Here is a 71,633-nt window from a genome sequence, read left to right as displayed (position 1 = left end):
CCATTTTTGGCTTATGTTGCATCTTTAAATAAACAAGGATGCTGAACCATAGGGCATCCTTGGCAGAGATGTTCCATGTCCACTGAAGTCCAGTGTAGACCTGCTGCTGGAAAGCAGCTACCTACTGAGGGACTACATTTTCCAGACCCTTCCGTGATGAGTTCTCACCAATGGAAAGATGAATGGAACTAATTGGATCACTTTGAGACTAAAATGAATGAGAAACAGGTGTGCCTTTTCCATGCTCTCTTCTCCTATATCCTGGCAAGAAGTTGGCACCCAGGGCAACCTCGGAAATCACATGTCCAAAGGCTCCATCAGCCCATATCCCTGAATGCTCATCAAGAGAGAGCCCAGTCCCCACCAATAGGACCCCACATGAATGAGAAGTAATGTTTTATTATGTTCAAGTAGTGAGATAATAAGGTTTCTCTGTCGAGACAGCTAGAATGAAATGATACAGCCTCTAAGCTATAAGTTTATGATCAACTAACAGTTACAAATACCTGCTTAAATTTGCCCTAAAGAATCACAACCCTGGGAAATAGATCAGTTAGGTATTTCTTACATTTTGCATATGAAGTCCGGAGACTCAGAATACAGAAAGTGATTCCCTAAAGCCACTGGCAAGCAGGAGGACCAGGATGTAGAAGCAGAAGAGATGAATTGGATTTGAGCTCCAGAAGCAGGGTGGAGTAGAGGCAAGTGCATAGTCATGCACATCAGAGAGCTCTGAGTGAGATCATGGTTCTACCTAGGACAGCCCTTGTGACTTTAAGTAATTTTTTAAGAAGCCATTTCCTTAATAAAGAAGGAATAATAGGTAATATGAATCTTGCAAATTTGTCATAAAGTGAGAGCTTCACATGGGTAACCTAATGACCGACTGACAGGCAATAACAATAGTTCACACTTACTGAGCACTTACCAAGTGCCAAGCACTGCTCTACCACCTTATATCTACTGACTCATTCATTCATTCGACACCCCTACAAGTGATATACCATTACATCATCCCTATTTTAAAAATGATGAAATTCAGAAAGGTTAAGTACTCTCCCCACGATTACATATTTTCATCTGGATTCCCCCCAGCAAGCTAAATCAGAGGCAAAGGAAGTGAGGAGAGAAGAAGGGAGGGTGTGATTATTTTCAAGCTGGTTGTCACTAAATGCAACTGACTACTTGACCCCATCAGACTGTCCCACCAGAAGCTTCATAAGATGTGACTCATAACTGTCCATCTCAGGTCAGGAAGATGAATATGCCTGAGTTGAGTAGAGTCCAGGGAAGCCCCAAGGCTAAAGGCAAGGGGAACCCAATGTGAGCTTAAGGTGAGCCACTGTCAAGTTGACTGAATGAGGTCAATGGCGTCTGCGCACAGTGGAAGCTGGAACAAGATATAGATGAGTTCGAAAAGCCTGAGGTGGTGCGTAATTAGCTATATTACAGATCTAGGAAGTGGTGGGGCTAGTTGGAGTCCATGGTTTGTGTGAAAGACATCATTACCATTCCTCATCCACCAAGGGGCGGGAGGGGCATGCATTGTGAATTGGTTATTTTCCTAGTGGAATGAATACAGATTCATACACATGTTCTCTTCCAATCCATTATTATTTCCCATGTTTAAGGATTGGCTGGCCCAAGTCAGAGATACAGGTGTTGGCCATACACAGGGAGGCCACAACCTTCTGCTCAGGACAACCAGCATGTGGAACCTCCACATCCAGGGTCCTCATGAGGCTTCCCTGAGGAACCACATCTGGCTCGATGTCCAGAGATGTCAATCCATCCACTTGTGCCTAACCATGCCCACCACAGAAGATAAGACTGTTGCCCCCAACTGGCCCATGGCCTTCCAGGAGCTTCAGGCCATTCCTGTGTCTCCAAATCTGGCCAAAAAAAAAGGGGGGGGGGGTTGTTCTTTGATTATAAAGGTAAAAGTAACATTTCTCCACTAAAAATAAATAAGTACAAGAGTAACTTATGCTTATTGTAGAAAATTTGGAGGTATAACTATACTGAGAAGTTAAGAGGAAAACAATTGTCACCTAAGGTCTTTTTTTTCCTCCCCTAGATAACCACTGCTAACATTTTGGTGTATTCCTTTCTAGGTTTTTCTCTGTGGATATATAATATAAACTGTATTTTTAAACAAAATTGAATCACAGTAAGTGTTTTATTACCCTGCTTTGTTCTCTTAACATTTTACGATAAATATTTTATTGCCATGAAATACTCTTTAAAAACACCATATTTACAGCTGAATAATATTTTTAGACATCCAGGGTGTTTATAATTTCTAACTGCTATATATAGAATAATGATGAACATCCTTATACATAAGTCTTTGATCACACTTTTTATTATTTTTTTAGGAGATACTTAAAAGTGGGATTGTTGTGACAAAGGACATAAACATATTTACAAAAAGTCTTACTGCCAAATTGTTTCCAGAAATGTTGTACCAATTTATAGTCCTATCAGCAACATGTTAATGCAGACGCACTGTAAAAACAAGTCACTATTTTTTAATGGTTTTTTTTTCTAGATTAAAGCAGGAAATCTATCTCATTATTTTGATTCATATTTCTTTGATTAATGACCATTAATTCTTTTATTATTGACCAATTCTTAGGTTTGTTGACCATTTGGATTTCTTCTACAAATTGCTTCTTCATTTTCTCTGGTCATTTTTCAATTGGAGTATTAGTATCTTTTTACTGACTTGATAAAGCTGTTTATTCTCTGTCACAGTCATCGCAAATACTTTCGCCATTTTTTTCATTTCATTTTTAGTTTTATTATAGAGGAATTTTTTAATACAGACAGTCTGGGGTTTTGGTTGTCTTATGTACTTAAATCAAACAACCATTTTCTTTGTGGTTTATCCCATGGTTTCCTGCTTATAAAGCTCCCCCCATCCCAACATCAGTTAAATGTTTTAGTATATTTTCTTTTAGGTAATTAAGAAGATGCATAAGATGTATAAAATCACAACATCTAATAATTGGAAAAACTGTCAATGTCCTTCACTTGATAAATAAGAAAATTCAAGCTTCGGAGGTAAAGTAACTCAAACATCAGATCACACAGTCAGTAAGGGGCAAAGCCAAGATTTTATTTTTGAGTAAGTGCAATTAGCACACGATTAAATCCGTAAGTCTAAAATATGCAATTTAATAAGTTTTGACAATTGTATGTACTCTTGTAACTACCACCTAAATCAAGATACAGACTATTTCCACCGCCATCAGCAACCACTATCTGATATCTTTTACTATACACCACATTTGCCCATATTTGGATTTTATTAAAATGGAATCATAAAGTACTTTTTAGTAGCTCCCTTTGTTCACTCAGCATAAATTATTTGCGACTCAAATATATAGTTGCGTCTATAAGTAGTTTATCCTTTTTTATTTCTGAGTATGAATAGTCTGAATATAATACAGTATGTTAATCCATTCTCCTTTATGGGCATTTGGGCTGTTTCCAGTTTGGGGCTATTATGAAAAAGGCTGATATGAATATTCCTGTAGAAGTACTTGTTTAGACATATGATTTCATTTCACTGTGGAATGGAATTGCTGGGTCACTGGATAGGTGCATGTTTTAAAGCTAGGGTTTGCAATCTGCCTCTGAAAACCATGCCCTAAGCCATTGGACCACGTTGTCTCTCTCAGATCCAAGCATTAAGGGGTCAAGTTCAAATTCTAGCTCTTCCATTTCCTTGCTTGGGCAAGTTACTTCACCTCCCAGTGCTTTGTTTCCTCATCTGCACCAACCCCTCAGGGGACTGTGAAGAGTGAATGAGGTAAAACAAATGAAGCACTTAGGATGGAGCCTGGCATGTGGTTTGTTTTTAGTATTATTATTACATTAGAGAATGTGTCTGTCTACATTTAGTCTGTCAGATACTGGATTAGAAAAGTGTTCTCCTGAAACCAGCCAGGAAAGTCTTCCCTGTGAACGTGGGGCCACACTGTAAAGATTATTTATGGAGGAAGACTATCCCTTCCCACAAATTCAGCCGGACCTGCCACCGAAATGCCCATGTTCAGACCAGGTACTTTTGAGCATCCCTGCTGGCTCTGAGGCTCTCACCCTCCAGTCCTTGTACTTACCCTTGTGGGGTTCAGCACACAGTTTTCCTGCTCAGTTCAGCCCCAGCCAGTCCCTGAGCACAGCTTTTTCTTTAATAACAATTTTTTATTATGTTATGTTAGTCACCATACAGTACATCCTTAGTTTTTGATGTAAAGTTCCATGATTCATTATTTGCATATAACACCCAGTGCACCATGCAATATGTGCCCTCCTTAATACCCATCACCGGCCTATCCCAATCCCCCACCCCCCTCCCCTCTGAAGCCCTCAGTTTGTTTCCCAGAGGGACTCACAGCTTTTAAACCCTCTTTAACATCTGAGCAGAATCCCACACCCAGCTCTACCTCTCCTCCTTGGGCTTCAACCAGATCGCCCAAGACTCCGTTAGCTTTGGCTCATTACTGATGTCCAAGCCTGTAGTCAGTATAGGAGTAAGCCTTCAGGAGGAACACATTAGTGGCCTGAGGTAGTGCCTTTGGGACTGAACTGAAGAACACCTTTCCAATCACGAGCACTTCTTAATTCTTTCTAGAACATCATCTCATTCTGCCTTTCCTCTATGCCAGTATCTCCCACTGGATGGTAAGCTCCCAAGGGTGGAGTCTAGGCTGTTTAGCACCTGATGGCATGCTGAGTGTCCAGAAAGGTGCCCAATAAGTATTGCTGTATAAGGGAAAAACATATTTACACACAGTATTCAATGCCTCTCCTCTCGTCTTACCTGCTGAGATTTCTACCTTCCCTCATGGTTCTGGACTTTTATTATAAAGATCAGAAAAGAGTTGAGAAGGAAAGCAGAGCCCAGAAAGCTTTCTTAGAGTTTTTCAGAAAATAGAAGCAAATTATTCATCCATCAACGAGCATATTTATAAATAAGTAATGGCCATGCATATAATAGAGAATATAGTTTAAATACGCTGTCTAATATGCAGTAACCCATTGGCTTTATTCATGCACTTATCAACATGGATAATCACATAAAGTTCAGTTTCTAAAATTTGGAGAGTGATATATACATATGTATATTTGATGCCATTAAAATAAAACTTAAAAAATGTGAATTTATGCTATTATTGTGATGGTACATGATTATGAATCCATAATGTGTAGAAACAGTCCAAAACATATATAGAGAATAGTATGAGAGTGGATACACCCAACTAGTTTAGGGTCATCTAATTCGGGACCAAACTATAGAATAAAGATAAATGCACTTTATTTGTGAAAAATAATGAAAGTTTTGGAGCTGCAAGTGACTTGATCAAAGCTGCAGTGCAGGATGCGAATCTTACCAGGGAAGGAGAGAAAGATGTAAGCACTCAGCATTCGTGGAGGCACTGTTACAGGCATTCGGGATCTACCAGTGAAATTCTTGTTGTCACTTGTATCCTTGTCACTTTCCAGGCCTGAGGCAGAAAAGCCTGCTTCAGGGCCGTCCAGATAAATGACAGCTAAGGACATCCTGGAAGTGTGTGGGGGAGATTGGAAGATCGGGCTGGGAAGTCAGAGGTCACTGGAGAGAATGCATAGGCAGGTTCAGTGTTCAAGGTCCTGGGAGAAGGTGGGGAGAGGGACTGTTTGGGGTGACCCAAAGGAGGGGGCATCCCTTACAGAAGCAGGGAACACAGGGCAAGAAAGAAAGGGGCTCCCACTCTGCACGTAGCCCTGCAGCAGAGCCAGGTTCTGCAGAGATGCATGGCATGTTGCCTGCGCCCCAGGATCACACAAATTAGCTGTGACCACCCTTCATTCAGCAAATACTCTCTGATGAAGTGTGCTAAAATCTACACTAGGTAACTTGTCATCCTAGCAACCTAACAAGAACTTGATCTACAGTCCCCGAAGGCTACAGTTTGAGGGGCTTTGTGCAGAGATCTGAGACACCTGGCTTTGGATAGGAATGAAGAAGAGAGAGTTACGACGTGCTCTTGCCTCTCACCCAACTCAAGTACCTGCGCCTCCCCTCCTTAAACATTGGTAATTCCCGAGTTCCTGGTCTCTGGCTGGCTCAGCCCCCAGAAGCGGTAGGCCATGACCATAAACTTTCCAAACTCAAAACATCCACTCAGGGAAGATAAATTTCTAGTTCTGGAAAGACAGTCTGAAAGGGCCATTAGAAAGGCACACCCTGGGTGCTGACCGCTCCAGTGGGCCAGGTGCCGGTCTGGTGAACAGAAAGACACCTGGCTTCAGTCTCAGCTCTGCCACTCACTCACTGGGTGACCTTGTGACTTAATCTGTTTGGTCTTCAGCTTCTTCATTGTCGTGAAGTCATGTTTAGCTATCGTGGGGCCACTCCAGCTAACACCACTGTATTAGTTTCCTAGGGCTGCTGTCACAAAGTACCACAGAGTAGTTTAGAACAACAGAAGCTGGGGCGCCTGGGTGGCTCAGTTGTTAAGCGTCTGCCTTCGGCTCGGGTCATGATCCCAGCGTTCTGGGATCGAGCCCTGCATTGGGCTCCCTGCTCAGCAGGAAGCCTGCTTCTCCTTCTCCCACTCCCCCCTGCTTGTGCTCCCTCTCTCACTGCCTCTCTCTCTCTCTCTCTCTCTCTCTGTCAAATAAATAAATAAAATCTTAAAGAAAGAAAGAAAGAAAGAAAGAAAGAAAGAAAGAAAGAAAGAAAGAAAGAAAGAAAGAAGAAGGAAGGAAGGAAGGAAGGAAGAAAAAGAAAAGAAAAGAAAAGAAAAGAAAAGAAAAGAAAAGAAAAGAAAAGAAAAGAAAAGAAAAGAAAAGAAAAGAAAAGAAAAGGAAGAACAACAGAAGCTGATCGTCTCAAAGTCCAGGATCAAGGTGTCACAGGGTTGGTTCCCTCTGAGAGCTGTTCTCTCCTGGCCTCTGGAGGTTGGCTGGTAATTGTTGAGGTTCCTTGACGTGTAGACCAGCGCCCCAATCTCTGCCTCCATGTTCCATGGTGTTCTCCCCATGAGCATGTCTGTCTTTTCACATTGTTCTTTTTCTAGGACATGAGGTCATATTGGAGTAGGGTGGGCCCCTACTCCAATATGACCTCATCTTAAGGAATTATACCAGCCTTATACTGACCCCATTTCTAAATAAGCTCATGTTCTGAGGTACTGGAAGTTAGCAGTTCCTCATGAATTTTTCAGGGACACAGTTCAACCCTTAGCAACAATCCTGAATGTCTAATTCTTCCTCCCATGGGTCTCTACAGTGACCATAAACTAGAAATTCAAACTAGAAATTCTGAGAATGGAAAGGGTACTATAACAACTATGGCAGACAACAGGTGTAACTGTAGATTGACCAGGCAGCCTGGGTCATATGGTTCCCAAAGGGTCTGTAAGATACAACAAAGGCACCTGACAAAAGGCTGGAAAGCAGGGCTCTGGACGCTGTTTCTGCCTCCTACCGGGTCACTCTGTGACCAGGATAAAGATCACAGCCTCTCTCAAAATGGGAAATGGATGGAGCAGGAGAGAGAGAAAAGGAATGAAGTGGTGCCTAGGAAGTGCAGGGGGCTGGAAGAGGCTGGTGCTGGGGATATTGGTACATGTGGATGACTGCAAAAAGCCATCGCAGTTTCAAGCAGCAGCTCTTTACTGAGATCCAAGGATGGACTCAAGCCCAGGTCAGACCTGTAGGGTATACACGGAACCATGTGATGTATCGAAGACATACCCTCAATGAGTTTTCACTCCATCCATCCTGGGTGACACTGATTCACATGAATAGTTAAAGGGCATCTCAGTGCTGTGTGAGGTGCTGTGCTCAGTACTCGTTCGTGCGGCCAGGGTTTAGAAAACCAGGCATCACAGTCCTCTAAAGTAATTGGGGAAATTTAGAGATTTCCCTTGTGACTTTACAGTAAGTGGGAGATTTAGAGGATGGGAAAGGTCACTGGAGATCAGTATGCAAAGGCCAAATTGTGTAAGGGATGGTGACTAGAACCACCTGAGTAAAAATGGCTTCAAAAAATAAATGGGGGGGGTGCCCGGGTGACTCAGTTGGCTAAGCAACTGCCTTCGGCTCAGATCATGATCCCAGGGTCCTGGGATCGAGTCCTGCATTGGGCTCCCTGCTCAGCAGGGAGTCTTCTTCTCCCTCTGACCCTTCCCCTGTCTCATGCTCTCTCTCTCTCTCATTCTGTCTCTCTCAAATAAATAAATAAAATCTTTTTAAAAAATAAATAGGGAATTGTCCCTCCTCTATTTTCTAAGTGTGTGCAAGATTCATATAATTTCTTCCCTAAAGTTTGATAGAATGTTTCAGCAAAGCCACCTGAGCCTGGAGCAGTCTTCATGGGAAGGTTTTAAACTATGACTTCAATTTCTTTCATTGATTTGGGTCTATTCAGATTTTTATCCCTTCTGAGTAAGTTTTGGTTATCGGTGATAACCATCTAGGATGTCAAATTTGTTAGCATAAAGTTCTAAAACTAATATCTTCTTACTATCCTTTCAATGCCTGTGGTACCTTTAGGGTTGTCTCCTCTTCTAGTCTAGATATTGGCAGTTTCTGTCTTCTCTCTTTTTTTCCTCACCAGTCCAAGCTAGAGGTTATCCATTTTATTCCCTGCAAAGAACCGTTCAGCTTGGAGTTCGTTAAATATCTCACTTTTTTTTTTGTTCTTTCTTTTTCATCAACTTATGCTCTTTGCTTAGGGACTAATTTGCTTCTCTTTTTCTACATTCTTAAAATGGACATTTAGATCCAGGATTTTAGACTGTTCCATCTTCATCTAAGCATTTAAAGCTATACCTTTTCCTCTAAGGACTTTATTTGTTACATCCACAAATTTTGATATTTTGTGGTTTTATCTTCATGCTGCTCAAAACCTTTTATGCTTTCCCTTGTGACTGTCTGAAAGCGCATCTTTTGTAGATAGCATATAGTTGAGTTCTTGCTTTTTTAATCAGGCGTAACCACCTCTGCATTTTAAGTGGAGCTCAAACTATTCACATCTTAAATAATTATGGTTAGGTTTCAATCTACCATCTAGTTTTTTTTCTATTTATCGTTATTTGTACCATTTTTTATCCTCTTTTCATGCCTTCTTTTTGATTAATTGAATTATTGTTTAATATTGCATGTTATCTCTTCTATTGGCTTCTTAGTTATACCTCTAATTATTTTAAAGATTGCTCTAGGGTTTATAATGTGCATCTTTATTACAGTTTACCTTCCAGTAATCACATAACATCACATAGCATGTAAAAGTCCTACAATAATATGCTTGCATTTCCTTCTTCTCATCCTTTGTGTGATTATTGTAATGCATTTAACTTCTGCGTATGTCACAAATCTCGCAGTACATTGCTATTGCATTTGCTTTAAACAAGCATCTTTTTCTTTAAAGATTTACTTATTTGAGAGAGAAAGCACACATGAGCGGCAATGGAGGGGCAGAGGGAGAGGGAAAGAATCTCAAGCAGACTCCCCACTGAGCACGGAGCCCAGTGTGGGGCTTGATCCCATGACCCTGAGACCATGACCTGAGCCGAAATAAGAATTGGTTGCGCAACCAACCGAGCCACCTAGACACCCCCAGTCAAGAGTCTTTAAAAAATTCAAAACTGAAAGAAAGTACCTTTTATATTTTCTCATATATTTACCATTCCTAACACTCATCATGCCTCATGCATATCCAAGTTTCTATCTAGTATTGTCTTTCTTGTTCCTGAAAAGCTTCCTTCAACATTTCTGGTAGTTCAGGTTTTCTGCCTACAAATTCCTTTGGCTTTCGTTTGTCTAAAAAAGTCCTCATTTCTCTCTTATGTTGGAAGATATTTTCAGCGGCATAGAATTCTAGGTTGACCAGAACTCTGCCCAGAACTCCACTGTCTTCAGACTTGCATAGTTTCTGACAAGAAGTCAAACTTAATTTTGCTCATTTGTAACTAACGTGTCTTTTTCCTTTGCTGTTTTTTTAAGATGTTTTATCCTGCATTCTCAGCAACTTTATTATGATATGCCCTGTTGTGCTTTCTTTTGCATATTTTTTCTGCTTGAGGTTTTCTGAGCTGTTTGAATTTATACATTTCTAGTTTTCATAAATTTCAGAAAATTTTGACCATTCTTTCTTCAAGTATTCATTCTGTCTTCATTTCTAGGACTCCAATTATGTGTATGTTGACCAGTTGGTACTTATTGTTCTATATGTCACTGAAACTCTGTTCAATTTTTTCAGACATTTTTCTCTTTGTGTTTCATTTACATTGTTTCTGCTGCTATCCTCAAGTGCACTGATCTTTTCTTCTCAGTATATAATCTGCTGTACTCCCATGCAATACATTTTTCATTTCAGGTATTGTATTTTTCAACTCTAGAAGTTCTATATAGTGTCTTCCATTCTTCTCATTATTTTCATATTTTCTACTAGATCTTTGAGCATTTTCAGCATATTTATAATAGCTGTTTTATTTAAATAAATTATTCATTATGGAACAATTTTAAATTTACAGAAAAGTTGCAAAGTAGTACAAAGTCCTTGTATATCCAACCCCTAGTTTTTCCTAATATTAACACCTTACAGAACATTTGTCAAAAATAAGAGATTAATTTTGATAAGTACTATAAACTAAACTCAAGACTTTCCTTGGATTTCACCAGTTTTCCATTAATGTCCTTTTCTATTCCAGAATCCAATCAGGTAGCCACATTGCATTTAGTCATCATAACTCCTTAGTTCCTCTGGACTATGACTATTCCCCAATCTTTTGTTGCTTTTGTCATCTTGACAGTTTTGAAAATTACTGTCAAATATTTTGTACAGTGTTGCTCCATTAGTGTTTCTCATGTTTAGGCTAGAGTTATATGGGGTTTTTTGGAAGAATACCACAGATGTGAAGTGCCTTTCTCATGATATCATATCAGGAGATCAATGACATTAACATAGTACTGATACATGAACTTTGATTATTTGATTAAGATACTGTCAGGTCTCACACTGTAAAATTACTATTTTTCCCATTCCATATTCTTTCTTTGGAAGTGAGTTACTCAGTTCAGTCACACTCTGGGGGTAGAGGTCGGAAAAATAAAATACATTTTTGCTATTTCCATCCTGTCTGTTTTGCATATGTTTCTTTTGAGTAATTTTTTTTTGTCCTAATTGTGAGTTATGCATTTTCTTGATTTTTACAAATCTGGTGATTTTGTGAATTTTACATTATTGAATGCTGGATTTTGTTTCATGTCTTTAAAGGGTATTGAACTTTATTCCAGCAGTCAAGTAAGTTATCTGCATATCAGTTTAATCTTCTGTGCTCTTATGCAACCTTTTGTCAAGCAGGTCTAGAGGAACCTTTGTTCTAGATTAGTTAAGTCCTACTATTAAGGCATGTCCAATTTGGGGTCTTCATAGTATTGAACAAGCTTTCTCCCCACGGTCTGGTAGAAGGATTCCCAACCCTATGTGAGCTCTGGGAATATTTTGGTGACAGCTCCTTAGTAATTATTCTTTACTTAGCAGCGATCTTCTCCCAGACTCTTGAATGGTTTCCCAAAGACTAAGGAACCCTTATGCACATTTCTGAAGCTCCTTCTCTGAATAACTCTTTCCTCTCCATATCCACCTCCCAAATTCCACCCACCTCAACCTCTCTGAACCCCAATTTCTGCCTTCTAAATTCAGTGGGACACTGGCTTCTATTTGGGCTCCCTCCCCTTATACCACGGTCCAGAAATTAACTCCCAGCAGAAGCCAGGGCAATTGTAGAACTTGCCCCTTTCCTTTTCCTTCTCTCAGAGATCACAGTCCTGAGCTGCTTGTTTCCCAGGATTCAACAATAGCTAATTCATCTATTGCATCCAGTTTTTTAGGTGTCTATGGCAAAGGGACCATGACAGATCTTTTTGCTACTTGTGGTGGGAAGTGATTCTAAATTTTTAGTTTCTACGTCTTCCCTCAGCTCCCTGACTGGAGTGGCAGCAGGTGGTAGCTACTAGAGTAACTAGGTGGTAACTAGGTGCTACTAGGTGGTAACTAGAGTTACCTTAGTAGTTGGTTCCCTAATACTTTTGTAGCTGGTTTTGCCTTTTCGGTTCTCCAATAAAATTGGAAAATTGTATTGTTAGTAACTATTTATATTATATAAAATAATGTGTTTTCTCTCTTCTATCATGACCAATCATCTACCTTTGGTTTAAGTGGTAAGAAAAAGAGATGGAGGGAGAGAGTTGTTAAGATGAATTTCTTGGAAGAGGATCGGTAGTTTAGTTTGGTATTGTGGATATGAATGTTCTCTGTCCCTCTCCCCACGTCAAGCAAAGGAGCACTGGGACCAGAGCAAAGGTTGCTAAAAAAAAAAAAAATCTTAGGAGAGCATCAAAAAATGTCCCCTGCAGTTGGATGTCCCAGGGTTATGTGTCTGACTCTGAGCAGAAGACCTCTGAGTGCAGAGGGTGGGTAGTTATAAGGAAAGGCACCATGATGAGAAGCTGCACAGGGAGTGGCCGTCCAGGGCCTGAGAGGGTTTTCCCTCTGGGCCAGAAATGGTGGCTAAGATGAACCCATCTAAAGAGTACACTCATGAGAGCTTCCTGCAGGACCCTGACAGACAGCTTGGGTTATATACTTCCAGAAGCAGGAACTGAGGGGGTTGCTTATCAGTTGCAGGACAAATGTTCTCCATTGGGAGGAGGAGAGGACTTCCAATAATTCATGAAAGTCCCCATGAGAGAAAGATCCTAGTGTTGGGCACCAACCAAATTAGAGGGCACCTATTCCAGACTACTACACATTAGCCAAAGACAAGAACGTCACCCATTTTTGGCTCCCTTGACCCCACCCAACACTCCCCAACAAACAGGAAAACCAGTGCGGGAGGAGGCAGGACCACCCATCCTTTCTCTGCCGTGGGTTGTTGTGGATGTGGAGAGAGAGAGAAGGAAGAGTTTAACTTGAATAAGAACTTAACAAAATTTTTGTAAGGTTTTATTTATTTATTTGAGAGAAAGAGAGAGAAGGTATGAGTGGGGGGAGGGGTCCAGCAGGATCCACACTCAGTGCAGAGCAGGATATGGGGTTTGATCTCACCACCCGGAATCATGACCTAAGCCGAAATCCAGAGTTGGATGCTTAATGACTGAGCCACCAAGGCACCCCAAGAACTTAAGATCTTGTAGATGAGTCTGCACTATCTGGTACATGAAAAATGAGACTGATTTTTACTACCTGCAAGGGACCAGAAAGCTGTGGCATCTACATGAGTTCTCAGGTTAGGATCCAACTGAGCCCAAGGAAAGGCAATAGTCACAAAATAGAGCAGTATTTCATTATTTCAAGCCAAATCCAGTTCATTCAGTAAACCAGTTACAAATACTACACATGTGAAAAAAGTTCATAGGAAAAGAAATGGGATGACCTCTAAAGGTCAGAGACAAAGAGCAGGCTGCTGCCAGGCCTCTCCTAAGTCCATACCCGTGGCATTGCCGTGGTGACACTCGGGTTCAGCCCCTGCTCTCACAGACTCCTTAGACTCCTGTCCCTGCCCCACTATGTGAGACTCCAACACCACAGTGCAGACACGACATGTGCTCTCATGGTCCACCAAGAAGGAGGAAACAGATTAGTCTTCAGACACCAGGCCTCAGCCAACAGTGTGAGGCTGGAGCACATGTTGCCAAGGGAAAATGGAGCCTTTTTCAGGAAGAATAGCAGGGAGAAGCTAAGGTGGTTGCTACTCAAACTAGTTGTTTCTTCTTTCCTGTCTGTCGTGGAACTCTATTTTATAAAATACAATAAAAACAAATTGCTGGACAAAAAAAAATTGAATACAAACAGAGCATGTAAAATACAAGCTCAAAATTTGCATTAGATTCGACAGACACAAAACTATTCCATTAAATTGCAATTTCTTCACTAATTTCATTGTGTATCAGGGACAGCCAGGCCACAGATCACACTGTGAGTGGTACCAACTGGGCTCAGTTAAATGGCAGCCATTGCATCTCCACGTGGCCAATCATTACATCTTGCAGGATTTTGGCAGACCCAGGCTGAGAGAACTTTAGTCTCTCCAGCCTCCTTGAGGCAACTTCTGATTAGGTAAATCTCCAAGTATCAACCTTCTGGGCCCTCCAGCATCAGCTCCATGCCCTAAATCTCTCTCAAAGTTCATGCTACTCCCTGTGCAAGACATACCCTCTTCCTGATGGGGCATATTCAGCCCTAACTATTCTGTGAGGCCCAACTTCAGTGCCACCTGCCCCATTTTTCTCATCCTCCTGGAGAGCATTGCCTCTCAAGGGGGCTGAGCCATACTTCTCTTAAGCACACTCATGTCTTGCCAGCACTGTGGTGATTTGTGTCCATGTCTCACCTTCCCTGTGAGACTGTAAGGTACTTGGGGGCAGGACTCATTTCTTCTTTATCTTTGCAAACTTCATAATAGCTGGCACAGTGTCTACCTCATAAAGTTAGGCTTTTATCAATGACTGAAAACAATAGAACCCGCTCCCTCAGTTTGGATGGAGCTGGCTGGGCAGAGATAAATAGCTGTTTGTCTGTTCTTCTACCTCGAGTGCCAGGAAGTTCCAGGCCCTGATGGACCCCAGCCAGAGAAATCCCAACAGCACTGAGGAAAATGGCTGGTTGCTAAGTGGACCCTTTTGAAGGGCTCTGTGCCTCTCTAAGCTCTTCAGAAAACGAGGACACCAGCTGTCTCCTGTCTCAGGCAAGCAGGAGCTTCTTTTCATCTCTCCTAGGCCTCTTACTGCCCAGCAGGGTGTCAGAGCCCAATGCCAGTTGTCCCAAGATGGGGAAGCAGACTTGACAGATGGAAGATAGGTTAGCGTTGTGTGAAGAGAAACCACTTTTGTTTAGACCCCCGTGTGCATGGCAGGCACAAGGCTTGATTACAGGGTGAGGAGCTGTGGAAGGAATGTGCCTCCCAGCTGGAAAACAATCATGGGCTGTTTTTGTTCCTGCATCCCAGGGTGCACCAGGACGGATGGCAGCAGGCAGGCTCAGTGTGCCACAGTTCATACCTGCAGGAACCAAACCCACGTTCCCTCTGGCCCCTTGGAGAGACTGCCGTGCCTGCAATTTGTCCGTGATGTCCCTGCCATATATCAGGCGTGGCTACCCCCAAGTCACCAGCAGTCTGAGCTAGGCGACTAAGAAATGTGAGGAGAGGGGACAGCCTGGCTTTGCCTGTGTGAAGGAGGCCGCCTGAACTTCTATGGCTGGGACAGATTCCCTGAGAGGGTCCCTGAGCTAGGCCCTGCCACGTCCCACCTCAAAACAAGATTCCCTGTGCCAGGGATTGTATCCAGCTATGAAAGAGAGCGGAGGAAGAGAAAAAGAAGGGGGAAGCTAAGAAAACAGATAAGAAGATGTGGGTGGGGCGCCTGGGAGGAGCCAGAGGGAAAGATATGAAGAAAGATGGTTCTTTAAAAAAAAAAAAAAAAGGAAAAGAGAAAAGACAGAAAAAAGTGAGTAGGGAAAAAAAAAGAGACAATACAGGAATCGTAAAAGCTAGGGAGAAGAGATGGCAAATAAGCAGTAATGTGAGCAGTAACAGTTTTGGAGGGCCTTGTTGATTGATACAAAAATTTCTTGAATACACTTCCCCTTTGGAGGGGGAGTCCTGGGTCCGCACTCCCTCTGATGGTGCCAGGAAGGAGCAGGGCCACCCAGGTCAAGCTGTGAGTGTCTCAGTGAAGCCCAAAGAAGTCACTTCCTCTCACTCCTAGGCAGTCCCAGTCCTGGGAGGCCTGGCAAGGTGAGTTCAGGGCTCAGCCCCAGTGCAGCCCAGAACCCGGGAAATGGTGTCATCTCACAGAGCATGTCTGCTGAGCTGGCTGGAAAAGCTCGTGCGTACGTGTATGTGTGTGTGTGTGTGTGTGCAGGCTGTGTGCTTGCGAGAGACAGAAAGAGAGAGAGTGTGTTGAGGGATGGATGAAGAGCTTGCCTGCCAGGGTTGGAAAATCTTGCCACTGCAAGAGTTCTGATCACTTTTGATTTGGGTGTAGCTGTTTTCCTCTTGTAATCCCCAGTGTGGTGAGCAGAAGGAGGTGGAAAAAACCCTCCGTGAAGTCTTTTTCCATTAGGAGGCCACTAAACTGCGTAAGTAGTTCAGAAATAAGGGTCTGCTGCACGCAAAGCTTCCAACTCATATATTCCTGGACTTTGAAGAGCTTTTGTCCCAAAATGCCCAAGAGAGAAGGGACAATATTTTTTTTAATTATTTTTGTGATAAATCCATATAACAAGGTTTATCATACTTACCATTTTTAAGTGCACGGTTCAGTTGTGTTAAGTATGTTCATATTGTTGTGCAGCCAGTCTCCAGAACTTTTTTCATTTTGCAAGCTTGAAACTCTATACCTATTCAACAACTCCCCATTCCCCCACCCCCCGGCCCCTGGCAACCACCATTCTACTTTCTGTCCCTATGAATCAGACTACTCCTGGCACCTCATGTAAGAGGAATTGTACAGTACTGTCTTCGTGTGACTGGCTTATTTCACTTCCCATAATGCCCTCTGGGTTCACTCATGTTGTAGCGTGGGTCAGAATTCCTTTCTTTTTAAAGACTGAATAATATTCCATTTTTTTTACCTGCTCATCTACCGTTAGGCTATTGTGAATAATGCTGCTATGAACATGAGTCTTCAAGACCCTGACTTTAGTTCTTTTGAGTATATACCCAGAAGTGGAATTTCCAGATCATACTGGTAAGTCTATTTTTAATTTCTGAGGACCTGCCATATTATTTCCCACAGCGGCTGTACTACTTTGCATTCCCACCAACGCCACGCAAGGGTTGCAATTTCTCCACATCCTGGCCAACACTTGGTCTTTTCTGGTTTCTTGGTACAAGTCATCCTAATGGGTATGAGATGGTATCTCTTTGTGGTTTTGATTTGCCTTTCCCTGATGATGAGTGAGGTTGAGCTTATTTCCTGAGCTTATTAGCCATTCATGTATCTTCTCTGGAGAAATTTTAAGTCCGTTGCCCATTTATTAATCAGGTTATTTGGTTTTGTTTTTCACTTGTGGGGATTCTTTATGTATTCTGGACATTACATTATCACATATACGATTTGCAAATTCTTCCATTCCATGGGTTGCCTTTCACGGCTGATCCTGTACTTTGATGCACAGAAGTTTTTTATTTTGAAGTCGTCCGATTTAATCTTTTTTTTCTTTTCTTGCCTGTAAGGAGCAGTATTTTAAGCCAATTTCAATACTATGGCTCTTCTCAAGCTGCCATTAAGAGAAAGAACAAGATAAAACCCTGTCCCGATTAATGCAATGTGTATGCCCCAATATCTCAGACCGGCCTCATGGGAGCAGGCATGGACCAGGTGAGGAGCTAACCTTACATGCTGTTTCTTTCCGTGTCAGAGTGTGTATGTGAGGTTATCAGAAATTCTTTCTTTGAAGACCCATGCTGAATTTAGGGTTTTGCTTTTGGGTTTTATTGTTTTATTGCTGCTAGTTGAGTCCTAGAACAAGGAATCTTGAAGAATTCACTATACATAAAAGATCCAAGAAAATGTCCCAGGTTTTCTGGCCAGCTCAGATCTTCACTATTTGCAGCAGAAGGGAATCATCCTAAAAAGTCAATAAATGGTCCCAGAGGAAGTGAGCCAACTGCAGGCATTTAACTGTTCAGAAGGATAAGGAGTTGAAAGCATCTTATGAGAAGGTGCTCAGCATTTAGGGTCCTGCCTCTATGCTTCATGAGCCCTAATTTGGAGCCGGTGTCAGTTATTGGGTCCTTTGCCAAAGAAATACGGGAAAACCAGCTTTTCCCTAATTTCATTGATTATGTCAGCCGCTGATGGACACCATCTGTGAACCCAGACCAACCTTAACACATTCAAATCCACTGGCATGAATTCATCATTTTCCTCTCCTCATGGAAAAAACAAAGCTAGTTTATTGAAGATACTTTCAACCCAATAGTGCCAACAGGGGACGAGAAAGGGCCTCGCATGCAGGCAGGGCAAAGCCGTTGGAACGCTGCCGACCTCATCGCCCTGTAGAGGAATGTTCCTTTCTCCTGGAAGTTCCCACGTAGGCCACAATCTGCAATGCTGTGATGTCCAGTTGTTTCCAACCATCCTTCTTCTTTCTTAACCAACCAGTCCAAGTTACTTGAGTGCAAAGCCATGTGCAAGGCACCCTGTTGAAGGCAACGGCAGTGGTGAGGGGCAGCAGACTAGAATTACACATGTATAATATTAGTACGGTGTGTTGTAATATATAATGTGTATGCCACTAGTATTAGACTTCATGGTGCCTACGGACAGGTTGAAGTGATTAAAAGACATCCCTGGAATAAGAGTGATCAATATGAGACAAACTTGGCACCACACAGCTGAACAGTCTACAGTGCATCGAGTATGGTGAGTGTCGCAGACGAGGGGTCTGTGAGGAGGGAAAATCCCAGTGGCCTGATACTGAAGCCACACTACCCACAGATACCAACATAAACTCAAGCACGCATATCCCCAAACCATCACCTGCACACTCTGACCCTGATATACACCTCCACATACACACAGACAGCCATTCATACACATCCACACTCCAAAAAGAGATGTGCTCTTCACGCACAAGGTCAAGGACAAATTATGTTTAAGTTTCCCATGAAAGAAATGAGAAATGGACAAAAGCCCAGAGCTCCCTAGAGAGGTTTGGTGACCAGAGAAGTCACTCGTGGCTGAATTTATAATGTCATTATCCTTTGCCCCATTCCAAGCAGGTTTCATGCGCACCCCGTAAGAAAACATACCCCAAGTTCCTGTAAGGGTTGGGTCTGTTGAAAGAGTAAATTAGTGTTCGTGGGAGGTGGTTGCTGGAATGTCAGGTGAAAAGAAGAGGCAAGCATGGGTGTTTATTCCAGAATTCCACATGTTCTCCAGAGACATGCATTTATTTTAAGTAAACAGATAATGGTCTTTTAATTGAGCTCTGGCTCATTTTCAGCACAAGTCAAGTTCAAGTGCTTTGTACTGCCTGGACAGTGACTGGGCCTTGAGGAAGTCCAGGTGGTTCTGACTGAGACTAGAAGCACATGACTTCTCCAGTGGAGAGCCCAACTGATTCCAAAGGGCTGTGTTCCTGGACTGCCGACCAAGTTTCATTCCCAGTGGAATGCAGCTTCCTGGTTCAAAGACAAAAATGTTTGATTCCTTCTTCCCACCTACCCTATTCACAAAAAGTCCTAAGAAAAACAAAGGCTGACTTGGAATAGAAGCCTTAGAAGTTTATTTGGACATCACTGGCCCTTTACAAATCAACATTTGAATGAGTTAAGTGCACATGAATCAGAAACACAGGGTCACATTCCCTCTGAAATACTTGGGGTGCAAAACACACTCTGAATTTAGCCTAATCCCAAATTAGGAGGCAGGCCAGGCCCTTGTTAAGGCACCCTAACCCCTGTGTTTGGCCCAGCAACTGGGAACCCCAGCTGGTCAGGACAAGGCTGGAGCTCCCAGCCCTGAATTTCTGTGGCTGGCTCCTGACAGCCGCCTGATGGCCCGCGCGCGGGGGGGGGGGGGGGGGGGGGGGGGGAGTCCTACACCCGGGGCTCCATAATCCATACCAACAATACCAAAGGCATTGTGATGGGTCTTCCCCAGCAGGCAGAATGTGAGGCGAACGATAATGAGAACAATGAAAGGGTCTGACATGGAAATTTCAGTAGGAAACAAGCAATTACATGAGAACAAACATTCCCAACGCCACTCACAATCATCAGAACACATAACAGTGATTATAAAAACGATAGCATCAAATTCAGACCCAGAGCAGTTTGTGCTTTGGAAAAAAGAGTCCTCCTGGGGCAGAGCTGTGACCTTGCCCGGCACATGTGGACAGAGAGAGAGAGTGTGTGTGTGTGTTTGTGTGTACGCATGTGTGCGCCTTTTTGGAACACATGAATTTCATTTGACTTGATTTAAAGCTGGATCTCTTTCCCTTGCAGTTGAAACCACTTCTCTTGAACAAACACATTTCCATCCACCAGGCAGGGAGGAAATTGTGAGTCAGAAAAGAGGACAGGATTTTCTCTGGACCTGCTGTATGTTCAGTCTGAGGACTGCTGGAAAATGTTCAGACCTGGAGAAAAGAATGGTCCTCTCCTGGAGAGCTGTGCTCTCCAGCCCAGGACTAGAGGGTAGGTCACAGTGAGGAGGGTCTAGGATGGAAATATTTTGCTACGATCTAAACTGACCAGGCCACACCAGCTGTCCTTGTTTCATTGAGATTCATGTCGCCATAGATCTAATGTCTAAGGTTTTAAAGGTGAGTCCTTTCCTTCCATTGAGTGGAAATAAATGCAAGTCTCTGGGCCTTGGTGTACCTCTACACTGACCCTGCTTAGGCTCCATTGTGGGATGCCTTGATCACCCATCTCTAGCCTCCATATCATAAATAGCCATTGGTCCTGGCACTGCAAAGAGGAGGCATCCAAACGTAAGGAGACAGCCTGAGAGAATTATGAGAGTATGCGAAGAGTTTACAGGTTGTGGCGGGTTGGCGGGTCGGGGGCAGAGCTAGGAAAGCTTCATGCTGACATTAATTGCAGTTTATGGCAGGTGCTTATTTTTTCCTCAAGCCTCCTCTTGCCTCCTCCTCCCCTTCTTCCCCTCTGGGGCCCTGGGGGCCTCCCCCAAGCCTGGCCCAGGTCAGGTCCAGATTTACCATGCTAGAGGGGTATACTGCAGCTAGAAGTCACAAGACTAGCAGCCAAATTTAGATTCCCAGTGGCCTCAGCTGCCAGCCTTGGGAGGGCATGCTGACCCCAGAGGAATCCAGCTAATTCTGTGGAACCCACCCTGGCTGTCCGTGGGCCACGTTGTGAAATAGGCACTTGGGTTTTGGCATGTGTTACCTTTATTCCTTCAGATTATAGGCTTACTCTTCTAGGCCAAGAGGCAAAATTACTCAGATCTGCATAATCTCTCCAGAGAACTGGAGAGCCAAACCTGAGGTCCTTACCCCGCCCCCACCCCCCACTCACTCCCAGTACAAACAGTGACAGTGGATGCTGGTGGGGGTTATCCAAACGTCCAACAGACAGGAGATCTGTCTCATGATCTTCGACAGGGTCTCTTCTTCATGAATCTCTTTTTTAAAAGGAAATCTAAGAGGCAGTTCTGGGTTTTGATTGCTTTATTTATCTTTCAGCCCTGACATCTAAGGAATCTCTGAGAAGTACCGGTCGGCGATCCCACCTGGCTAGCCAATGAACAGTCTTCCTGAGCACACGTGGCTCTAGGGCCCAGGACTCAGGCATTCCGGGGAAGGAGTTGAGCTCTTTCCCAGGCAGTTGAAAGTTGAAATCCAAACCAACTGGGACCCACCAGCTGTCCTTTTTTCATCAAGATTCACAGCACCATCAATCCAGTTTCCTGGGTAAGAATTTCTCCTTGGAGCTCACACTGCCCACGTCATAGCTTAGCTGAAATCCCAAGGACAGGACCATGAGAATTCCAAAGCCTTCACCCCTGCCCCCATCCAGCGACTCTGGCGCTCAGGTGATGGGAAGGTCATCCTAATTAAAACCACGTGGTGGGGTTTCAGCTGTGGAAAATTGCTGGATCCTTTCTCCTTCCTCCCACCTCCTCTTTCCCTCCTTAAACACACACATGCCACTTTCCCTCCCTTTATTTAAGCAAACAATTCTCTCCATGATTAAATACAGCTCCTTCTTATCTAAATAGTCCACAGATGTATAAAGACACAGGAGCTTTCTGCTCCTATTTGGAGCTTGTTCTGGTACCCATCTTCTCCAAACCTACAAAAAGGCCCTCGCTGACAGAAATTCCTAACGCCTGTTCCTCAGTAAATCAGCCCGGCTCGGCAGGCTGTCCTCAATTTATCAAAGAGGTGGGATTTCCCCTCCAAGTACTTCAGTTTTCCCCTTTTCTTGGCCTCTCCCATAACCTGAGCTTGAAACTGCCCAGATGCGAACAAATGGAACATGAAAAGTCCCAATTCTGTTGTCAGATTCTGATAGGACTTCAGCAGTCGAGGTAAATACCACCAGTTGGTCAACCTCAACGACCCCTGGTGGTCCAGGTCTGGGAACTGAGGGAATTCAGTGGAGGGCAGAGGCTGGGAGTGCTCATAGTTTGCTGAGGAGGAAAAAAAGGACGGGATCTGTGAGTTTCCAGAATGAGTGGAGTCTGTGGAAGAAGAACCAACCATCAAGGCCTGGGACAAAAGTGATATCAAATGAGTGGAGGGTTGAGAGGGTTAGCCCCCAGCTTTGAGTTTCTCACTGGGGCTCTCTCGCAGTGTGATTTTCTTTCCAACCCAAAGCACGGTTAATACTGAGTCCCGAGGAGATGGGCTCTACATAGGAATCCCAGACGTGGCATTATTACATCAGGGGAACAAAGACACTGTTGAACCCCACAGCCCTTCTCACATGCCCCTTCCAGCCTCATCCTCAAAGTATGCTCAGCAGACCAGTAGTGGGCCTCTCCCCACAACCAGAATCTACCCCCTGACCCCATCGGAATCTGCATTTTCAGTCTCTGGGGGCTGGTGTGCATATCGACATCTGAGAAGCACTACGTGGAAAGCCAAATGTCCCTAGCTAAAGGAGAGAGGTTCATTCCTGCCCTCGCATCTCTACACTACCTCTTTTATGAACTCATACCTAGTAAGAATGACTCAGAACTTTAGAAAGGGCTGCAATAATATGCAGTATGTGGGTAGGGATAAGGGGGATACCAAAATAATAGTCTGCCTATCATCCCCAGGCCACTTATGTCCTCCAAAAATGTTTTGCAAAGTAAGATCCGACAGACAGCTGGCATCTGAGAAACCTAGAGCACAGCTCAAAGGTCAAATTCTACGGCCCCATGGCGAACCTTTTGAATCCAAATTTGTAGGAGTGGAAGTCAGAAACTGCTTGTTAGCTGGCTCTCCCTCGATGATCTATGCTAAAAAAATTTTTTTCAATGACATTTTGAGGTTTATCTGTCACTGATGTTATGTTACCTTAACTTTCCCTTATACCGGGAAAGAAGTCAGAAACTTCTGATTCTTTTCTCTCTAAAGGGCATGGATAAATATCTGGGGCTTGGAATGGGCTAGATTCCTGGGGAAATAATGAAATGAACCCATACTTATTTCTTAGATAGTTCTGGGGAACCATGGGGAACCATGCTAAAATTTAAGAGTGATTCAACTGTGACCCTTTATCTCTTTCTGGCCCCGAGCAGGAGAGCCCCTGTATAAGTCTCTGAAGAAGTGTGGCGGCCCTAGAACTTGAGGACCAGGCTGCCGACCTTGGTGCTGCCAGCATCTCGAAGGCACAGGCTCAAGCAGTCGTAACCCTTCGTAACCCTTGAGGACCCCAAACTCCAGGATGACTCCAGCAGCAGAAGCCAAGACGCGCTTGAACATACTTCATTATCTTTTTGCTGATTTGTTAAAAAAAAAAAAATTCAAAACAGCAATGGGAAATAATGGGTTGCAGTGATGGGCCTTCAGCAGGGTGACAAAGGCATCCACACCCAACCTAAAAGACCTTTTTCTTTTCATTAACCCTGGGGAAGTAAAAAGGAAAAAATGCCAATATTTCCTTGACTTGGCTAGCGTATCACCAGTTCACCAGTCATGTACATTAACATGGGAAAGTCTTTAGATATGAGGGCACAGCTTTCATGGAATTTTCCCAAGTCTTCACAACATGCCTGAGAAATGGTGTCTCTGTGCTTCTGGTGTGGTTTTTGGTGACCCAGGAGTATTTACCCACTTCTGGGTAAAACTGCCAGTCGTCTTAGGCTTGGAGGTGCCTTGTTTTTTTTTGTTGTTGTTGTTGTTTTGTTTTTTAAAGATTTTGTTTATTTATTTGACAGAGAGAGAGACAGCCAGTGAGAGAGGGAACACAAGCAGTGGGAGTGGGAGAGGAAGAGGCAGGCTCATAGCGGAGCCTGATGTGGGGCTTGATCCCATAACGCCAGGATCACGCCCTGAGCCAAAGGCAGACGCTTAACGAATGCGCCACGCAGGCGCCCCATGGAGGTGCCTTGTTAATCAGAGAATGACATCAAATGAAGTTGTCACTGTAAGTACTTACAGAATTAAGTCACACTGAGGAATTCCTTGGGCAAGAGGCATATCACTTAATATGAAATGGCTTCGGCTCAGCAAGTGCCACTCTTGGGGTTCAAAGAGAAGCTTGGCCATCACTCAGATATTGTTCCCACATGTCTAGCCCCTAGGAGGCCTGGGTTCCTGTTCCAGCGACACCACTGATCTGGGAACCCCAAGCTCCTTGTGAAATCACAGCCATCCCCCATCTCAGCTTCTCCATCTGTAAATGAAACAGTTGAACGTGGTCTCCTCTAAGATCTCATGCAGGTCTAAGACTCCAGGTCCCAGAAAGTTTTCAAATTTTAGTTGGTAATTTTAACATGGAATTGGCTGAAGAGGAGAGAGCATCTAAAATCCAAAATGGAAAAGAAAGGCAGGGTTGAAAAACACATTCTTTGTAGAACAAGTATGTAACCTTCTTCCTGGTCTCAAACACACACAGCTGGGAGAAACACTTCTGGAAGTTATTCCTGGGAGCAGATGGTCAACATGGGATGGAGGTGAGGGGAGTCGGTCGTGCCTCCCAGGTGCACCTTCAGCCCACCCATGCCTCATTATCATCACAAAGCTGTAAAGCTAGGACCAGAAAACATCACTGAAGAAACGCAAGCAGGGGGATTTAGAGGGTGAGTGGTCTATCATGGGGGGCAGGGGAGGCACAACTCACATTACCATTGATTAACTGAGTGATTTTAGTCAAGTGAATATTGATACATGGCAGGAAAAGCATGAAAGTAAAATGAACACATACGGGAATTACTATTAACATAAGTGATAACATCAAAACATCTGGTAAAATGCAGTTAAAACAACAACACAAATGAAATGGAATGTAAAACATTTTCACAGTATTCAAAGCTTTTGTAAAAGATTTAGACTCTAAAAGAGGAGTGCTACGTGAGGGGACTAGAGGAAACAGGAATTTCACCCGCGCCCTACATATCTGCTGGGGACAGATCAGAAGGGCCACGAAGCTGTTCCCTGGGGGTCACCCAAGGTGTGCTTCAGGAACAGATGGCCTGAGCCCACATTCCAACAGAGCAACTAGTTACTTGGGAGTCTGATGAGAAACACACATTCTAGCTTTGGGCGCTGGGGTTTCTGTAATTTACAGATCCAAATGAAAACTGGAGCTCTGACTGGATTCTGCGTTTGGGAACCCTCGTTGTTAATGCAGTGGCAGCAAGAGCCAGGTGTTACATGGGATGGTCTAAAAGTCAAGTGTTCTTGGGATTCTCAACTCACTAAGAGAACTAGCAATCTTCAAAGACTGAGCGGAGTTTAGCCAATGACTTCGAAGGATTCTACCCAGAATGATTTTTGACCTTAGCAAATAGGACTTATGAACTAGCCACAATACCAAATTACATACAGACCTCCTCTTTTGGAAACCGATGACCAAGCCGATAGTCTACACATTGGTTTTGTCATACCCTTTGTTGAGAAAGACAAAGGTTTGTGATTGAAATGCAGCTTTGCGTCCATAGCCTCCCTTTGTGCCCTCAAATTGCTGATGTGTTATAGACAAAGATAGTGTGTCTCTCAAATCCTTAGTGAAACTCACAGTCCTGGGACTGTCTGCTTGGGGTGAAACCTGCAGCGGCAATTCACACTTCCGATTTACTTTGAACACATGCTGCAAACGTCACTTCCTACCTGAGAATTCCCACTTAGAGCCTTGAGCAGCACGACCACCCATTCTTCCGCAGTCTCTCTGCGGTAACTGCGAATACCCCACACAAACCCCTTCCTAAGGCCCTGCTTTGGACAGAGGCCTGTTGCATGATGCTCTCTGTCAAAATGAGCAGATACATATGAGCACTGAACTCTTGAGTTCATCAACCCAAGCAACCCAACGAAGGCCCAGATCCATGCATTCATGAAATCATTCGGAATTTCAGTTAACAATAGGAAAGTAGAATATTTCTAATTAACTAATACATATACACATATTTTTTTAAAAATCACCCAAAATTACAGGCAAATCACTTAAGATCCCCAACACTTTATGATTAAAGGTCAGAGGCAACCAAAAAAAAGAAAAGTGTTAAAATAATAGGATCACTAATTGTGAGAGGTTAATTATATCAGAATAACCCTCAGGTAGGTAATGAAGTTGGCATGCTGATTTGCAGACTGGAGTCTTCAAAAATTAACAGAATCTTCTGCTGTTTCTGTGTCAGTCCAGGGGCCACGGGGGTGACACTTCCCAGCATCACTGCAGCTTTTGGATTGGGTATAAGCATTCGCCCAGAAGGACAACCACTAATTCACCACCTTCAGGTGTTACAGAGAATGAAGAATCGGGCTTGAGGAGCAAATTAATGTTAATAGCTTAGAGTGACTTCTTAAACGCCTAACAGGAGGAGTAAAGTTGCCTATGTGAATGAGTTTATATACATCGCTTATCAAACGCAAGGGTTTTAAGATGCATCTCAGGGTACTCAGGAAAACCTGCAGAGATGTGTTGCCTTTGAAACTCACTTCTTGGATGGGGACACTTTGGGCTTCACTTGCCCTCTGTAGAAATTTTAAAAAAAAATTTTTTTTTTTTTAAGTGCAGAGGACAGACAGGCTGGTTATTCTGAATTTCTTTGATCTACAGGCAATCAGGTTGAAAGGAATCCACTTCTTCGCAGGAAAGGAAAGCACGGAAAGCACTGTGAATTCTGACTGGCACCAGGCTGGGGCCCGGGCAATCCAGAACACCTCAGAAAAGAGGGTCACGTGGTTACGCTATCAGGCAAATCCACCTGCCACCCCAGATGCCCAGTGAGAGAGCTGCCCCGCTGGAAATAGCCTCAAATGCACCAAAAGACCCTCAGCCCAGGACGCCTCTCAAATATCAATGTGGACTTTTTTTTTTTTAATGTTGGAAAGTAAATAGGGTTTTTGTTGTTGTTCTGAGAAAAAAAAAAGCAGAAGTGAAATGAGAGGACAGATGAAATTAGAACACTAAGCTCTTCACCCAATTACAATTCACACGGACTAGCAATTTGCTGGGCTGTTCCTAATTTTTTTTCTTTGTTTTCTTCTTTAACTATGTTTTTTGAAAACCACTAACCATTGCCTTCTCTGTCTGAAAATCATCGTCTATCTCATGCCGTGGGTTTGGTGCTCACAGTCTTTCCTTTTCCTCACACAAAGGCAGGCATGTGCAGCCCTCCACACATGTGGAGTTTAGATCACGCACGGAGGCCCATGTTAACTGCCATTTACACGGCATCTGAGACTAGCTGATTCATGTCAAAAGACAAGCACGTGAAAAGGCAGAGCAGGAGTGACCTCCCTGTGTTTTCACTATTACATACTGTCCTTGTGCTTTTTCCTCCTGCACTGACTTTCTGGAATTGATCTCAAGTTCTAAGTGTGGTTGTGTGTTTCTGTCTAAGGCAGACAGAAAGATAAGTTACTCTGGAACTGAAAGTAACACATCTTACCTAGATTAGCTGATAAATCCATAAGCAACTTGTAACAAAACAAAGAAAGCTGCAGAACTGAGTTTTTGTTGCTGTCTCTCACTTTTTGCCCAATCTCATTTTTGTTTTTGTTTGTTTTTTTAATGGCAAAATTTTCTTTTTTAGTGGCTGTCTCTGGTTGAAATGGTTTGCACCTGCTTTAACTCAGTGATGTACTGTTCCACAGTGTAGATCCTAAAAGACTTCCTAATCTAAATGTGTTTCCTTACCTGGGCATGCGGCTTTAAATACTGGCTGCACTGAGTCTGAAGCGTGGCTATGGAGGGGAGGCGTGGGATGCTGTCAGAGCAAAGCCAGCTGGATTACAATGTCCTCTGCCAACCGAAGGAGCACCGAGTGTGAACCTCCAGCTTCCAGGGTTGTCTGCTCAGCCCCACCCCTCACCCCAACCCACGGCTCCCTCCCCAACACACCCAGGGAGAATCACTTAAAGACCGATTGAAAAGTGGGACATTCGTGATTTTTCATTTTCTTCATGAAGTTTTTGAATTCCTTGTTTTTCTTGTCCCACTTGTGGATTGCCGTCAGCAAGTACTGGCTCTTCACCTTCCGGCCCATGATGAGGAAATGGTGGCTGAGGTTGTCCAGCTGGTGGCATGGGCAGTCGGCCCCATTCTTCAGGTACAGGACAAGCTTCTTCAGTTCCTTCTTCTTGATGGGTCCCAATTTCAGGGGCTTCTTCTTCTTGGGGACAATCTTTTTGTCACCATTTTCTTTTTTCACTTCTTTGATTTTCATCCTCAGTGCTAGAGATGGTGTAGGCAAAGAGGGGAAGAGAAGAGAAGGAGGGAGAAAAAGGATTTTAGAACACAGTTTTCCATCTAAAACAGTAACCCAAACTTACGGCTCAAGAGGAGGCCGAAATGAAAGGCAACCTACAAGTCAAAGAAAGAGGGAGTTTCACAGATGAACGTGAAGGTCCCAGTTCATCTGTATGTTCTGATTCTGCCCCCTAGTTCTCTGGGGTCTAATGGTAACTCAATAGTTGACCTGGGAGGCCATGAGATTCTCAAATACATTTTCAGAACCAAATCATAGGGGCACCTGGGTAACTCCGTCAGTTAAACGTCTGCCTTCAGCTCAGGTCATGGTCTCAGAGTCCTGGGATTGAGCCCGAGTTGGACTCTCTGCCCAGCAGGGAGTCTGCTTCTCCCTCTATGCTCTCCCTCTCTCTCCCTCTCAATAAATAAATAAAATCTTTAAAAAAAAAAAAAAGAACCAAATCATATTTCTTTTTTTAAAATTCAGTGACTCAAAATATCATACAATGCTTTAAGAAAAGAAGGGGATCATATACTTGAATATAATCCATATACTCTATCACTATAGACCTCAGGATTCAAAGAAAAAACTCACCCTAAGTATTGCTTTGTTTTTTGTTTTTTGCTTTTAAAGAGAAAGCCATTGGTTTAGATGTTTCACATCCAAAGGACCTAAAGTTCCTTGAAAGTTGGGTCCTATAAAGCAGACCGACAAAATCTATGTGTGCACATGCAACAATGGGGAAATTTAAACAGTGCATCAAACAGTCGTGCTTAAGTACATCAAAAATCAATGTCCAACTTCCGCACTGGAGAAATCACCGTCCCCACCACTGTGCCTGTAGGGAGTTTTGGCAGCAGGTATTGCTAATGTTCTGTCAACCACAAAGCAACCACTAACGGGTGCCACCAATGTTCTTTCCACTTGGTAGACCCACACAGAATCAAACTCTGCTTTGAGTTTTTAACAGATTTGAGCAAGTCCTAGTGAAGCCTTGACAGAGAAATCCAAGTGATGATTCCTGGAGTCTAACACAGGACGTGGGCACAGCTCTCTGTGGGGAGAGACACGGCCCGTCCACCCAGGCGGCCTTCCCTTCTCTTTGTCTCTACGGACCCCAAGTTAACATTATTTTCATGGGAACGTATGGGCAGGCAACGTAGTGATGGCTACATAAGGTCTGTCAGTGAAGATGATTCCGTTCGCGTGGAGGCATTCTATAAGATGTAAATGCACTAAAAACCCAGCATCACCGTGACCATCAAGTCTCAGGCTCTCCAGCCCAGATAGGTCCAAAGGAGAGGATAATCATTCTCCAGATGCTAGTCACCAGATAATTTGTGCATCCTCTGAATTCTTCTAAATTCAAAATTAGCAAGCCCCCCTCTTTTTAATAACTCAAAGCTCCCACCCACACTCCACGAGGAAAAGCTTGATTCTGAACAGAATAGCACTGGCTAACAATTAGGAGAGCATATGGCATGCCAGGAAGTGTGCTATGTATTTTCCATGAATTTCCTCAATTAAACCTAACAACTCTGTGAGGAAGGTATAATTATTTTTCCCATTTAATAGATGAGAAAGCTGTGGCATAGGGGGTTAAGTTTACTTGGCCAAAGTCACTAATCCTCAACTTAAACCCATGTCTTAAAGGTGCACTTTGAATCACTGTGCAGTCCACCCTGACTCTATGGCTGCAAAATTCCTTATAATGAACCTCATATTTAGAGGACCGGCTACATAGATCAAGAAAATAAGGGGGACGAGCTCAGAGTCACTTCCTGGTTTCACCCACATTTCAAAATGACTTCATTTACGAAACTCTAGAAGAGTTTCTCCTGCTTGAAAGAGACTGCTCTGGCAAAGGAAAAACTGCATTTGCAAAGTCTTTATTATTTAGTATTTAGTTGATTAGAAAACACACCCTTGGCTAACCCGAGAATAGGAAGGAGGGGGGACCATCCTGGGAACAAACCTTTAATGAATGTGTCAAAGTCAGTAAATTAAATGCTCCCACTGCTTTCTCTTTCTTACAAAAAGAGTTCCAGATTTTGCAGTCTACTTAATCTCATATAATACCCTAGGCCTGGGATCCCTTAAGAAATGCCTCCCTCCCAAGGGCAGCAGAAAGTTCAGGAACTGGGCACTAAGGAGCAGAAGGCTCTCGAGGAGGATTAACCTTGACCTTTCAGGCTGGTCCAGGCTTCCCAGCACACATGGGAGTGAGCTGAGCACAGCCTCCCAAAGAGCTCCTTTCTTTCGGCTCTCCCCCACCCAAACCAGCCACTACCCAGTGCTTCTGATTATGCCTAGTTCCCACCCCCACTCTGGACAGAGGGTAGTGGGGACCAGCAGGCGGGAGTGTGGCAAACAGAAAGCAACAGAAACCACCCGTCCAGGGCTTCACCCCAGATGTGCCTCCACAGGCTGACACCTGGTTTAGCTTCCCTTGTTGGCTCACAAACTTTGTGCCTGGTGGTTCACTTGGGAAAAGACTTCAGCTGTTCTGGTCTGTGGCTCACTGGATGAGAAGAGTTCTCAGTGGGGTTAAATAAGGGACCAGAACGAGCAGACTCACTGCAGGCCTAGGCAAAATCAAGTCTCCATCTCTGCCTCCCCTCTGCAAAACGGAGAAGACAGGACTGGGAGAAACCACATATCAGAGGAAGGCAGGAAAGAATACTGCAGGAAGGTAAGCATTAAGAACAATTCTACTCCTTTCACAAGACCCTTTAAATAAAGGGGCCCCACAGCATTAGATGAATCCCAAGCTACTTCCCAAAGTCCAAGGCTGGGAACCAATCGTTGCTATAGAAGCAATCGATTACATCACCAGGTGAGATGAGTGCATCCCCCAACTGACAATGTGAGCACCCTCTTTAATTTTTTTTATCTTTATTTATTTGCGACATAAAGAGAGAGAGCGCGCGCGAGCACGAGGCGGGGGGAGGGGCAGAGGGAGTGAGAGTCATAAGCAGACTCCACACTGAGTGCGAGCCTGACACGGGGCTCGATCTCACGATCCTGAGATAGGGGCCTGAGCCGAAACTAAGAGTCAGACACTTAAGCAACTGTGCCACCCAGGCACCCCATGCGGGCACCCTCTTTGCTGCAGAGAAGGGAGCCAGACTCTACAGGATAGGCTGCTCTGTGCAAGGCTCCAGATTTAATGCTCACAGCAAGCATGTTAAGAAGGCACCGTTATTATTTATTACAATCAAGGAGAAGAACTCAGGTTAAGTAATGACAACCCGAAGCCACAGTATGTAAGAGATAGAATCAGAATTAAAACCCATACTTAACCCCAAAGACCACACTCTTTCCTACTACACCATGACTGGGTTTAAAATGATATTGCTTCAGTGGAAACTATTTCACTCTTTTGATTGTGTTGCTTTTAATCACAACTCAAATCAAAAATTAATGTTCCTTTGCCATGACCGTGTAAAGGAATTTAGTTTACATAGGTGGGGGGACAGCGAGGGGAGAGGGGAAATCAAATGATGGAAATGTGTTATGCATTAGGCTCTTTATTTCTTGCCATTTGGCTCAGTTTCTTTTTTGAGGTGGGGAGAGTAAGGAAGGAGGAGGCACATATGGCCAGAAATTACTAACATCTTTCCATCTTTTAAGGGTTTATTTTAGGGATGCAGATTACCAACAATGTTTGGATAGGCGATTAGCCGTCCAAGGTTGATTTCTTTGTGCCTTGTGGATATGTGCACAGCCCCCCACCATACCACATCCAGAGGCTTCTGGGACAGGGGGTGGGTGCTGGCCCAGGAGCAGCCTGGAACTGATCACCACTTCCTCTTCCCCCACCCGGCCTCCACCATGCAGACAGGGCCTGGACCCCAGAGATTTGTCCATAGACTGTGTTCACAGTTTGCAATGCAAATGGTGGTGTGGGCAGGCAGGAGAAGCCCCAGGAGGCGGCAGCTGGGACACTGGACTGAGTCCTGGGTCTTGGGTTCTAACTGTGTGACCACAAAATCTGGTTTTGGGCTCCCTGAGTCTCAGTCTTCCATCTGTAAAGTGTAGAGTGCAGCCTGTCTGGCAGCACTACCATCCAGAGGGCCCATGCTGGGCAGTACTGGGGAGCCAGCAGATCTCCTCTCTGGCACTATCCCCCACCCTGTGCTCGGTCTTCTTCTTCATGTGTCCTTCTCATCCTGGGAGAAAATGCTACAAGTATCTTGGGCCCTTGATCTCGGCTACCTGTAACACCTGGATCCTGAACTAAAACAAAACAAACATACACTTCAGGTTTTTTTAGCAGCAACCTAACATCTTCTGAGCGATGAACATTACTCCCACCTCTCACTGTGCTGGTCACTGTCAGCAAGAATTCAGAGACCCAGAAACCTGGAAAGCCCAAGTTAAGGTTGCGATGAGGGGTTGTCTGGGTCTTTCTTGTCAATCTTAAAGTAAGTAACCCCTTATCTTCAGGTAGACCCTTAAAGTTTAGCTACACTTTAGTCACCTGAAATTACATTTTTTGCTTAGAAATGATACTTCCTTGGTAGCCTCCCTATGAGGCTTGGCCATAGTTCTGAGGCTAAAATGAGAACAGGAAACTCATTACACCCAATACAAACCCACACTCTCTTCAAAACCATCTCTTCCTCCTGACCGTCTTATACTAATGGTGCCACCATGTGTCCAATTACCTAGACAGGGCACTTGGATGTATGCCAACCCTTGGCCAACAACCGGCCATTCATATGACCAACAATGTGGAATTGCCCAGCCAGAGTGCAAGAAGGATCCAACGTGAAAGGTGGGAAAGCTAACTTAGTGATCAGATTTGTGACTCAGCTGATGACAGTGAAGTCAAGTACAGAGAAAAGAGAGAATGAGGGCCCTCAAGAAGCACCATCACTGGGGAGAGAGGAAGGGTTATTGTGAAAGTCATCAGAGGCACAGGTGGAAAACCCGGCAGCCAAGTATCTCAGAAAGCACAGAGGGAGGGCATTTCAAATAGAGGAAATTCTCCTCCATCCCAAATGCTGCAGAGTTGAAGCATGAGTGTGAGACAAGATCATTCAACTTGGTGATTTGGGGGTCGCTGATGGCCTGTGGGAGGGCTGAAGGTGAATTCTGGGAGGCTAAAAACCATTGGGAAGTGAAAGGAAAAGGTATGCCATACTGGCAACCATCAAGCTTCTGGAATGTTTGTGAAGAGTTACCACTGGCTACTTCTAGCCAAACACATTAGATTGAGTACACACAATCATTCCCACTCCATTCTGCAGTTTAAAATCATAGTAAAAAAACAAAGTTATAAACATATGTAAGAAAACAAGAATATATCAGCATGCAGGATAATAGAAAGCAAATGGATGGTGAACCCTGGCTTGACAGGGAGAAGAAAAGCTGAAACCTAGCAGCTTATGGATAGGGATGCCTGCAAGAAACAAGCCAACCCACAGTGCAGGACCCAGAAATGGTCATGAGTTGGGGACACTGGGTATTTCTGAACTCTATTACAAAGGTTGTACTAAATATAAGAATTGGCTAAAAGTCTGTAGAAAGACACTCAGATCCACTAGCCCTGAGCCATAAATCTGGTAAGAGCCCCCACCACCTCCAGCAACAGCCAAGAGGTTTATTCTTCATAGAAGGTTTGAACCAGACAGACTCTGGGCTTAAGCGCAACAGATGCAAAGAAGGGCGGGGTGGTGATGGGTTGGATTCCCTCCACGGGATTCAGTGACAGTCTGTACACCAAATAGTGAGTCCCTCAGGTCTCAGAACACTGCATTTATATCCCCCAGAGAGGAGTGATGGGTTTCTATCTAAAGAAACTAGTAGCCCTAAAGAAAAGACTTACAGTTACCCCACCAGCAAAGCTCTAAGCCGAGGCCCTAATAAGTTACAGGCCATGCGTTCACACACAGAGTTTCCAATTTAGTGCTTCACTCTTCAATTCAAGTGGCCAGCCAAGGATCAGCAAGCATTTAAACAAAGCCTCAAAGTGTGAACCACAGAGACCAAAACGCACAAAAGAAACAAGTAGAAAGAGAATTCAGAAATAACAGAGACCACGTGGGGAACACAAGAAAACTTTTTACAAAGATATTAGAGAAGATGTTGTATACATAAAACCAGAATGGAAAGCTATTAGAAGAAATGTTCAGAGAACAAAAAGAGTATTTGGATATTTAAAATGTAAGAATGCTAGATAAGTGTTTTAAGAGAAGGCTGCAAACAGTTTCCTAGGAAGCAGACCCAAATGACAAAGAGATGAGAAACAGGAGACAGAAGAATGCCACGTGGGGTCAGCCAGGAGCATCCACATCTGAACAAGAGAGAACCAAGAAAATGGATGGGAGAAATACCAAAGAAATCATACAAGAAAATTTCCAGAAATAAGCATAAGTTCTTGGATTAAACAGTTCTCAGCTCAACCAATCATGAAATTTAGAAACACCAACATAAAGAGAACTTTTAAAGTCCTCTAGAGGAAAAGAGAGTATACACCTAGTACAGAGGATCAGGCAAGCAGAATAGTATTAGATTTGTCAAGAGCAACACTAGAAGCTGGAGGACAATGGATCAATGCCTTTAAAATTCCCAACTTCAATCCTGAGCCAAGCCATCAATCAGTGTCTGAGTGTAAAATAAAGACATCTTCAGCAGTTAGAAAAAAGTTGTCTTCCACATGTCTTTTCTTAGGAAACTACTCCATTATGAGTTCTACAAAAATGCAAAATAAGGCACGAGAATCAGGAAACCAAAGATAGAACATATGACAAAAGCAACAGAAGTCTTCAAATGATTTTTCCAGTACAACTGTGTGGCAGGCCTAAAGTTCAATCAGTCCACGCTAGAAGTGGAGGAAAGAGGGTTCGGGCAGATTACCTGCTGTATACCTACAGAAAAGTTCCAGGCTGAATTCCTAGCATAAACATAAGGAACTGGGAACAGAGAATGAGACAACTGCTATCTCAAAGGAAAACGAAAAGGTATATAAGAGAGGGAATACAAATGCAGTACACTACATGGCTCAGCTGCAAATCACATATATTCACTGTAATAAATCAAATATTGAGGAGTCATTTCACCAAGAGTGTGACAGAATTATATTGTAAATAATGGGAAGAAGTGGACACATAACGACAGATAAAACTTTATCTTCAATAATACAAAATCAGTAAGTAATAACTAAAAATTAGAATTAAAAATTGTTATTTGGGGCACCTGGCTGGCTCAGTCGGTTAAGCATCTGCCTTCGGCTCAGGTCATGATCGCAGGGTCCTGGGATCGAGCCCCGAGTCAGGCTCCCTGCTCAGCAGGGAGTCTGCTTCTCCCTCTCCCTCTGCCCCTCCCCCCAGCTCAAGCTCTCTCTCTTTCTCTCTCAATCTCTCTCAAATAAATAAAATATTTTTTAAAAATTAATGTTATTTATTGACTCCATTTTGCTAAATATCAAAAGAAATAGCTAATTAGTTAGAAAACATTACCTGTGGGTTGTGGGAATTAGTGGTGGGAAGGCACCACAGAGAGGACTGCAGGTTTTTGTTAGAAATTTTACACTACGACTTTTTAAACTGCATTTATTTTGATTCAAAAACTTTAAGTTTTAAGAAATTTTATAGCCTAGTAAAGAACTTACATGTATATAAACTACAAATAAATGACAACAGTAAGATCAGCCAAAAAATTACATGTCCAGGTCCTTTGCACTTCAGTCGAGTGACGCTTGGTGGTAGGGCTTCTTCAGGGATTTCAGTAAGAATTCTCCTCCCTGCCGCTCCACGCAGAGCTCTCTGCTCTGTTCCAGAGCTCCTCCGAGCACGGAGCAAGAAAGCCAGGGGTGAATGGGGTCCTGGCAGATTCGGGGGACAACTAGGCAATGAAAAATCATCCTGGAACAGATACCAGACCACATCCGGACCCCTAGTAACTTGCTTTTTGTCCTCAATTACTTTCTCCTGCAGAGAGGGCTGAGGATCCCAAACAGATGATTTGAGGAACAGGGAGATAAGACTGGAAAACTCTTTACAAAGTGACCTGTTCCCAGCGCCGTGGATCAGGAAGGCACATAGGTGGGCAGCCCATGCATCAGCCCCATCGCCTTGGCTGACACCCCTCCTCCAGACGAAAAAGCCCGTTCAAGAAAGATATCAAGACCTAGCTAAGCACTCATGACAGAGAGGACGTGATTTCTACTTCCTGGACCCATTTTCACAAATCCCCTGGGTGGGCGACCCTGAGGCAGCAAGGGCCATCCCCAAATCCAACAGTGCAAACAAGATTTGGTAAGAGCGCTGCGTCAGGATTTGGCTGTGAGAAACCACAGCGTCCTTCCGACGTGCAGCGGAGGGTCTGACACCAGGGCAAGCTGGCTTTGAGGCATCGGGGCCCAGATGAGTCCTACTGCCGGAGGCCCTGCAAAGGCAGCTTAACAGACCTCTCCGCTCCCAGCAGGAGTCGGTGTTTGGCATCATTCATTCGTTTAGCAAAGAAAGAAGCTTGCATTTGCTCACAACAACTCAGACTCAATCCCCTGACCACAAACCGCATGCTGAATACTTACGTGCGTTTACTAACTACATGACCTACGTTGCGAAAAAACAAAGAATACGAATCAACTGAAAGCAGCTTTCTTTTTCTCTCATTTACAAAAAACAGCAGAAAGGGCTCCTGAGTGACTTACTTGGGGCCAATTATTTCGTTGAGGTTGCCTTGTTTTCTGGGCCCCAGACGTCTTGGGAAGGTTGGGGGGAGGTGTCAGGCAGAAGAGAGGAGGCTACCACTTTACAGACACCCCCTCCCCAACACCCTCACAGAAATTCACACACACAGCTCAGCAGCAGCCGTATCAGCCCTCCGGAATCCTGCCGCCTAATTGCTTGATTTCATGGATCGCATTAAATCCCCACTGATTTAAGCTAATGGTGCAAAATTAAAACCCCACTTTGAGAGCAAAGAGCTGCCTGGTGTGGTTTTCTTTGGGAAGACATGTGCACTGGCAGCCCTGGCAGCAGGGCCAAGGGCCTCAGAGTGGGACAAAGAGGAGCTTTGGCCCTTCCTCCTCCCAGTAAGCACCGGCTCCCTGCTCCCCATCCCCAAGCAGGAGGCAGAGGAGAACAGGAGAATTGCTTAAATGCAGTCAATCATTAGGATTGATTGAATCTTGGCTCCAAGTCCCGGCAAACCTGCCAAGGCAAACAGTGTGTCCTGCCGCGGGGTCACTGGGTTTCCTCCCTTCCTCTCCCTTCCACCCCCCAGTGTTCGCGCACATGGTAAGGTGGGCGTGGAATGGTCTCTTGGAAGGAAAAAGGTGGGGAGTGGGTCTGAAAAGCCATGAGCTCCCCCCTGGCTCCGAGAGATACTTAAGAGTTTGAGAGATACCTCGAATGTTGTGTCATCAGAATCACCTGGAGGACTTGTTTAAAATGCAGACTGCTGAGCCAGTGGCTGATTCGGTAGCAACAGGACGGGACCCAAGAATTCGTATTCCCATTTGGGAACACAAAACATTCCCAAGCGGGGAGCGCCTGGGTGGCTCAGTCGGTTAACTGGCCGACTCTCGATTTCGGCTAAGGTCATGATCTCAGGGTCACGAGATGGGGCCCAAGTCCTGCGCCACACGCGGTGGGGAATCTGCTGGAGCTTCTCTCTCCCTCTCCTTCTGCCCCTCCCCCAGCTCCGGTGCTATAAATAAATAAATAAAAATAAATAAATATCTAAAAAAAAAGTAAGTTTCCTAGTGATGTTGATGCTGTTCTGCAGATCACACTTAAGAACCACCGGTTCAAAGGATGTGAGGGTACGGCTAGGGTGGGCGTTTTGATTTGTCTCCTTGGTTATTCACGGTGGTGCACTCTGAGGACTCTTTCTCAGATGGTGCTTAGACATCCCCGAGGCCCAACATGCTTCCCGCCCTCCAAACTCGCTCAAGTTCCGACTGAAGTCAGCAAGTTCAACACGGTCATGTCCGAGACCCAGCTGACCTTAAGCAAGCTGGTCTAGCAACCTATTTTCAGAATCACCAAGTTCTCTGGGGCCCCTGTCCTCAGATGTGGATCTTGCAACATCAGGAAAACAAAGGCTTTGGTAGCAAAAGGCAGCACATTTTGGTGGAGACGCCTCCAGCTTCCAGTGCAGACTCCCCACACTAACGTTTTGTATAAACTTGGGTAAATCACTTTACTTCGCTGGGTCTCCATGAGGCCCACTTGGACCAGTTAATCTCAATTTCCATTGCAGTACTGGCAAAAATCTTTCTAAATCAACATACTTCCTTTCTCTGTCTTGAAATCCAATATAGAAACACTAATGACCCAAGGAAAAGGATCTCCCCTCTCAGAGGGCAACTGCCGCCTGCACAGGCAGACGTCACCTGGCGACCTTGCTTAAATCGACCGTAACCCAGGCCTACAGTGAACACATCGGCACGAGAGTCCCAGGTGAAGTTGCTAAACTCAAAGACAGCCCCAGAACACAGCATAGGGAAGGTTGTTGATGCGAGTATAATAGTGCTGTATGGGGACAGATGGCAGGTACACTTGTTGTGAACATTGCATAACACATAGAGAGGCTGCATTACTATGGTGTCAACCTGAAATGAACATAACATTGTGTGTCAACTATACTCAAAAGAATCTTTTAAAAAAGAGAGCCCCAGAAAATCTGACACACTCAAGCACGGTGGCCAGCACATCTGCATGCTATCCCATGGCCTAGGGTGGACCCTGACCCCTTGGCTGGCCTTGGGCCCCTGGCTGGGATATCCCTGAGGAAGCTGTGAGCCCAGTGCCTCTGGGAACTGGTGGCAGGGACAGGCACACCTGAGCTCTTATCCCATTAGTGTTTTCTTAGCTGATCCCTCTAAAGGCAGAAGGTGCATTGCAGGCAAAATTCATGCTTTTTCTACCCATCCTTCTGGCCCAGCTACAGCCCATCTTCTCCCTGAAGCCTCCCCAGCCCAGTCCAGCTTTGACCTTCATGGCCCTCCCTGTCTGAACTATGATTGAGCATAGCATGCTAATTACCCATGAGTGTGCCCTGTCTGCCGCCCTCCCCACTGCAAGCCCGTGCCAGGCATGGACCACACTCATGTCTGTTCATCGGCTAACATCGTGCCTAACACATCACAGAGCTCAGTCTAACATTTATCAGACACCCAAATGAATAAAGAGCCATAAACAGCAAACTCACCACCTTCAAGTCCACAGCCTTACCAGTGCAACTGGAATTAGCTGCACACACCTCTGTCTTAGGACTACCAACAACCTCCACGGCCAACAGTCATTGGACACCTGCCCAAGCCAAGCACCCATCTAGGCGCTTTTACACCTACTAACTCCATGAATCCGCTAAAAACCCTGTGAGGGAAACACTCTCATTATAACCCATTTGTTGATCAGGAGGCAGAACAGTTCAAGTAATGCACCAACAGGTCAACGGCAGAGCTGGAATTTGATCCTGGGGAGTCTAGCTCACAAAATACGAATTATATCAGAGAGGAAGCTGACTCTGCCAGAAGGAGCCGAGGCAAGGTCGTCACTGTCCAATGCCTCCAGCACAGATGGTGCTCAGAAAAGGTCCACGTGAACACGCAGACCTCACATGAGGCCTGAGCAGGCAAAGCTGCTCTCTGGGTCTCACGATTTCTTCTCCTGAACATGCAAAGAATGTTCTTGAACAAGTTCACCCCAAACACTGTCCCTAAGGAGTACTAACAGACAGGTGCCACTGAAAGTCTTGAATGGTAAGTACCGATATTTAAGATAATATTAATTTGATATGGTGAAACAAGTAAAAATCTCTGCTCTTAAAAGGCCTAGGATTAGGAAAACTGCAAAGTAATTTTAGGGATGGAAAATGCCTACAATATGAGGTTCACTGGAAAGAAATCACTTTGCAAAATTACGCATATCGATGATGCAGAGGAGAGAAATACACCAAAATGTTAGCAGCAGCTGTTTCCGGGTGCTGAGGGGATGGGTGACATCTACCCTCTTCACGTGCTTTTCACGATTTCCTAAGTTGCATATAATAAATATATATATTACAATCGGGGGGAGAAAAGTTCTCCAAAAAAGAAGTAAGTCATTTCGGGAAAAGATTTGGTCAAATGACATGTTTAAAACCTACAGTTCAGGGGCGCCTGGGTGGCACAGCGGTTAAGCGTCTGCCTTCGGCTCAGGGCATGATCCCGGCGATCTGGGATCGAGCCCCACATCAGGCTCTTCTGTTATGAGCCTGCTTCTTCCTCTCCCACTCCCCCTGCTTGTGTTCCCTCTCTCGCTGGCTGTCTCTATCTCTGTCGAATAAATAAATAAAATCTTTAAAAAAAAAAAAAAAAAACTACAGTTCATGACTCTTTGGCTCATCGACAGTGTTCAGAGGTTCTTCTCCGTTCCTTATAAGAGGTTCTGCTGCCTCAGGAGGGGAATCAGGTTTTCACAAAAATCTGAGGAGACACCAAATTAAGTATCTACTAATCCTGTGTGCATTTGACCAGGATTTCCCATCCAAAAAAAAAAAAAAAATTTAGGGGCGCCTGGGTGGCACAGCGGTTAAGCGCCTGCCTTCGGCTCAGGGTGTGATCCCGGTGTTATGGGATCGAGCCCCACATCAGGCTCTTCAGCTATGAGCCTGCTTCTTCCGCTCCCCCTGCTTGTGTTCCCTCTCTCGCTGGCTGTCTCTATCTCTGTCAAATAGATAAATAAAATCTTAAAAAAAAAAAATTTTTAACATTTTATTTATTTATTGGTCAGAGAGACAGAGAGTGAAAGCGTGCATAAGCAGGGGGAGCAGCAGAGGGAGAAGCAGACTCCCTGCTGAGCAGGGAGCCTGATGCTGGACTCGATCCCAGGACCGTGAGATCATGACCTGAGCCAAAGGCAGATGCTTAACCAACCGAGCCGCCCGGGCATCCCTCCCCCACAAAAAAATGTTTAATTCCTTGCTACATTTAATTCCTTGCATCATTTCCAGGGGTGGTCACCACAGAGATACCCTGGTCACAGGGTGGGGGACCAACTGTATAATTGAGCTTCTGAACTAGGACACTTTTGAGACAGAAAGAAGGTAAATGATTCTTAATGCCGAAACAATAGGAATAAACTGGAACTGTCCCAGGCAAACAAAAATATTTGGTCATCCAAACAAGAAACTTGGCCCATAAATAAGGAGTGCATGCCTGTTTTAAAGCTGTGACTGGTGTAGAGCTGGTGAACAGGAGGCAACAGAGCCCTCCTTTCTCCCTCTCTGGGTTCCCAAAGCTGCCCGCAGGTGCACAGGTCAGAGAATAAGGCACACTCTGTCTAACCCAGGAGGTCCCAAGCCTCAAGAGCAGCGAAACAGACAGTGCCGCCTGGGGCACAGCAGAGTCCGGCAGCCACAGAACCACCATTCAGCTGGTAGGAGCCTCAGGACACAGCCTGAAGTTCCAAGCTGTTCCCTCAGCTGAGTGAGGAAACCGCTGCCCAGTCAGTGATTTGAGGCACACAGCTATTTGGGGAATAATAAGCAGAACAGAAGATGCCTGTCCTGCTGGGGTGTCTTTCTTCCACTGCGGAAACTGCTTCTCAGGTCTGAGGTGGAGAATGTTCTCACTCAGGGCTCACTGCTCCCCTTTTCCTTCCCAAGGGCCTTCTAGGTATAAAACGACTTAGAAGAGAGAAGCACCTCTGTGATTCATCATAGGCTTCTCCAAAGTACCAAGCTAAGAAAGCTCCAAAAAAAGAGGCCTGTGTCCAAATGCTTCCTTCTGGGATTTGCTCTGAGGTAGAAACAGAAGCTGCATTTCCAGACCTGAGGCCACCCCTCCCCTGATATTAGATGCTTCTTAGTCACTCACATTTCTTTTTGACCCTACGTATCTACCCAACGTCCTGCACTTCAATTTTCTGTTTCTTCCCCCCAACCCCCCACCCCCATTCTAGGTTTTGTGTAAACCGCAGGGAGGCTCGGAAGACCCAGCTGCCCTAGCGACCTGGCCAACTGTGGCCCTTCTCAGGCACCAAGGTCCAGCCCGAGCCCAGGCCCACGGTGCACACCTTCCCCACCCATCGGCTCTGCAAGCCTAAGGGGAGCACGTGGTGCAGGGGAAATGAAGGCAGGGGGAGCACATATGCCCCCCCCAACTACGCTCCTTTCTGTTTCTTTGGGAATGCCACTTACTAGAAAGAGACAAGACCAAAAATAAACAAACTTCCCCATGACTGTGGATGCCATGGTCCCCTAGGGCCCCAGAGAAGGGACAAATAGCGCCAGCCTAAAGGAGACTCGCATGACGTCTGGTGAAAGGGCAAAGACTCGGGGTACTGCGGGGACAGAACACAGCAAGAAACGGGTGTCTGGACCACCTTCTGGGGCCATGCCCCCAACTCCCAAATGCACTTGTACCATTCGGGTGGCAAATGCTTTCTGGGTATTTAGCAAGTCCTGGGCAGGTTTTTTTTCCATGTGCCCCAGTACTCTCTACATAGATGCTTCCTTGCCTACTGAGGACAGTCAAAGCCCCAGGGGTCAGCAGCAACGGCTCTGGCTCAGCCCCATGGGACAGTCCTGTGAGTGCCCAGCTCCCCCAACATGTGTGCCCATTACAAAGGACCCAACACACTCACTTTGCCTAGTTCCCTTCCCAGCCTCCCGTGTACCACCCAGGCAGCCAGGGGGAGGCCTCTCCTGTAGCTCCTCCCCACATCCTCTGGGATTGTGCGAGGGCACTCACCACACCACCCCCCACCACCCCCACCACACAGGCCTCACCAGCAAGCTTTGCCCTGGTACAAAGCTGGAAAAGTCGGGGAGGCTGTGCTAGTCTTTCCCGGATTTGCTGGAGAAATGAGGTCACAGCAGAGGACGATGGATGTGACAGCACAGGCAGGAAAAGGTGGAAGACAAATGTCACCTTGACTACAAGCACAGCTCGAGCACTTGCACAGTCACTTCGGAACAAAAAATGTTTAAGCTCCTGGCTCCCATCCAAAGATTTCAGAGAAGCTGGTAAGTGGGAATGCGTCTTGTCAGCTGTCAGGTGCTGTAATAACACCAGTACCAGTTTATATCTTTAGTGGACGGATGTGCACAGAGAGACACCGTATAAATAACGGCCGCAGTGCCAATCTGTAAGCAGTGGAGGGTTTGCTGTGAAACTACCCTAAATGGAGCAAGCACGCCAGAGCTGATTCTTTTTTTTTTTAGATTATTTATTTATTTATTTGACAGAGAGACAGCCAGCGAGAGAGGGAACACAGGCAGGGGGAGTGGGAGAGGAAGAAGCAGGCTCCCAGCAGAGGAGCCTGACGTGGGGCTCGATCCCAGAACGCTGGGATCATGCCCTGAGCCGAAGGCAGACGCTTAACGACTGAGCCACCCAGGTGCCCCCAGAGCTGATTCTGATCGGCACCTGAGGGGCTGTGGGCCGCGGTCGGAGGAACTGACCCAGCGATGCAGTCCCAAGGTCTAGGATCCCTGTGCAAAGCTGCTGACCGTTTGCTTGTGTTCGAGTCTACCCTGATCACGATCCCTCCATGAAAAGGGAGCTGTTGTGCCTAATATTCAACAAATGCAGTTTTTCAAGGGTCTATTTTTCTGAAGAGTTTAAGCCAAGCTGCTGGAGCAATGCGTTAGAGAGCTCAGCGCTAGGGGCTTCCCAAGCACCTTCCGGGGAGCTGACTGCCCTCCGTGTCTGGATGTGACTCTCCCAGGTTGGGCTGCACGGCAAATGTCATCTCACCTCAGGGGCTCTGTACAGTGTACCCCGTGGCTCTCAGTTTTCTCCATTCACAAACATGCCCGCAGTGTTAGTAAGTAGGTTCTTACAACACCCCGTCTCCAGCAGCTACACGTCAGAGCCACTGGCTATATTCCAAGCCGCTCCCTGCCTCCCAGTGGCTACCGGGAGCCAGGCCCTGGTGCGTGGGATGCAGCACCCCTTGGGTTCCCACCTCAGGCCTGGAATTTCCTCTGCCGAGCCAGGCACTCCAGACTGACAACGCTTTCTTCAGCGGAAACCCCTCCCAAGACCCACACATCAACACCCACTGCATGAAGCTGCCTTCCTTCGTGTAGTTGTGAGCTCGTAATGCCTCTGACGACCACCCGTGATGGTCACCTACCAAGTCTGCCTGCCATAGGGATCCCTGGTACTGACTGTCAAGTGCCAGGCACTGTTCTAAGGCCTCATAGTTCATCTTCCCAGCGACCTAATGAACTAGGTACTAATATCATCCACCTTTTCTTTTTAGAGAGAGGGGGAGGGGCAAAGGGAGAGGGGAGAGAGTCTAAAGCAGCCTCCACGCCCAGTGTGGAGCCCGATGTGGGGCTCGATCTCACGACCCTGAGATCGTGACCTGAGCTGGAATCAAGAGTTGGACATGTAACCCAATGAACCACCCAGGCGCCCCCTATAATCTACCTTTTAAGACAAGTGGCTTTAGGCATATAATTTCCCAAAAGACACCAGCTAGTGACCTAGAGCCAGGATTCAGTCTCAGGAAAGTTGGCTCTAAAACCCTGTAGTGAGCTGCATAGAGTTTCTCCAAAACTCCTGTCCACCTGGAACCTCAGAATGTGGTTTGGAAAGGTAGTCTTTTGATGCGAACCCTTACACCTGCCTGTAAGCAGATACCTGAGCAGGCTGTTCTGATTGACTGCCAGCTCTGCTGTGCGACCTTGGGCAAGTCACTTAACCTCCCTGAGCTTCATTTCCCTCAACTTACAAGAAGGGATAATTATATTTTCCACACATCACAGGGTCATTGGTAGGCTCAATATAAAAATAAGCTCATGTGTGGGAAAGCCAACTATTCCTGTCACTTTTAAATCTCTACTGTTTTGACATTTTTATTTTATACCATATGAATATATTGCCATTTCAAAGCTGATTACATATTCAAAAATAAATTATATGTTTAATTTATATGAGTAAGTATATATGTATAGAGTAATGATTTATTTATACTTCATTCATTCATTCACTTGTTTTAGTCCCATGAACGTCTCAATTTTCAAGTACCCCTCTGCCTTTAGGAGAAGCATACAAATAGTTTGCTACTGTGTTTAGGCCAAAATACCTGTAGCTGTAGAATTTTGATTCATTTCCCTATGGTCTTTCAAGAAGCTCTCTGTAACTGTGTATGGTCTCATGCTTCTTCCCCCCACTCCCAAAGACTGAAGATTCTGACTATTTCAGAGATAGAGTCCTGCTGAATTCAAATTCTTGCTTTTTATGATGGACCTTAGGGTCACCTGCCCTGCTTCTCCCTCTCTTTCTGTCATTTAGATTTCAATAACTTTATTCCGTGAATGTCAGGTCACAGCCACATCTTTGCTACAACAAAAAGCGCCTCTCCTTGACGTGTTGGAATTAGAGCAACTCCTGGGGACTGTCACATTTATCTCCCCCTTCGTGTCCCCTACAAAGTTCATGGGTTCTCCACTTGAAATGGGAACAGTATGATCTTTAAGGCCTTCTCCTGGGAATATGTCAAGTCTTTCCTATCGGGCAGACCTGGTAGCTGGATAGGAAGCCCAGGGAAACCATCCTTGGAAAGACGACATGCAAGCACCAGACTGCTTTTCTCAGCCATTCTCAAGATTCGCTTAAAGACAATCCGATGGAGGGAACCAGAAGGTCAGACCAAAATCAGCAGCTGAGCTTATAAAACCTCCCAGATCAATACTACTTCTTCGAGATGGAGGAAACAATGCATTCCTCCAATTTTCTCATATATGTTGATTAGTTCAGCTAATGCACAGAGTTGATTAGCGCCTGTTCCTTGGCTCCATCCAGCCTATCACTGTACTCGGGTGTCCCAGCAGGGCCAGAGCACCACTGAGAGCTGTGCTCGCCACCACCCCACCCACCCCACCCCTCCCCTGCACCAACCCCACCAACATCACCTCTTTGCAACCATCCAGTTACATGAGTAACCATGAGTTACTTCCTGGAGAAAATAAAACACTAAGTTTCTTAGTGAGTGGGATCCATACATAAGCAGACACACCTACAGGAACTGCCAGGAGCCACCATCACTGTGGGAGGCTACGAAGCCACTGGAGACGTCTAGGAGGAATGAGTGTGGCTCCAGGGACAGCGCAGGGGCTCTTGTGTGGATCAGCCACATGGTGGGGAAAATGTGCTATGTAAACGTATCAAAGAGCCACTCAGCAAGAGGTGTGACACATTAGGGCCCAAGCACCCTTGCTGGAGGGCCTTTCCCCTGAGAGTTCCCCGGGCCGAGACGAGAGGAGCACGCGCTGGCTCTCCAAGAGCTGCGAGCCTCAGCCGGCCGTGGAGCTGCAGCTCAGCAGAGACCGGCTGGCCACGTGCTGGGATCTCCAGCTCGGCCAGCAGCAGCGGGAACAGGGGGCCGCTGCCTGCAGCCCAGCAGGCCAGCATGGTTTGGATAGAACTGTCCTCATTTGTATCCAGAGGCTGCTAGGCCAGGGGATGTTTGGTCAAGTCCCCGATGGTCCATTCAGGAGGAAAGTGGAGCTGAGTGTCTCTTTGGATAATCTCAGCCCTTCTCCCCTAAGGTCAGACACCCTGCCCCAGGGTCCAGTAACTTCGTCACAGAGTGCGTGTCTGATATGCCCCAGGCATTTGTCGTGGCCACGCCGGTCCCCTCCAGGTCCCTTCTCTTCCAGAGCGGCAGACTGTGCTGACCAGTTTTCTATAATGGAGTTCAGAGTAAGGCTTCCTTTGAGGGAAAGGCTCTGCTTCGTGGCCTGCGTGTGTGTAAGAAGAACACTAACTTGGGGCATAGAAGCACAGATTCTTGGAGTGGAAGGGGACTGAAGAGGCCAGCTGAAGTCTTGCTGCAGAGGCTGGGAGGAATGAGGACCAGAGTCTCAGCTGTCAGCAGCCAGTCATGGGAGCACGCACATCTGTCTTAGTCCCTGCCTCACCTGGAGCTGCTAACCCCGTGGCCAGCGTGGCTCCCCTCCCCTCGTCTCCTAAGCACTTGCCCTTGTGTCTGTCCCTTCATACACCCGGTCTCAGAAAGACGACCCCCAGCCCCTCCAGTTCCAGCCCACGGGATCAGGCAGCCTCCCTTCCCGCCTCCAAATGCAAGCACCCCCTCCTCTCCCGATTTCAACGCCAGGACCAAGTGCCAGAAACCAGAAAACTGAGCTCCATCCAGGCTGCAGAACTGCAACCCCAGCTCACTATCAGATAAGTCATTTCCTGCAAGAAATGTGGCTGCAGTGAAGGAGGGAGGCCAGGACCAGAGGCCCCTCTGCCAGTGCCGCACACCCTTCAGGAAGAATCGAGGAAGCACTGCCCGGTCCTTGTTCTGGCCCAGGGCTGCCGATCAGATAAAACAGCGGGCTGCAGCCCAGCATGCCATCCCCTCAATTCGGGAAACTTACTGAGCCATCCCAGGGCCTGCCTAGGTGAGCCCCTGATTTGCCTGCCTCTGAGGAGCACTTCGAGGTGAGGCAGGGACTAAGACAGATGTGCATGCTCCCATGAGCACTTTCATGAGAGAGCACACCACCAGACCACACCCTCGGCCACGTCCAAGGTAGCTGTCCGCCGGTATCTTGTGCCAGACTTTCTCGGGGCGTGGGCCCCACGGGACCATCCATAGACCGAGGGCCCCACAGAAGGTAGAGGCAGCTTCTCAATGCCATCCTGGGTTCTCATTCTAAGAAACCTGGAGGGCAAGGAAGGAGCACGGAGTGTTTTCAGCTGGCCCGAACTAGATTCTGCTCACCAACCAATTCCCGAAGAGCATCAGGAAAGGGGGATGGGGGGGGGGGATGATGAGCAAAAGAAAAGTGCCAAGCTCTTTGCTAGGCTTGCCTGCTCTCTACTTTGAGTAATCATTCAAAACAAGGAAATCTGCCAGAAGACACATTAAGTCTGTAAGGAAAGAAGGCTCCAGGCAAAGAGCTGTCAGTCACAGAGAAAAATCAACACAATCTATTGATTCTCCTTTCCCAGTGAAGGGGTAGCTTCATGTTCAACCTTCTCACTGCCCTCCCCCATCACACACAGTTACACAACTGTGAAGGCAGAAAAGGATTTTTTAAAAAGTCACCAGGAAAACTGATACCAGGGAGTGGGGGTGGACCAGATGGCTCTGCTTGCATGAAGGAAAGGGCAGGAGAGGGAGGCCCAGGCTGGGGCCTGCACTTCATTCCAGCTCCATTGGGCCTCCCTTCTGGCAACTGGAGGAGCATTCTCTAAGAGTCATAGCCACCCGAATGCTCCAAGCCATCTGGGCTTCCCTGCAGACACGCAAGTCAGAATGACCTCAAGGCTGAGTTCACACACCTGGAAGTTGTCCCTTTCCTTGCTGAAAAGGGGTCTACCCATGACTGAATAGAATCACATCTCCAGAGTGGCATTCCACATTGCTGGGTGATCTAATGAGCTGGGGCTCCAGTTTATTCCTCCCCCTTCCTCAGGAAAATCATCTGACAGCCTCGTGAGAAAGGAAGTTCACCCGCCATGGCAAGAGGGCATTCAGCCTTTGAATAGCTCCTGTGGTTGAGTCCCCACTACCTTGTTGATCAAGGTTTTACTGCCTCAACGAGCAGAGCTGCGCAAAACACATCTTCCCTTTGCTGGCTCAGACAACCTCAGCTTTCTCATCTACCGTCCTCTTGACACTTATAGTCTTAACAGACAGACATCTTTCAACATGCAGACTTGTCCAATTGAAGGAAGATATGGGAAGAGTATCACCAGGCCCCTTGGAGAGTGGGAAACATCCAACCTGACCCACAACACCGAGGTGAAATGGCCCACAGCTCACTTTCCTCCACTTCACAGCTCCTACCTGCACAAAATATCTGCCGTCGGCCACCCTGAGCAGAGGGGTGCTGACTACTCAGTCTCTGTGCTGGCACTGGTGCAGACGAACAGCAGAGAGAGTGCCAATGAAAGTCACCCTCGACTGAGGGACAGAGGTTCCCAGATGCGCCACACCTGCACCAGAGCCCGCCGGGGCCCCATCCCCTCTGGGGGCAAGGCTGGCATTAAGTCTCAGGCCTAGATTTTCCAAGGGTCCTCTCCCACACAATGCCTCGGACTGCACTTAATATTTGCCCCCCTCATGAGTCCAGATTTTATCAGGGGTTACATCAGCCTATATTTTAATAACCTCCAAAGCTCTAAGCTTCTCTGAGAAAAATATCACCATTTCTATCCTGGTTCAGATTTGATCTATCCGTAAGCCACATTCACCCTTGAATTTTTTTTTTCTCTTTTAAGGAAAGCCAAACCTGCGGCTTTGTGTTATGAGTGCTTTAGGGAAAACATGGCCATGCTGGGCATGCCGACAGCCCCTACTTGAACAGAAAGCCTTTCTTGGGGTTGCCAAGCAGAACTGTACGATGGCACCTGTGACCAGCTGCCACGGGGTCAGTAACCTGCTAGATGTGAATTTGCACTCGTCATTTCCAGGACTTTTCAATACAATCTCATGAGGTCTGCACACCAGTTCTGACAAGGATGCACAATTATCCCTGTGAGGCAGGTGAGGCAGGACTGGCCTGAAGTCTCATGGCTGGTCAACTGTGGAGCTGGCATTACAACGCGAGGCTAAGGTCTAGAAAGCACGTGTTCCCTGCTTCCAAGCTGCTTTCCCATCATGCTCTCCTTCCCCGTGCAGGCGAAGGGGTTCCTTTGCCCTCCATTCCTGGGTTTCTGAGTAAGCACAAGGAAGAACGAGAGCCCTAGGAACGTGGTCAGGAGAGGGATCCCAACATGGGACCAGTCCCAGGAGAAGGGCTGAGGTCAGGACGCCCAGCAGCCACCCAGGCCCTGTCAGGGAACGCTGACCCACGGGGCAATAATGCGTTGCCCTGTGCAGTACGCCTGCAACCCCAACTCATCTCTTCAGTCGGGCATCTGCTGCACACTCGTAGGCACAGGCTTCTCTTCCATGCGTGCCCAAGACGAAGGCCCAGCGTTCCCGGTGAACACGCCTGGGGAGCAGGGAGGCGCCAAAGAGATATTCGATCAGGAAACCCAGTCACAGAGTTTTTGAGGAAGAAAATAGTACAGTTTCAGAGCTGAAAGATGCGTGAGAGATCACCTGAGGTAATCCCTTCAATTTGCTTAAGGAAATAGGCTCAGAGACTTTAACGAACTGGCCTGAGTCACCAAGCTATTGAGTGTCAACATTGGAATTAGAACCCAAGACTCCAGAAATTGTGTTGTTTTCTGTCACATCACATATTATCTCCTTGCACAGAGTTCTTATTTTTGTTTTTCGACAGGTGGGTAAACTGAGTCTCAGAGAGGTTAAGCGGCTTACTTGGGCTGACACAGTAGGTGGTAGAACCAGGCCTTGGACTCAGGTCTGTGCGACTCCTAAGGATATGTGTGTTCTTTCCAATATACTACTAAGATCCGTGAGATGACACCATGTCCTTTATGATAATCCCTGCTAACCACTCGAATCTGCTAAGGAAGTCACTCCAGCCCAGAGAACCAGCAGCTCTAAATGGACTTGTGGCAAACACTAAAACCTGAACAAAAGAGGCCTGACTGGCGTTTGAGGTAATAAACAAAACACCAAGACTATAGGAGTGTTCCCCAAACTTACAAAGATGGCACCAGGTTTGCACAGAGACATGCTGTGGAGAAAGCCCTTACAGACGTCCCTAGAGCCTTCCTGAGGTGGGGAAATCAGTGGCATGTACTCAAAGGCCTGCCTCTGAAGTGCTGGTGGGGAGGGGATGCCTCTGACCTCACCAGTGGAGACTAAGCTCCTGGAGAGGCCAGAGTGGCTGTAAGAGGCAGGCTGCTCTCAGCTGTGCAAGCAGCTGACTGGCATGGTTGTGCTCGCCAGGCAAATACACTGTGCATGGGACGACATGCACACAGCCCCTTGTGCCCCATGGCTACACACATGCGTCTACCCCCACGCCTCAGACCTAGCCATACACACACGCACACCACACACGCACCCCGTCTGCGGCCTCTCCCCCTGTCCCTTGTTGTAGCTACAGCCCCTCTTACCTCCCTCCTCTGGAAAGCCCCCGACGCCTGCGCTGCCCCAGCCCCTCGGGCTCTGGCTAATACCGTTACCCGTCCAATGATTACAGGGCTGGCTGCAGAAGCACTGTGTTTGCTGCCTGCCTGGGCCACTAACAAGGTCTGGACACAACAGTCAGGGCAGTTTATGACAGCTCCTAATGACGACTGCTCTTGGTAATGACCAGCGCTGCCACGACCCGAGTACGAGCTGATTATAGGCTCTGGCTCCTGCTCCACACGCCCAGAACAAAGGTTTCCCGGGGGGTCCTGACCGCAGCAGATGGCCCCTTCCCTGGCTGCCTGGGCTGCGTGCTGACCTCATCAGGCCAGCCTTCAGGGGCTCCTTCAAGTGGGTGGCCCAGAGCTGGCCCAGGCCTGGCCGGCACTGCCCTGAGCCCTCTCTGAAGGGGTGTGATTTGAGGGCCTCCTCTCTTGCCCTCCTCACCCTTACCCGCAGCCTCGCCTATCCAAAATATCTTGCCTGAAGTTCTGCCGTTAGCATTTCATTGCTTTGGATTCATGAGTACCTTCTCTTTCCAGTCTCCCTCCCTGCCCAAGGTCTTCTTTTAAGATGTGAGCAAGAGTAACAATCCAAAATAGGCTCCTAATACATCTCCAGTGCCAATGAGACAAATGTTCTGTTCCTTCGCATGGCATTCGAGGCCCTCCGTGACCTGACTTTTGCCCACTTTGTCCATCTCATTTCTAACTGTTTGCCTCCACACCCCTTATAAGCTGACTTTTCACAGTGAAAAGACCCACTGCTCCCCAGTGTGCAGCTAATGTCATCCCTCCACGTCTGGATCTCTGCTGGGCCCTCCACATAGACCATCCTTCCTACGTCCATCTTTTCAGCCTGACAAACTCCTACCAATGCCTTGGAGAACACCCCAAGGTATCCCCTCTCTGGAGCTTTCTCTGACCCCTCCCTGTGCTCCCACAGCCCCCAACTTCGTAGCTATTCCTGGAACTTCTGCATAGGATGACGCAGTATTATGTGTATCTGTTTCCCCCTCTGTATCCCCTCAGAAGGTAAGCCGTCTGAGGGCAGCAACCACATCCCGATCTTCCCACGCAGCCACTCCTGTGTGCGCTCACCAATGCTGAGGCTGACGAAGGATGCATCCTCAATCCAGGCATTTATCAAACCTCTACCACTCACGTGCCATTAGCTCATGGAGGCGTTGCCACCTCAAAGGCAGGAAATGCCACGTGAAGCAGCACACAAGTGCTGGCTGCCAGGCCTGGGAGGCGAGACAGAAGCACCTTCGGGAAGCCCATGGCAAACTGGAAGCTTTGGCCTCCAGAGGGCCCCAGGAATGGGGTGGGGGGAGGTGCCCCAGTCCCCCATGAGCTCACCCACAGCTTCATCTCCACCTCCAAAACTCACCAGCTCCTACTCAGTCAGATAGAGGCATGATTAAGAGGGCTGCTCTCACCACATCTGGAGGCTCTACAGGGCTTCGCACTTAGAATCCAGTGTAAAAGGCACTACAGGATCGAACTGGGCCTACTAAAGTCTCCCCTTGCCTGTCCTCATCTGCACGGGTCTGAGCGATCCTGTGACCAACTAAGGTTTGACTTCCTTGCCAAGTGCTCACCTCAGAGCTCAGAAGACCTGTGGGGAGGAAGAAACTGTCTCTTTGGCTTTGACTATGGGAAGCCCCTCTTCCCAGACCCTGGGAAGAAAGGATCCAAAGACTTGTGTGTGTGCAACTGGAATCTCTTTGGGAAGTCAGCATGTGTGGTACAAAGTATTAGCAAGGCCACATACTCAGTACAAGTTCAACCACTGTCTGTTGAATTCGATCTGTGCAAGAGCACATACCTTCTTGCAGATAGATTTGCAAAAGAAAACACACACGTATATGCATCCTACACCAGTTTCTAAATGAATATGGTTAAGAGTAAAGAAGCTGTAACCCGAGAGGCTGGACACTGACCTGCACGTGGCACCTTGCAGGCACCTGAGCCCCTTTGCCCCTCTGCATCTCAGCATAGAGGGCATCTCAGCATAAAGGCCATCTCAGCATAAAGGGCATCTCAGCATAAAGGCGGTAACTCTTTCCAGTTAGCCTAGCTTCCTCTGGGTGCAAGCAGTCATGGCTTATGTGGGGGCTAGAAGCTGCCCTCATCGGCTTCCTCGCCCTTCCACTTCTCAGTACCTTGCCCAGAGGAGAGGGCAATACTTAATGACTGACCTCCTTTCCTCCTGCAGCTGTGCACAGCCTGGGGGGGGGGGGGGGAGCATGGCCACAGTGAATGGGTAACCACTGTAACACCTGCTCATTCCAAGTCCTCCAGGAGCAGGCCCAGAGCTGGGGACCCCACTCCCCCAACGGGGTACACAGCACAAAAGCCAACTCCTTCCGTCACGCCTCGGTTCAGGCTTTGCATCCCCAAGTTTTTAGCCAGGGCAAAGCCCTAACACAGGATGCTGACTCAGTTGTGAGAGCCGACAAATGATATTCTCGACCCATATTTGTTTACCTGAAGAGGGTTTTGTCATTTGAGAATTACTATTTGTTTGGGGTCTTAACTCCTTTCCCAGCCCTTGTCCCCTGACACCAGGAATGCCTGTCTTTACTTTCTCCATTGATCTTAAGTCTGGGGCGCCTGGGTGGCTCAGTTGGTAAAGCGTCTGCCTTCGGCTCATGTCATGATCCTGGGGGCTCCTGGGATTGAGCCCCACATCGGGCTCCCTGCTCAGCGGGGTGTCTGCTTCTCCCTCTCCCTCTGCTTGCTGCTCCCCCTGCTTGTGCTCTCTCTCAAATAAATAAATAAAAATCTTAAAAAAAAAATCTTAAGTCTGAAGTTAGAATACTCATTCCTCTGGTCAACCTCCCTAAATTTCTCCAGCCCCCACAGAAGACCCTCCCTCCTCAGGCCTGAGAGCATCTGAAGTTACCAGAGAACAGAGATAAACAGGCATGGCCAAGTCCTGCCTCATCCACCAGAATCTTAAATTTGTTGAGAATGAGAAACAGGTCCTTGGCTCAAAGCTGAGACCAAAGGAAGCCTGGAAGGAGCACAGGCCAGCCTCTGGGTCCAGGAGGTCTGTGTGGCAGGCTGGCGCCACCGCCCCCCAGGGAGTGCTGCAGGAAGACACTCACTCTCCAGGTGCCAGCTGTCTCTTCAGGTTCAAGTGCTAATTCCTGGCCCCCTTTTCTAATTCTGCTGCCACAGACACAGAGATAGGCGTTCCTCCAGCTCTAAAGCCATTTCCAGAAGCTGAATGGATCTGTTGTGGAAGACACACCCGCATGAACGAATTTTCAAAGGGCTCACAAAGAGAACAGAAGACATATGAGGTTCTTCCGGAAGGATATGTCCCAGAGAGCACGCTGATGAAGGACAAGAGAGAACCAGAGAAAGCCGCTCTCGTAATCCTGCCTGAGTGAGAGAGAACACAGTGTAGAAGAGGCTGGTTCCTCGTTTTTCCCCACTGCCAAAGCACTATTCTGGCATCTCTTTAGGACTCACAGACATCCTTTCAGAATTTGTAAATGATTTCCCTTGATTCTTGCCCTTAAGAAATACTCCTTTATTCCCCTAAATATCTGCAAGCTGGTAAGCACCCACTACCTGCAGACCCATCCCTCAACAGCCTTCGGAACAGCCCGGGTCCACATACCTGCAGACCCTCCCATCCCGGAAGACCAGTACCAGTTACTCTCAAGACTCAAACACGAGCACGGAGGCTCTATCTGCACTTGAGCCCAGACCTCCACCCCAAGAACCCTCACCAAGGACACAAACGTGACCTCTTCTCCTGGGTCCTTGCTTCCTCCCCCTGACCCACTAAAGAAGTCAGGATGAGAGGGACCCAGGGTGGGGCCTAAGTTACAGGGGGTCCCTAGGAACACCTTTAAGCTCAGTCCTGCAATAAAGACCCCACCCAAGGCCAGGGTGATCTAGAAGCTCCAGACGCCCGGATCAGGGCTATCCGAGAACAAGCTGTTCATAATTCAGCAGCCCCTCCCGAAAAGCCACTATACGTACGCAATGACCACGGTATCTTCCTTTGAAAGCCCTAGAAGGCTTTCTTTCATCTCTTTTCTTTTCTACCACCATTCATGTGTTCATTCAGTCCCTCCCTCAAACATGTCATGGGCACTGACAGAGCCAGACCTGCCCTCTCTATTCCAGAAGGATTGCTCGCCAGCGAGCAAAGCCAATGGCCCCGGGGACACGTCTGCAGCACTCTTTCCCGCTACTGTTCAAGCTCAGCAGAACTGACAAGGTGATTCCACTCTCCTCCCCCCCACCCCCGCCCCTGCGTCCTGGCCCCAGACACGCCCCCCCGCCCCCAGTTTGGTCCGATGAATGTCTATTTTCCAGGAAACCTAAGCTGGCCGCTTCGGGTTCACGTCCCTCCTCACACATCACCGGCTGTTTGTGCGATGCCCACGGCAGCGTCCTGAGGCTTGCCCCCTCTGAACCAGGAAGTGTCCGGTGCCAGCACCAAGTGGCGCTCGAGCCCAGGGAGGCCCACCCGGCACGGGAGGCTCCTGTACCCACGGGCCCTGCGGGCCTTGCTCCAGGCCAGGCTGCCGCGCCAGGCCTTCGGGGCCACGGCGGGAGTGACAGTGCTGGTGACAGGCGAGGCCTCTTACACAGCAAAGCTATCGCTCAAATATTTATTGTATGTGTCTGGCTTTCACACGGAATTTGCAACCTGCCAGTTACCAGTGTTTACCTTGGTAGAAATTCACGGGAAATTTTAGTCTGAACAGGCCCAGAGTTTATTTTACTGCCAGATAAACAACTTTCTTTGATAAATCATCCGTGTGACAGTGTTCCTGAAAGACTAAACAAAGATTTCAAACGTAATCTATAGGCCTTTGAGAAGTCTTCCAAAGCTAATGCATGTTTAATTGGCTGCTCTAAGCAGGCTAGGGCAGGGCAAGGGCCTGACATTTCTTTGGCCATTTGTTCTCCTTTAAAAAAAAAATAAAGAAATCACAAATTGGAGCTTCTGGCTCAGTTCTCCAAAACTGGATGGAATTTACCAATATTTAAAGGCTTGCTTGCTTCTCTGAAAGTAGCCTGTTTTTTGGTTAAAGGGAGTGTATCTCAGAAATATCACAAGGCCATTGTTGGAAAAAAAGCAAATGCCCTGGAGATCCAGCTTGAGAAAAAGAGGGCGGACGGCAGTATAACACAAAGAGCTTTAAAACCCCTCCTAAACAGAATCCAATAAATTAGGAGTAGAAAAACGCACATCGGGAGCAAGATTTCTAAAGATCACACAAAAACAAACAAAAAAAATACCTTCAGGAAGCACATCCTAGACCTGTATAGGGTCAGTCCAAGCTCTATGGGCACGGCCAGACCTCAAGGGTGTCCTCAAACGAAAACCCAAATCTAACTTCCAGAAACACAGGGATGTTTTCGGGTTGGGTTTGTTTGGGTTTTGTTAACTATAGCACCTTGAAGCTGTGTAGAGCTTTTCAAATTTTTCCAAGTGGGCTTTTAAAAAGCCTTCTTCGGTTTAATCCTCTGCTAACCGGAGAATTAACCAGAACATTCCATTCCATTTCCTAAAACTTTTTGCCAAACAAGCTGACTTCATTCGTGCCAGAATTCTCCTACCTAGGCTAATTTCCATCCTGAAATTACTCTTTCCAATGAGAAGAGATAATCCTGATTATGGACTGAGCTGCGGCCATATTCCAGGAACTCCACACACTCGATTGAGTCAATTCTCCCCACGACGCAGTAACACAGGAATCACCACTCACATTTTGCAAGTGAGGCGACAAGCTCAGGGAGGTTGAGAGACTCTCTCATGGTCGCTCAGTTTATAGGGTTGGGATTTAATCCAAGTCTCCCTGGCGCAAAGCCTATGCTCTTTCTGCTCTACTGTACTGCCTGCCTCTCCACGAAGAAAGAAACAATGATTGCGGGGCTCCTTCCTTGTGGTGGGCACACCGATCAGTCCACTTAACATCCCATAGGCTCTGAAAGCAGGGAAGGAAAGAAGCACCCTATATCCCCTTCCCAGGGAGCTTCCCCACCATTCCTGGCAGGATGCAACCTTGACGGCATGGCAGCATGTAAAGGACAGGTATGAAATCTGGACCAGCTGCCCAGGTAAGTGCTGGTGGGCACAGAAACCTTAACAGAGGCCAGGCAGAGCGGCCTTGGGCAATCACATGACTAACTCCTTTATCTGAGTCTTATTTTTCTCAATCCGAGAGATGAGCCCTGGACTGCCTGATCTTTGAAGTTCCATCCAGCTCAGCGTGTCTTTGGAACGACAAAGGGATACAAATGAGCAACGTGGCACCCAAAGACATGGGCCACCTGCACAGACTGGGAACAGTCCCCCCTTCCCAAATCATCCCTTCCCCCTCCTTTCTCCACCCACACCCAGAAAAGCTTCAGACAACAGAGGTGAGGCTGAGGGTCAGTCCTTCTCGCTCCCCTTCTCCGTGATAATCTATCTATACATCAAATGATAAGAGGGACGTTTTGCTCAGTGAAATAAGCCAGACGCAAAAGGGCAAATATTGCAGGATGCCACTTACATGAAGTACCCAGAATTGTCACATTCACAGAAACAGAAATGAGATGGTGGTTTCTGGGGCCTGGGAGGAGGGGGGAACGGGAGTTAGTGTTTGATGGGGACAGAGCTTCAGTTTGGGAGGATGAAAACTATCCAAAAATGGATAGTGAGGAAGGCTGTGGGACAATGCATGTGTGCTTAATGCCACTGAACTGCACACCTAACAGAGATGGCAAATACCATGTTACCTGTATTTTTACCACAATAACTTTACAAATTAGAAAAAAAGATAAGGAGGCTTAAGAAATGGGGCAGGGCCACTCCTAATCAGAGAATCACCAGCTGGAGAGGACCTCACAGGACACCCAACCACACCATTTGGCCACTGACTGTCCCAAGGAGTAACCGAGTCAGACCTGGACTTGGCCGCAAGGAGGGGAAGTCATGTCAGCCAATCCTGAGCCAATCGTGCCCACAGCAAAAATCTTAGGACAAAGAAAAACAACCACTCCGGTGTGACACAAGGAGGGGAGAGGGATGAAAAGAGAATTAGGTTTGGAAAGATTTCAATAAATATGCCGAGAACAGAGGACAGAGATCTCCTGAGATACACCTCTCACTTCTTTGGGGAGAGCCACAATGGAGCCACAACGGAGGCCTCATCTGCCCGAGACAGGTGGCTGGGCTACTTCCGTCCCTGGAAGGATCACCGCAGTGACTGTTTAGTGAGTCCGGCCTGGGTTCCTGACACACCGACTCCTCTGCTCCTCACCAGAACCCATACCTGGGTCTATGAAATAGAGAGAAACTGAGGCCTGGAGAGGGGAAGGGATTTGCCCGTGTGGCAGGGCATGCACATAGTAGCAGAGGAAGGACTGAACTCAGTTCCAGGAAACGCCGTGCCCCATCCACGGATCCTCACTTCTCCATCCTTTCTCATACTTCGGTATACTTTCACAGGCTCCACTATGCTAAAGCAGAGTGATTCTCACTGAAATTTGCTTTACCAGAGTATCTTCCTGCCCGCTGGAGCCAAGAGAGAATTAGGCATGGACACAGGGAGCACCGTGCTCACCAGAAGGGGAAATGTGGCTCTTTCCCACCTTTGCCCTGACGTTCGTTAGCATGGCTTCCGAGTGCAAAGTGGTCCCCATGTGACCTCCACCCAAATGGCCCAGGGTCTGGTTCTCTGGACAGGATCCCAGGTTTGGGGCCTGCTCAGTCTCCAGTCGGAGACCACAGGTGAGCAGGGAACGGACATCACTACCGGCCCAGTCAACCGAAGGCTTCAAAGCATCTGGTTCAGCCACGGCCTGTGCACCAGACAGCACGCCCCTTGGCACAGAGGGGAAGGCTACTCAGAACGGGACCCGGGCTTCGAGCTGTGGGCTCTGCTTCCCGTGGACTGAAAGCATCAACCCCACGTTTTCCCTCACGTGAAATGCCTTAACAATCCCTTCCAAGCATTCACACATCTGTGGATGGGAGATGTATTTCAGAGGTCTTCAGCCTGCCAATTCCACCCCCAGAGCTGTGTGCCTCCTCCCCCGTCTATTTAATTTTACTTTCACTGAACTAGATTTCTGGACATGAGTGCTTTTGTTCTGTTTTTAACACACATACATATACACTCAGTCACCCAAAACAGGGCATGAAGTTTTCCTTGAAATTAATAAACGTGTTGTACATAGTCACTTGGAAAGGAGCTTTCTCCTTTTATTTAAAAAAAAAAAAAAAAAGGAAGTCAAATTTCCATCTCCCCTACCATCCCGTCATTCAAATACTCATCTGATAAGCTTTTATTTCATACCTACCATGGGGAAGAGACTGTTCCTGGGACTGTTTAAGTACAAACAAGCCTTGTTTTGTTCATTTTAAGACACGGATTATCTTCACATTTTAACGGGAAGCACGCTTCCTTTGTCACTGGTATGAAATGAACAGCGCATCTCATAATTAATGGGCATCTGACATTAGGTAAAGTAGGGTGCGGGGTGCAGACCCTGCTCTCCGGCAGCCTACAGATGTTGCAATTACCGTGCCGGCAGCCAGTTTTCCTCACCTGTGGGAGGAAACCCAAGGTTTAGCTTGGAAAGGCTGAACCCACATTTTGCAAGAGCTCAAACTGCCCTTTAGAGTAAAACACTGTACCTCCAAACAGCAGCACAGCCAAGACACCTTGAAAGACGAGTAAGGCAGAGCGAGGACAAATTAGTGAAGGTTCAGGAACCTCTGAAAAGACTTCTTCTAGGAAACCCTCCCAAATGCTAACAGTGAGAGCTGGTTTCTTTCCTTTCCTATTTAACTCCTTTTGGTGTTACAAAGTATGGTTTTACTCTTTATGAGGAAACATATAAACGGAAAAAAAAAAATCCTTCCAGAAGGCAAGGAAAATTTCTGGGGGCAAAGAAATCTTTTTTCCACAGCAAGAAAACACTGGGGTAAAGAAGTGGCCACCTGAATTCTCAAGCTCAAAAAACTGGAGAAGCCAGTAGGAGCGGAAGCTCTGAACTATCTTAGCAGAAGTGCATCCTCACGCACGTTTCTAGCAGAAAGGCTTGAGGGTGTTTACAGATACTGGAGAAGCTAGAGAGACTGGCCAGAGGCGGGGTCCTAACCTCCCAGCCATTATAAATCAGATCTTCACACCCGTGGGATAAGCTAACGTGAAGGAAAGATGCCTATGGGCACCAAGTTGTTAACAGCAGGATTACGAGTGGGGCAGTTTGCAAATATGGTATCAGCCTGTTTAAGGGAAAGGAGCGGCACCCTGTTGTCACATAGCAGGAAAAGCCAAGAGAACAAAAACCAGAGCAGTGCGTCCCAATTTCAGCACAGCAGGCAGGCTGGCCACCAGGTTGAAGTCAGAGACTTTGCACCATCTACCTCTCCGCTTTCCCACATCTGGTACTTGATCCAGGCTGATCCAGCTGCATTCCTGAGTATCAGCACACAGGTGTTTCTACTGATGCTTTTCCCTGTTGGGGAAAAAAAATGCTCTCGGAACTGGGGGGGGGGGGGGGTGGCGGGGTACGGTGCAGAGGTGGAGAGACTAGTGGCCAAGCAGACCTGCCAGAGATTTAAAAATGCACGGCCTGGGAAAGAGGTGATGGGCTGTGCACGCCCAGCTCCACGGAGCCTGCAGGAGTCTGAAGATGCATTGGCAGGAGGGCGAGTGTGTGTGCTGACCCAGAAGGAATGCACCCCCTTATTCCTAGAGCTCACAGAAAGCCTTCCAACAACCTGATGTCTTCCCACCAGGGATGTCAGGGCCACTTAATGCAAAGTTTGATCCCTTGAGTAGGGAGTAAAACATTCTTTTTCTTCTCTGTTGTGTGTCAGCTTGCATTGCTGAATTTCTTTGTTTCCTAACTGAATCCCATCAGCGTGGCTGACTGCCTCACTTACTTGAAATGAACTGAGCTAAGAAACAAGTTTCTCAACAAGGCTGCATTCTCCAGGATGCTGAGAAGGGCAGAGTTAAGCTCAGCCCCTGCAGAGTGGAAAAAAAAAATCCTATTTATTGCCTTATAAGAACATTACAAACAAAAAACCAAAAAGTCTCTCCTGCACCCAGTTCAAAGAAGCCTGGCATACACCATACCCATGCTGAGGGGATAAATGCCTCCGTGGCAAAGCCCAGCGGCTGTTCATCTTCTCTTAAATGAGGAAGGCAGGATGCCAGAGAGTAAAAGAACTCCAGGTGGGAGAGTCAGATTCCTTATTTATGAAGTAAGTGGACTTGATATGATGACCTGTAGGGTCCAGCAGCACCTCAGAAGTTCTCTGAACCCAAGAAGAAAATCATCTCAGGGCAAATGGAACACAGTCCCAAACAACTAATCAGTCAGATCTGACAAGACCTGACTGGCTATTAAAATAAGATCTACACCTCCCTCCTATAAGCAGTAAGCAGGTGTCTCGCTGATTTAGTAGGCAGCTATAAGGGTGTCCATCCCAAGGGGGTTATCTGAGCACCCCCTAGAACCCTGCCCTACACCATAAGGTCAACCTTCCATGTTCAAATTCCTTCCCAAAGCCTACCTCTCCGGCCCACTTCCAAGGAATGCCTCTAATTGAACTAGTTGCCACAAAACCCCCAATTACCAGAATTTTGGTGAGTAAGTGGGGGTGGAGAGAGGAGACCTGATGACAGGTTCTGGTTGGTTAAGTTCCAGACAAAGACTCTGAGCATAAAGACATGGATTCTCTTCTCACAGCTCCTTAACATTAACTTGGCCTTGAGTTCCCACAGCCCCCTCTTCAGCTGGTGAGTTATCTCATGACTCCATGACTCTCTAGGAAATCACTGATGAGGGTTTGGTCAGTGTTTAAGAAAAAAATTTTAATTAAATTGTAATTCACTCTAGGTAAGTATTTTTGAGTATGGTGTCTAGCACAGTGCTTTGCCCTCCAGAAACGCTGAACGAATGGATACATGAATCAATGAATGATCAGATACATTGAATTTGAGCTCCCGAATACGCAGGCATGGTCGGACAATCATCTCCTCCACACACGGAGATCCAGAGTTTCCCATCACTCTTCCTTCAAGGGCTGAGCCTGATAGAAGTCACAGGAGCATAAAACATCAGCTAATATATTACCTTTCAGAGTTCACCTTAATATGGTTCCCTGGATTTGCGCAAGTATCGGGGGGCCAACTTCTAAAAGCAAGTGTGCTCATTTACAATATCTGAAGAGGATCAGTGAAATCTAAATGTGGCCCCTTAGTTATCCCTCAAAAGGATTCTTTGGGATCACAGCCATATCTCAACAGATTCTTCCTGCCCCAGCCATGCCGCAAAAGGCTTCTCGTCAGGATTTCTGAGAGATTTTTTTTTCTCTGTCCCAAATGCATTTTGGGGAAGGAATCTTTACCCCATTTGTGGAAGAAAACTTGTTGCTAACGCAGTATGGGGCTGTGCACCCACAGAGTCTACAGCAGGAGACCTGCCGGGCTCTGCTGGGCTCTCAGCACCCCAAGGAAGCAAAAGCATGAGCGTCAAGAAGCAAAAGTTACTACCAGATGATGGAAGGGTCAGCAGAGTCCGCGAATATCACCTCAGATGCCCTCGACCATTTCCTTCAAGTTGATTGAAAAAAAGGATGTGCCCCCAAAACAGGCAGGAAAATGCATTCTAGACCGATCTTCCTAGAGGTCCCGCTGGCCCCCACCAAGAGCAAAGGAGGCCGAGAAGCCTAGTGCCCAAACCAAGCACAAGAGGCACACCCATCCTCAAGAAGCTCTCTGCGGCAAAGGGTCTGAGTTCTCCCACTTCCGTCCTCAGTCACGAGGACAATCCTGAGAATATGCGTGTCACGTGTACGACTTCCTTCAACTTGCGTGTATAGGTCACATTTGTGTGACTCAGACACAGCCCTTGGCCAGTGCAAGGCCCTTCTGTATGCTTTATTATGCTTGGTTAATGAGAACGTGGAGTAGGTCGCCCTGAATGGCCAAAGACTCACGTTACCTACCGTTCTGCTTTTCCTGGTAAGAATTCTGCAAGAACTCCGATCTCAGGGACATGACGCAGGAATCGTGAGAAATGCCCCACTCAGTGTCAGGCTGAACCTTCCTTCAGCAAAGCGGGCCTGGCCTAAGCAGAGCCACTTCTCGGCATCCAGATGAAATAGGAGTCGGCCTTCCAAACGGATGCAGTTGACATGTACCTTTCCCAGAGGAGACAGGCTCAGGGTGTCTGGAGCTGTTCAGATCTTCTATGAGGCTGACTACAGGGGGCCATCCCTGAAAGGCCCCCCAGGCCACATCCAGCCTTTCTCCTGGGGCTGTAAAGGCTGATTTGGAATTCCTTTTTAACCCAGAGTGGTTTGGGAAGAAGGGAGAGAATTCTCACTACTGGAGGGAGGTCAATTTTCTGTGCCAGGAAGGACCTGATGGGGGCCCCTCTGAATGCCCCCAGCGCTGGACTCCCCCTGCCCAAGAGGGCATCCTGTGCCAGCATTTCAGAGCCCAGGCAGACTGGTGCTGACACCTAGGGGTGGATGGAGAAAGAGCCAGTACGGAGGGAAGGCCAACCAAGCAGCTGGCGGAATCTCCTGGGTGCACCTCCTGGGAGCATCCAAGGACTGGTGTTGCTCCCTCGCTCCTCCCCATCTGTCCTCAAGTCTGCCACCTCCACATCTAGGGAAGGTCCCCAAGAACCTGTCCAGGGATCCCTCACACGGAAGGGCAGAAGCCAAGTTTGACTTTAATAAAAATGAACCAGTTCCCCACACTATCTACACATATTTCCATGGGCCTGAGAAAAGCAACCATTCGGGGAGAATGAAGGGAGAAAATAGAAAGCTCCAAAAAGATGCCTCCATAGGCTCTCTGTTCCCCGGGGACACAGACCAGGCAGAAGCAGGGACTATGCCAAGCCTCCCAGAGGTGGCCAGTGTCGCTTTCTTACCAAACTCGCTGGCACAGAGATGTTCGATTATGGCTTCAGATTTCAACTCGTTGTCACATGGAGGACACACGGTTGTACCTAGGAAGGGAAAGGAGGAGAAAGAGGAGCTGTGAGTGACAGGGATTGGGGTTCTGGAAGGAGCTATCCCTGGGGAAGAGGTCAGCCCTAGGACCAGGCTGAAAGTAGTTAAAGGTCTTCTGGAATTTCTGAAGGGCAACTGGAGAATTGAAGAGTCCTAGAACCCTGGACCTAAAGGCAAACAGACATAGTTTCTTTTTTTTTTTTTAATAAAGATTTTATTTATTTATTTGATGGAGAGAGAGCACAAACAGGGGGAGCAGCAGAGAGAGAGGGAGAAGCAGACTCCCCCCTGAGCAGGGAGCCCGATGAGGGGCTGGATCCCAGGACCCTGGAATCATGTCCTGAGCTGAAGGCAGACCCTTAACCTTAACCGACTGAGCCACCCAGGCGCCCCCAGACATAGTTTCTTGAAAACCTGGGGGCTAGAACTGCAGAATATGGCACAATTTTATCAGGGGTGGTCTGTGAACTGTGGCTTGATGGGCAGTGCTCTTCTATTCCAGTTGTTTGTTTCTGGTTCTTTCTCCCCTCGCCCTTAAATATCCCTCTCTGATCCCTGCCCCCTTCCCATTCCCAAACTCCCAATGGGACAGCAGATCAGTCCGACCTGCTCTCTAGGAGCCAAGAAGGTAATGCAGCTCGACACACAAACTCTAGCCGCAGGCCCTGAACACGCCTCTCCAAAAGGGCTAATGCAGTGCGAGTTCCTGCCTGAGCTGGGGTGCGAGGCAGGAGCAGCTGGGTGGGGGCTGGAGGCAGCACCAGCGAGAGCTGCCAAATGGGAGAGCCAGAAGGGAGGGGGCAGACGGGGGACCCTCTGAAGGCATTTTCACAACACTGTGAAGTGCTTTGAAGAGGAGCTGTGTGCATGTGTGGCAGGCCCTGGGCACAGGGGGAGGAGACTTTTGAGGCCAGGGCCAGAGGCCTCCTCCAAGCCAAAATGCTGCTGGAGGGGAATCCCTGGGAGGTGGAACGCCTCTGTGGGAGGACAGGGAGAAAGAGGGACAGTTGGAATCCCCAGACGGGTGAGGTGGCCTATTACCATCACCACCATTCCCACCATCATCCATCGACCACCAGGAGTTTAATTCAGGATCTAAGAAAGCCTCAGCACATTTGAAGGGCACTCCGCCCCTGGCAAAGTACTGGGGGCCAAGCCAGGCTGGAGCGGAGGAGTCACCCCAAGGCAAAATGGTAAGATGGAAGGCGGCTGTTTGTCCTCCTCCTCCCCAGTCCTTTCCAACGGCCTCCATGGCAGCGCCTCCTGCCTGTGAGTTCCCTGTGGCTCAGCGAAATGGGCCAAGACTCCCACATGGTGACGCCATGGAGCCACCCTGCCAGGCCAGGGCTGCCCCCAGGACATACCTGGTCCACAGCCAGTCACCCCCACTTCCAAGCAGGTTCCCCTCGTCGTGGCCCAACACCCTTTCAACTTGCTTAAGCTTGCTCTCCCACGTCCACTCTGTAACCAGGGCCAAACGCCATTCAGATTCTCAGTGCAGCAAGAACCACAGCCACACTCCAAGCAGAAGACTGTGTGACTGTAGTTGGCCCAGAATCTGGAAATTTGCTTTACAGCCAGAACTTGAATTAGGTTCTGGGGGTAGTGTTTCTGACAAAGGGAAAAACTTACCCAGAATTTCGCATTCTGGTTCTTGCTTCAGAGATAAACAGGGAAAAGAGGTCCTGAAATACGGGAAGGACGGTGTTACCTATCCCAGGAGAGTGAACCGTGCTTTGGGGTTTTCCTTGTTTTCTTATTTTCTTTTTAAAGTGGAAGTTATGGGGTGCCTGGGTGGCTCAGTCGTTAAGCGTCTGCCTTCGGCTCAGGGCGTGATCCCAGGGTCCTGGGATAGAGCCCCACGTCAGGCTCCTCCACTGGGAGCCTGATTCTTCCTCTCCCACTCCCCCTGCTTGCGTTCCCTCTCTCGCTGGCTGTTTCTCTCTCTGCCAAATAAATAAAATCTTTAAAAAAATAAAAAAAATTTAAAAAAATAAAGTGGAAGTTATCACACTGCAAGTTTCTATGACTATAATCTTGACTGAATGAGTAGCAGGCCCCGGGCAGTGAGAATATCCAACACTGTCCCCCTGGCACACTCACATCATCTCCTCTGGACCCCCAGAGCCATTTTCCTCAGGCCCACGAATGAATGTTTGACCTTCAGCACCTCTCAAGGTAGAAAGAGCTCATGGGGTGAGCTAACTCCCATCTTGACTTTTCTTACAGCCGACTCTGGGGCAGCTTGATCCAGGGAAAGGAGGAATGTGTAACACAATATTAATCTGTACCCCTCTGGTGTGTCCTTGGGGCCCTGCAGGCTGCCTCAGCAGGAGAAATCCACCATCCATCTGAGAGGTAGATTTAAAATAACGTTTAAAGCAAAGAAACCAAAAACTGAAAGGTTTTGTGTTTCATTAATATTTTAGGGGGAGGAAAGGAGACAGTCCAACGCTAGAGTCAGATTAAGTGATTTTTTAAAAATCAGTACACACATGCACACAGCTCTCTCTCCCTCTCACAGACACACACACACACACACAAGTACACACACACACAATTACACACAAACCCTCTCTCACACACACAGCAGGTGTTCCCCGGCCAGCTCCTTGATACCCCAAGACGAGATTCTCCAGAGGCTCTCGGGAGACACCGTGGCCTCTGCAGTCCATGACTAGAACAGCCAGGCTGATCTAACCCACAGCACTTCCAAACAACAAAAAATAAAACTAAAAATATATGCTCATTCAGACAACGTCAATCAGCGAAACCTGGCTGGAAGGGTGAACAGTGATTTACCGGCCTGGGAATGGATAGGTCTAATATAAGTGCAAGATTTAGAAATAACTTTCCTGGAAAGTTGATAGAGTTATGCCTCTCCCGAAACAGATAGGCACAGATGCTCATGTAGCTGGGGCGTCAGCCTTTTGGAGGGAAAAGCATCTTTTGACTTCTCTCTCACTATCAAGTTGATCTTTACTAACACATGGCCCCTAGGTGTGCCCAATACCCAAAACATGCCCAATTACATGAACAGCATGCAGAGATATACGTTGCCTTGAAGATTTGGCTTTACCTTCAAAGACTAAAGAGAAAGGAGAATAAAAGCAGTGCCTGTACTGCTCACCCAAAAGTACCAGTCCCCATTCTGGAGCCACTAGCCATAGGAGGGCTGGCAGCTTGGTCTGTCTCAACCTGCCCCTGCAAACACACACAGCCCTCCCGCCTCCATGCTCAGCTGACAATGGCCATGCTGCCTCAGAGGAAGTCATGTGGGGCTCCTGTGGGGCTACCTCCCACCAAAGGGCTGCAGTGCTGGGGACGAGTGGGTGCTGTGTCCTCTCCAGGCAGAACCTCTCACCAAAAACCATGAGGGGAGAACCAGTTCCCAAGCCCCACACCTGACTGGTCCTCTCCTCACTCCTCTCTGCTGGGCAGCTGGCCTTGGGAGGGTGCCTGCCTAGGCACTCCTGGGCTAGAGGGGAAGACAGAGGAGGATGGTACCAAGGCCCAGACTCAGGGGTGGCGGTCACGTGAAACAGCAGCCCAGGAATCAAAGGCAAGATGGCAATTATACGATATGCCCCCACTCCACTCCAGCCTTTCGGGGGTGGGAGGTCAGTTGGGAGGATTTATATATTGGCACCTTCGCCAGTCCCCCATCTTCCCCTCAAAAGGCGTTCCCCCAAAGTTTCCATGTGCATGGGCTGTTCCCGAAAGACAACTGGGAGTGGAGCAGAGGCCTCTGGGGCAGAGCTGGGCTACTCTCCGGGACAGCCAACAGCCAACGGCCAGCCAGCGAGGAAGGGGAGAAGGAAAAGCCTGTGGGCTGCAGGGGATGGCTCCACACTGGCAGAACACAAAGTGCTTTGTTTGTTCTAGGTAATTGCTCAGCTCTTGCTCCCAAAGGGCCACACTTCCCCCAAAGGTTAACCCTGTGTAGACACCCAGGAAGTGGTGAGGAGAGGTGCCCTGGCCACTGCAGCCAGGCTGCTCCCTCTCCCACCCAGCAGGGGCACGGGCCACCCAATGTCGGTCCCTTTGGACCAACCTCCTCCCTCCCTGGAATAAGCAGGAGCATTGAAAATTCAGGGCTCCCCTTTCTCATACTACCACCCTCACGCTGGAAGAGTAAACCCTTCAGAGGACACTTCTCTTTCAGGCATCACTTCAAGATGAACTAAGTCAGCCAACAGCCAGTCCCCCCACCCTAAACCTAAACCCCCTCCTCTAGCCCCCTTGGGACATGTGCCCCTGTGCTAAGGGCACCTAGGTATGGCTCCCCATCCGGACTGTAGGACTATGGGCACATCTTCCAGCCTCAACTCTGCTTCTGAAGAATTCGCTCCTATAAAAGTCTGGCCACCGCGCTGGATTTTTTGCTTGTTTGTTTTGATTTGGGTTTTTTTGTTTTGTTTTTTGGTTTGGGGGGTGGTTTTGTTTTTTGTTTTTTGTTTTTTTGTTTTTTTGTTTTTTGTTTTTTGTTTTTTGCCTCTCCCGGATTTTTTTCCCTTCCACTCAAGAGCTGCCCTTTAAGTGGGAGGGGTTCTGAGAGGAAACTCAGGCCCCTCCGTGGGGCTGTTCGGAAAGTCTCCAATTTGCGCAGCCCCACTCCCCAAGGAGAGATGAACAATGAGCTAATTACATTTTTATCTTTCTAATTACCTGAGGATTTGTGTAAATGGGAGAAGCAGGGGGTATGCAGGAATGAGAGCACACACTTTCCAGCCCCCAACCCTCCCCAAGTAGTTACCTGAAAAGGATGGAGAAACAGAAATCCTGTTTCAAACTTTTTTCCTCAGCCTGCTCTCCAACCCTCCTGGAGCTACTTGGCTGAAAAAACTAGCTAAGGAAAGCCCAGGGAATGGGGGGGGGGATGTTTTTTTAATCCTCATCGAACCTATGAAAATAAACAAAGCTGCGACTTAGCATTTTCTCGGCCTTTCTGGGCTTTCTACACTTTGGGTTTGGGTTTTTTCCTCCTGGGGCATCCCGCCTGGGGTGTTAAAAACTTCCATGGGGACTGGGTTCCCTCCCAGAGGAAGAAGGGCTCTCCTTTCGTATGGAGGATAAAGCTTTGTCTCGGGTACGGAAAAAGCGAGCCTGGGTCCCAGGAAGAGCCGTTGCAGGCACCGCATCAAGCTTGCTAGGGGCCGAGGCGCAGCCGCCGCTGCTGGGCAAGCCCGCGGTGCACCTGGGTCGGTAGAGGTGCTAAGCGACACCTCGGACGGACGAGAGGCTTTTAAAACTCGTTCCGCACAGCTTGAGAGCAACCTCCAGGGAGCACGTCTGAACTCCGAGGTGGAGCAGCGGGGCTGGGGTCCGAGTGGCAGGAGCTTTCCCGCGGCGGGTCCCCCGGTTCCCCGCCCGCCCGGGTTGGGGGGCTCGCGCGCGTGGGAAGGGGCGGCCTGACCTTGGGGCTTGGAGGCTTCGGTGGCATTGGGCGGGGTCATGGCGATGCAGACGTCCCCCTCGGGGAACTTGTCACACTTGAGCATCTCGGGCCAGTAGAAGCCGAAGAACTGCATGACGGGCTCGCACGAGTCGCGCACGGCCTCGCAGAGCCAGCGGCACGGGTAGATGGGCCGGTCGAGGCAGACTGGCGCGAAGAGCGAGCAGAGGAAGACCTGGGTGCCGATGTGGCAGTTCTTGTTGAGCAGGGGCACCCAGCTGCTGGCCTGCTGCTTCACCTCGGCCATGGTCTCGTGCTCCAGGAGGTTGGGCAGCACCATCTTCTTGTAGCCCACGTTGTGGCACAGCCGCAGGTCCACCGGGATGTCCACGCACTGCGGAGGCTTGGTGTAGAAGCGCCCGCTCTGGTAGGAGCCGATGTCCGACTGGAAGCTCACGTAGTCGTACTCGCTGGCCGAGCCCGCGGCCAGGAGCCCGGCGGCCAGCGCCAGCAGCACGCCCGAGGCGGCCCAGCGGCGGCCCCCAGCGCCGCGCCCGCTGCCCATGCTGGCTCGGCGCACTAGCTCCCGCGACGTCGGGGCTGCCTCGGCCGCCTCCCCGCGCGCGTCCCGCCGCAAACTTCCAGGGATCTCCAGGGACAAAAGGCGCCGTCCCCAGCGCTGCCCGGCTCGGCGGCCGCGCGCTCCTGCCCGGTCCTCGGCGGGTGGCTGCCCTCGGCCTGCGGCGGGCGCCGCGGCGGGAGCTCGCGCGGGGAGGGGAGCGCGCGCGGCGGCCCGAGTGCTGCCCCGGCTCCCGGACGCGCGGCGGGCTGGCGGGCGGACTGGCGGGTGGGCGGGCGGGCGCGCGGCACCTACTCCCGAGGCTGCAGGACTCGAGTGCCCGGTGCTCCTGTTGCAGAGCCCTCGGAGTCTCCCTGCGCAGCCAATCAGCTCCCGGCTGCTGCGAGCCGCACTCATTTAGCACGTCAGTCACCGGCGCAATTAACCAATCGCTTCACTTGCAAGAGGGTTCGGTTTACTAGAACTAAACCCAGGTCAACACCCCCTAAAAAACAAAACCAAAAATAAATAAGTAAATAAATAAATAACGGAAGAAGTGGGGGAAAGAGAGGAAAAGAAGAAGAAAAGGACAGGGAGAGAAAGTGGGAATAGATAAAAGTGTGGGGTGGGTAAAGGGGGGAGCTAAGCCTGGTCAACTTGAGTCCGCTTCTGTAGAAGAGAAGCCGGAAACCTTAACAGTACTTGCAAATCCACGCGATAATGAAGACTTTTTTTTTTTTTTTACTCTTTTTCCTCATTTCAAGCAGCAGCCCACCAGACTCGCAACCCACCTCTTCGGTTTTGTCCACCGTAGCCGCAGTACAAAGGCAGACGGTTTCGGACAAACCCAAACCCGGGCTCAGGAAGATTGAACCCACCGAGGTCTGCTTTTAAATCCCCAGCCAGTCCTGCTCGGCTCCCGCAAAACCAAGGGGAAGGTGTAGTTGGGGTTGCTAGCTGGTTTAAAAATACAGCACCTTCCAGGTGGGACAACCAGAAGGTGGCCCTCAAACAGCAACGGAGGCAGTTGGTCATTGTAGCAACTGCTGCTCAATGTGGGAGGAAATGCTGCTTACAAAGGTGTTAGCTTCTGGAGGAAAAGGAAAGCAGTTAAAGAAAAGAAAAAGACCTACTCGAGTCCCAGCCTGACAGCAAGTCTGTGTGCCCACACATATACACATTGACATGTTTGTGGTGTAGAAAGCCAAAACATTAAAAACACATGTGCACTTATCAGTGTGGCTTGTGTAAATATCAAGCCCATCACTCAGGCACACATGCTCCATTCAGAGCTTGCCCAGGAACC

The 71,633-nt window shown here is 47.5% G+C and overlaps 1 protein-coding gene across 1 annotated transcript; it reads right to left on the bottom strand.

Moving 5' to 3' along the window:
* Positions 1-24,825: 24,825 nt before the first annotated feature.
* SFRP1 (secreted frizzled related protein 1) lies at positions 24,826-70,612 on the bottom strand. The gene is made up of 3 exons (XM_045779112.2): positions 69,790-70,612; positions 64,292-64,369; positions 24,826-28,376 (listed from the first exon to the last, which is right to left on the bottom strand). The coding sequence occupies exons 1-3, from the start codon at positions 70,331-70,333 to the stop codon at positions 28,054-28,056; spliced, it is 945 nt and encodes a 314-aa protein (XP_045635068.1). The 5' UTR covers positions 70,334-70,612; the 3' UTR covers positions 24,826-28,053.
* Positions 70,613-71,633: the final 1,021 nt, after the last annotated feature.

Source organism: Ursus americanus, chromosome 27, assembly GCF_024610735.1.
Source record: "Ursus americanus isolate L20-20 chromosome 27, mUrsAme1.1.p, whole genome shotgun sequence".
Taxonomy (NCBI): domain Eukaryota; kingdom Metazoa; phylum Chordata; class Mammalia; order Carnivora; family Ursidae; genus Ursus; species Ursus americanus.
The sequence above is the reverse complement of the archived record's forward strand: the minus strand, read 5'-3'. Positions and strand labels throughout refer to the sequence as shown.

Bases quoted from the DNA above. Each gene is read 5' to 3' on its own strand.
- SFRP1 (XM_045779112.2), bottom strand. From the start codon at position 70,333: ATGGGCAGCGGGCGCGGCGCTGGGGGCCGCCGCTGGGCCGCCTCGGGC. The intron at 64,370-69,789 runs GTCAGGCCGCCC...TTCCCTTCCTAG, and splicing joins CGAAGCCTCCAAGCCCCAAG to GTACAACCGTGTGTCCTCCA. The intron at 28,377-64,291 runs GTAAGAAAGCGA...CACCATCTCTAG, and splicing joins TCTCTGTGCCAGCGAGTTTG to CACTGAGGATGAAAATCAAA.